Raw genomic sequence first — 53,338 nt, 5'->3', positions numbered from 1 at the left:
CTCGCTTCTTGGAATGAATTATTTTATGCAAAGCATACTGTTATTACAAAGTTCTTTTTGGGTGCATGCAATTAAATAACAGGCAACTAAAACTATCTCTTGTCGTTATATGCTCCAAAATGTGGTGAATTAAACAGTTAATACAACACCAACATAAATTATTATTGTTGCGTATCAAATATATTTTAAAGATAATACTCATTTTATATTTGTTTAATATGTATATTTTTTGTGTTTAATTATATTTTAATAAAAAATATAAAAATATTTTTTTGATATAATTGAATATATTTAAATATTATCTTATATCAACATGTTCAGTGTCATGCTTAATTTATAATTTTAAATGAGTTTAAAAAGTATTATATATTATTATTTATTAAAACAATATTGTTTTAAATACTTTACAAAGTTAAAAAGCACATTAAAAATACTTAAAATACTAATTAATATTTTATGTTATTGTAGTTTATTTTATATATATATATATATATATATATATATATATATGGGTAAAAAACAGAAATAAGTTAAGGGAGGCCAGAAATTACGTAAATCCGCCAAGTTGAAAATTGTTTTATCAATCAACCAAAGTACTTCTCTATGCAATTCGAACCAGCTTAGTTCGAATTGCATTTGTATATAATTCGAACCGAATCAACTCGAATTATTTAGCGAAATTCAGACTAATTCGAACCAGCTTGGTTCGAACTAAGAACATACATAATTCGAACTAGATGAGTTCGAATTATATGAGTGGAAGCTTCCCAAAGTAATTCGAACCAAGTTGGTTCGAATTACACAAACCATATTTTGAACTAGGCTGGTTCGAATTAGTGAGCACCAGACCTGTATATATATGGTTGTAAACGTGAGTTGCTCTCATTAGAGGGGGTAAGATGGCTAGTGAGGAGAGTTTTGTAGTGTTGGTTCACCATAGAGGATCGATTAAGAGGAAAACTCGTTCCGGTGTGAAGTTCACCGATAAGGATCCTCTCTGTATTATCGTGAGGCCTACGACGAGCTATGATGACCTTGTTAGGTCTGTACTGCTGAAACTTGGTCTAGAATGTGCGAAGCGGGTTAAGAAGTTTTTCTATCGTATTCCAATCACGGTGCTCTAGGAAACCGTGAAGTATGATTGTTTCACGATCGGGAGTGATGAGGACTTGCAGGTCATGTTTCATTGTCGCCGGCAGTTTCCAGAAGTGAGGACACCCGAACTGTTGGCAAAGTTGGTTGATGTGGTATCCAGCTCAGGGGGTTCGAACCGGAATACCACCACTTTAGCCACGGCAGCCGGTTCTAGCTCCAGACCTGCCGTTGCTTCTTCTTTCGTCCCTGCGTACGAGCCACCCGTCCAACTTGTCGTCTCCCCTTCGTTCGCTGTTGATCTCAACGGCAGTGTAGGGGACAAGGTCAGAACAGGAAAATTTCTGCCGACCTCTTTACAGCGTGCTGCACCGCCTGGGGTTGGAGAGGGATTGTTGGGTGATCCAGAGGACGATGATGTCGAGCCGGATATGATTGATGATGACAGTGGCGATGATATTGGAGCGAGTGAGCCTGCCGGGGCGGGAAGTGGTTCTAGCTTTGGTACACAGCAGTATCCACCACATTTTTCCTCTTTGGACTTGGATGCCATGAGGCAAGAGGGGGTTTCTAGGCAGCCTGCTGGATTTGGAGCTAGACATGCGGAAGGGACTGCTGGTCTGACAGAGTTCCAGGTTGGTCAGCAATTTCAGGATAAAGATGAAGTCCTGTTAAGTGTGAAGACTTACAGCATCCGCTGAGGGTTACAGTACAAGATAGTGGAGTCTGACTATCGCCGGTATGTGGGCAAGTGTTCTGAGTTCGGGAATGGGTGCACATGGTTGATTCGGCTGAGTCTCCGGCAGCGCAAGGGCATTTGGGAGGTCAAATGGTACAATGGACCTCATACCTGTCTTGCCACCTCCATCTCCAGCGACCACAAGAGTTTGGATTATCATGTCATATCGGCATTCATTATGCCAATGGTTAGGGCTGATGCATCCATCAGCATCAAGGTTCTCCTAAATGCCACGGCCGCACACTTTGGGTTTAGGCCGACGTACAGGAGAGTCTGGTTGGCGAAGTAGAAGGCTATTGCCCTCATCTATGGTGACTGGGATGAGTCGTACAACGAGCTCCCTAGGTGGGTGTTGGGAGTCCAGTTGATGATGCCTGGTACTGTTGCAGTCCTTAGGACGAGCTCTGTTCGAGTTGGTGGACAGCTGGACGAGTCTCAAGCTTATTTTCACAGACTGTTCTGGACGTTTCCACTGTGTATCGAGGCATTCCGTCATTGCAAGCCGTTGGTTAGTATTGACGGCACCCATCTGTATGGCAAGTATGGACTTAGAAGCGTACATGGACTTAGCTATGTTAAATTGAAATATAGAAGCCTGACTAAAGTACCCCGAGGCCAACGGCCAGCTGCACATATCATACCCGGCAGGCCTAAACCTAGGAAAGCGTCAGAAGATCCAAGACTGAAGTAGCTGAAGTGGGCCCGCTAACTTGACCACATGTCTGTTCGCCACTCGGCACATGCACCGGTACAACTATGCCAGTGCTGCAGACCCCCAGCTGTAGGTCCCCATCTCCTCAAGCCTAGCTACGTAGGGAAGCCATCTGATGTGAATGCGGTTGCCGGACTTGTCGGCAAACAGTTGAGTGCCCAACAACATCATGATGTACGCACGAGCAAAGCGTCTCACAGTCTCCTCATCGGCTCCCTCAGGGCACTCTCCAAAAGTCTCCTGGAACCAGGTGCAGTTTACTGCGAACTTCTGAACCTGGCTCGGAGGAGGAATCACTCTAAGCAACTCCTCGAACCACACCCAAGCTGGACGGCCACCTTGGATGTATATCTGGAAATCTGTAAGGCAACCGCTGACATAACGCCCGTCCACTGGCAACCCCAACTGGTACGCCACTTCCTGAAGTGTGATCGTGCACTCTCTGAACGGCATATGGAAGGTGTGCGTCTCCAGACGCCACCGCTCGACGAAGGCACTGACAAGGGGCTCATCTAATCGGAACCATCTATCGTTCAGCCTCGCAAGATGGTATAATCCGGCCATCTGCAAGTACGGAACATACCGCTCATCAAGTCGCATGCCCTGCTGCCGCCGCATGCTCCTGATGTATCGCTGTGGCTGCGCATTACATGCACCGCATTATTAGAACCACGTAGAAAACTAGTGACAAAAATAACCAACACCAGAAACCACTAATAGAAACCACTAACAGAATCTACATGCAAAACCAATATAACAAACCAGCTGCAAAACCACATGCTCAAACCGCTAATATAAACCGCATACAAATCCACTTACGAAAACCACATGCAAAACTACTATCATAAACCGCCACAAAATCACATAATAAACCACTTCCAATACCACCAAAATAAACCGCCAACATAAACCATCAACAAAATCGCATACAAAACCACTAACATAAAACCACTAACATAAACCACCAACTAAACCACCAACTAAAACCGCATGCTAAACAACTAACAAAAACCACTAACAAAAACCACCAACTAAACCGCATGCAAAATCTCTCAAATAAACCACTTGCAATACCACTAGGATAAACCGCTAGCACAAAGTTTTCTATCAACTAACCTTGTCGTTGATGACCCCGGCTATATGAGCAACTCCGTCCAACCGATATAGCCTTTCCGGATCGTCCCCCATTGGCTGAGTATTCTGTTCGAGTCTTTGTCGGATTAAATCTGGGTCGTTTTCTCTGGGATTTGGTGAGGTATGAGAATGGAAACGTAGTTAGAATGAGGCTGATTCGAACTCCTTATATAGAGAAAACCTGTGTAATTCGAACCAGCCCAGTTCGAATTACATTCATCACATGTTCCATCATTATTCGAGCTATCCTGGTTCGAATTATGTGTTATTGTAATTCGAATCAAGCTGGTTCAAATTATATAATAATGTGCTTTAGCTCATTCATGAAGCAATTTTCAGTTTGGCTGATTCATGTCATTTCTTTCCACCCTTGGCTTATTTCCGTTTTTTACCATATATATATATGGGAAGTTCTCTGGTGGCCAAGGTTACCATAACTAAGAATGGCCAAGATTTGACTATTCTATAAACAGATGACATATGAAAAGAAGCATGTAGGTTTTGGTGGGATTGATTGTTATAAATGCTAGTAATTATTGCAGGACAAAAAAGATGGGTCTTTTGTAGAAAAAAAAAAAGTCTTATTAATCATTTTTGAATGAATAATACCCAAAACTAAAAATCCATTATAATGATGGTCAACAAAACCTCCTGAATTATTAATAAATAACGGTAATATAAGGGAAAAAGAAAAAGAACAAAATAATGGGACATTTATATAAATTCTTGCTATTAATATATTTGTAGCATGGATTATATGAGAGAATAAATTTATAAAGTGTTTAAATTTTATAATGAAATATTATTTTAATAAAAATAACTATTAAACATTATTATTATTATTATTATTATTATTATTATTATTATTATTATTATTATTATTAAAAGAAAAATTATTGGGATTAACAATTTTTAGTATTTTTGGTCATTTTTTGAGCAACATAAATATTAAATTATATTTAACAGATAAATTTTATTAATTCATGTGTATAAATTTTGAAAAATTTGAGTGAAAATAATAAATATAGATATAAATTAGATGTTTATTGTGTGTAAAATCTATGTAATATATGAGTACAAATTATTACTGATTAAGTACGGGCCAAAAATGATAATACTTATTGACCATGTAGCATTACTTTTATTAAAAATCTTTATAATAGATTCTATTAATAATATTTATCTTTCCACTTTTTGAATTCACTAAAACTAGTATCTGTAAATCTTAAATTCATAATGTCATATCTAGGATAATTTATTTAAATGAACTAGTTGAAAATCAATAGTACTAGATTGTATTAAAAATGGAAGCATCATAATTTTGTCCTCTCAATATTTATATTTTTTTATCCTTAAATAATGTTAATTGTTTTACAATAGATTATTATTGAATTTTTTTCTAATTTTATTCTTATTCGAATTTAAATTTACTTAAAAAGAAAGTAATGTGATTAAGAATAAAATTTTAAAAAATATATATTTAGAATTAGAGTAACAAGATTAAGTGTAATTTATTTAGATGTAATTAAAAAATTAATCGAATAATTATGTATTATAAAAATAGATATTATTGCAAGATCAAATTAAAATTTATTTTAGAGTTAAAAATAAAATATAATTAAATTAAATATTAGAAAATTTTGGTATATTCAAAGCAAAAAGTTATAATATATACTTTATTTTATATGTATAATTCACTTTATTTTTTATATTTGGGATCTGCTAATACAGTCGCTTTTAAAAACATGGAAGTCTCAAAATTTAAATTTGAATAAGAATAAAATTAGAAAAAAATTCAATAATTATCTATAGTAAAACAATTAACATTATTTAAGGATAAAAAAATATAAATATTGAGAGGAAAAAATTACGATGCTTCCATTTTTAATACAATATGATATTATTAATTTTTAACTAGTTTATTTAAATAAATTATTCTAGGTATGACATTATGAATTTAAGATTTATAGATACTAGCTTTAGTGAATTTAAAAAGTGAGAAGATAAATATTATTAATAGAATCTATTATAAAATTTTTTAATAAAAGTAATGCTACATGACCAATAAGTATTATCATTTTTGGCCCGTACTTAACCAGCAATAATTTGTACTTATATATTACATAGATTTTACACACAATAAACATCTCATTTACACCTATATTTATTATTTTTACTCAAATTTTTTAAAATTTATACACATAAATTAATAAAATTTATCTATTAAATATAATTTAATATTTATGGTGCTAAAAAATAACCAAAAATACTAAAAGTTGTTAATCCCAATAATTTCTCTTTTAATAATAATAATAATAATAATAATAATAATAATAATAATATTTAATAGTTATTTTTATTAAAATAATATTTTGTTATAAAATTTAAACACTTTATAAATTTATTCTCTTATATAATCCATGCTACAAATACATTAATAGCAAGAATTTATATAAATGTCCCATGATTTATTTTTTTTTCTTTTTCCCTCATATTACCGTTATTTATTAATAATTCAGGAGGTTTTGTTGACCCATTATTATAATGAATTTTTAGTTTTGGATATTATTCACTCAAAAATGATTAATAGCCTTTTTTTACACAAAAATCTATATAATGTACACATAATTTTGGTCATGACATTTTTTTTTGTCCTGCAATAATTACTAGCATTTATAATAATCAATCCCACCAAAACCTGCATGCTCCTTTCCATATGTCATCTGTTTATAGAATAATCAAATCTTGGCCATTCTTAATCATTATAATCTTGGCCACCAGAGAACTTCCCTATATATATTCATTCATTCATATTGTGTCGTAATTTGTGTATGTACCACCTGTATGTATTCGTACTTCATAGAAATTTGAGAACATGAGTTAAATGGGTAAAGTCGTGTATTATTATCAAGTAAGAAAAAACTACGTTATCGGAAAAGAAAGTGTAATGTAAATTGATTTAGATTGCTTTTCATAGGATTAGTCTTAGAGGCCAAATAAATCAAATGACAGTATATTATAAAATCAATTGAGATATATTTTTAAAAGATTATATTTGATGTACATTAAAATTAGTCACTAAAATTAATTAATAGTATAAAATACATATATTAAAATATAAAAAATACACTAAAAATAGATTAAATTATATATATTTAGATAAAGTATTATTTTAGTTCTTAATGTTTGGACCAAATTCTAATTTAGTCCTTAACGTTTTCAACGTCATATTTCTGTCTCAAAAAATTTTAAATAGATTCAATGTGGTCATATCATTCAATTTGACATTAATATTGAACAAAATAGATGTGTAGACGCAGGAACGAATCCAGAAATATTATTATGGGGACCAATAACATATATAATATTAAAAAATTATGCAAAAAATTATATAATGTAAAATGTATTACAAAAATATACTGATAGAGAATATATTTTAAAGTATAAAAAATATGAATGTATTTTTTTATTAACGAAGTGATCAATTCTTCATATCATAAAATTCACCCGTAATAGAATCTGTGTCAAATTTTTCAGCAATTTTCTTTTTAATATAATTAAATGACAAATAGCAAGAAATTCATCTTTCATTTTGTTTCTGAGTTATTCTTCACAATATTCATAGCTAAAAAATATCTCTCAATTGCAGTAGTTGAAACAAAGAGAATTAATATCAAACGAATCAAGAAGGACGCTCACAAGAAGAAAAAAAAATCCACTTTATGGGATTTGAAGAATTTTATTTAATTAAAAAATATTAGTAATAATATATTTTCAAATTTTTTAAATATTATTACTTACTTTTTAGATATTAGAAATCATTAATATTTAAGTTAGACTAAAATTTTATTTATATTAGACTAAATACTAAATACATTTTTTAAAAAATTAAATCATACTTAATAACTTATTACTATTAATCTTTTTTCTAAAAAATTAGGGGCCGAGACCTCCACTCGCCCCCGTATGTCCGTCCCTGTGTAGACGTTAATAACGTTATTAGTTAAGTTATATATTTTTTTGTGTTAAAAAAATAACCAAAACTACAAATCCAAACAATCAATTATCAACACTTTAAAATTAAAAAAACATTTATATTAATGATCGTTAGAGATCAAATTAGAATTTGAACCAAATGTTAGTGACCAAAATAATACTTTATTATATATATTTATATAAAATGACTGATTTTAGTGGTTAATTTTAATTTACAAATAACATTTTTATTATAAAAAGAGATATTTTTGTAACAACGATGGAAAAAATAAGTAAGGAGAATGTAATTAATTAATGAATTGAAGTTTAACTAGATAACAAGTAGGCTTCCACTAATTACTTCATAAAATCAATCAAGAGGTCGATGTTGAAAAAATAAAATGAAATAAAAGAAAGCAGTAATTAATTATTGATAAAGAGTTATAATGTTGAAGTGATAATAATTTGTTTAAGCATAAGCAGTGCTGCGAAAGATCTTAAGGGTGCATGCATGAAGAATGTTGAGCAAGAGAGGGTTATTGGTGCACCTAGGAGTCTTGAACTGTCCCAAAGTGGCACCATTTGCAACAAAACAGTCCAGAATCTTCTTGAACGTACCCTTCTCCAGAATGCAAAGCTCCAATGGCCCTATGGAGCTTGTTTTCCTGGAAACGACGTAGCCATAGTCAACAAAAGCAGCGTCCATTTCAGTGGAACAAGATTGAAGCACATGATCGTGTGCCTCTCCTTTGATCTCCCAGAAAATGACGTAGCAGCCGGGTTGGGTTGTTAGGTCGGCGTAGCTTGTGAAGTCAACAAGCTCGGCGTTGTTGTTTGTTTGTGATTGGAGGATGTGAGAGGCTTTCTCCACCACTGCTTGGAGGTCCTTCTCTGTGTTCTTGTCTATGTTCACTGTTAGGATCAGTTTCCTTCTGCATATGAAGTTAAGTTTTGGGGTCCCATTGTGGAATCCACCTACTTCTACTACATCTCCCAATCTGCACCTGTACAGTCCTATAATAGCTACTAAACATTATTATTATTTCAATATTTCTTTGTATCAAAATTAATCACTAATATAAAATATATATTAAAATATAATAAATAAAATTTAAATTTTTTAATTTATTTTTTATTTAAAAAAATAAAATATAATCTTTTATTTTTAAATATTTTTTATATTTTTTTTGTCCTATTTATAAAATAAATGATAAAATTAGAGATCATACTTTATTATTTTTAAGTAAAAAATAAAATTTAAAAAATTTAAATTTCGATAAATATATACTAAAAATAAATTAAATTATATATATTTATATATAAATATAAAATAATTAATTTTAATAGTTAATTTTATTGTTCTTAATTTACTTATTCATTAATTTTTCCATCGTTCATTTTTTCTTCTTCTTCTTATTCTTTTCTTTAGTTGTTGCTGTTTAATTCCATTAAAGCTAAGTCACTCTAGAGTTAATTCTTTTAGTCAAGGTCGGTTAATTATTTTAAATTATTTTTCAACTTAATTTTTTTAAATTTTAAATTATTCAATATAATATTAAAAAATAATTTTACAATAAAAAAGTTAATTTTCTATATTTACTTATATATAAAATAAAATCCATATATTTTTTTAGAGAAAAGCTTAAAAATTAGTAAAATTTATTATTTTTGGTCAGTATTTTTTATCATCCAGTTAATACTTTTTATTTAACAATCCAAAAAAATATTTTTAGTTCACACTTTTAAATTTCATTGACTAACTACAAATTAAAAATAATAAATTCTACTAATCATCTAACATTTCTCTATTTTTTGATATATAAAAAAATATGTAGATATATTGAGTTTCAATGTATGGAGTTATTTTACATGTATAGATATTTAGTTTATAATCAAGTGATCAAATTTATTTCCATGGTAATAGAAAAATACTATTGTTCCAATTATTTTCGTTTTAGAAAATCTTAGTTCTACTTTTGAAAGAAACTGTGCTTAAAAAAAAGTTCTGTTATCTTGATAATAAAGAAGGCATACTATTATCAATAGCTATAACAACATTTGAGATAGCAATGAGTATTTCATCCAAATTAAAGTCTATTCCTTCTGTTTCATAATATCTATTTCTACAATAAAAAAAAATATTAATAATAATAGAAAATTATGTGAATAAATATGTAATTAACTTCACAAAAAAAAATTAACATAATTAATATAATATCTATTGTTTAAATTATATTATTAGGATAAATGATTAATTAAAAAATAACACACTAATAAGAATTTCAAAAGAAACAAATTATGAAATTAAAGAGTAAGAAACTAGAGAATGAATGTAGCCCAAAGTCTTTGGAAGGACTGTTGCAATTTGGATTTTGGAATTTGAAAATGTCAATTATTACTGACAAAGTCATGGTAAAATCCTTGTCAGAAAAGACTGAAATGATAGGTACATAACATCAAATGGAAATAATGATAAAATAAACCACATGTCAAAATGCATTAAAATGTTCAAAAAGAAAAAATAAAAATGGTTCGTGGGACCTTTTTGGCCATTAGATGGCTAAACAACTCGGCCAAGTAGCCGAATTATGCCCAAACATTGGCAGGTTCTTCTTAAAGTAAGTGCCCTTAAATTGAGCACGTTTCAATTATTTTACCAAAAGGAGAGAATGTGTTTTCTTGCAACTAACCACTTTTTATCTTTATGTTGGGGAGAAGACAGTGTGTTGTAATATTGTTAGAATATGGGGTATTTAATTATTAGTATGTAGTGAATATAAATTAGATTATCAAATTTATTATTTAAAACATAAATCTAATTTTCAGATTTATATTTCTAAAATTTTAAAAGGTGTGTAATGTATAAATTTGATTCTTATATTTTTTATTTTAATTTTTAAAAATTTTTATCTCATTCAAATCAGAACTTTAGATTTTTTTTTTCTTTTCATAATAAATTTGACCCTCAGATATATTCAATGCAATAACAATTTTTTTAAAAAAAGCTCTATTAAAAAAATATCAATTCTTTCAATAACTATGCATTACACACCAATTCTCTCTATATAAAAAAAATTAATCACATTTATCATCTATGTAAGATGCATTTTAAACCAACTTTTTTAGAATCGAAATTAATTTAATTTTAAGATTAAATTTTTTATTTAGTATGAATAAAAATAAGAATTAACTTAATTTATAAATTTTAATAATTAAGTTCAAAAACAGTTTATGTTTTATAAAATTTAGTTACAATTAAGATAATTTAGTACGATAAAAATATAAAAAGATATTTTTATACTTGAAAAACAAAAGAGGTGACTGGCGGAAGTCTGACAATCTTAAAATTGTTAAGAACGATTGGACAGTAGTCTAGTGATAATTTTGTATAGTAAATAAAAAATAAAAAATAAAGTCAAATTATTATATTAATTTTAAAATTAAATCAATTTTATTTTTATATAAATAATTTTAAATACAATAATTTATTTTCAATTTAATTTATTCTAAATCAGTTTAAACAAATTTTTGTTCCAAACAAGTTATGTATATACTATAAGAGAAAGTAACTAGGTTTGGCCAAGACTCTTTTAGCCTTTTTGTAACTAGCTACTTGCCTACTAGACAGTTTCCTGTGCATGTTCAATTGAGGGCCATAGCCATATGACTCGTCAGGGTACCCTCCTTTGTGACCTAAAGTTTCTTGGTGTCATTATTTAGGTAAACTATTCCATTTGATACTGTAACTATTCATCATCTATCACTATTAAAATGAAGTACAAAAGTTTTACTATTCTAATGATAGATGATATAGAATTAGAAAGTAATTTTGTATCCTATATTTTTATATAGAGCATGCATATTGTTATTCTGTTTTAATAATATATATATCACTTTGATTTTTGTTAACTTTTATATAAAGTAGGTAAATGTTATGGTGTCTATCAAATTATATCTAAGTTATTAAAAAACTAAATAAATAATATTTAATAAATTTTAAATAATTTATTTTATTTTAAATATTTTATTTTTTATTTTAAAAAATAAGTTGGACAATTTAAATACCACAACAAAGGTACTATGAAATTCACCTATAAAGTATTAAGTAATAGTATAAGTACTGTTATCGAAATGGGAGTAAAAGAACTATGATGGCTTCACTTGTCTATTTTTCACCCTTAAATGACAATAAATGTTATTTTGATATTTTTATATATTAAAAAGTTTATAGAGAATAATTATTATAAATATAAGATAATATTTAGTGTACATAAATATCTAAATATTTTTATACAGAAATATCACCAATTCACCATTCAACAAATAATAATTATAGTATTTCAAATTAAAAGAGTTTACCTAAGATTTCTCTACCTTATGTTAGAACATTATTGGTGATTGGTTTTGAAGGAAAACCAATATAAACTCTAAGGGTGTGTTTGGGAATATGATGAAAACTTAAATTTATTTTAATATTTTTATTTGTATAATTTCTTTTTATAATAATTGATTATCTGATCATTAATTTATATCTATATACTTTAAATAAAAAGCCAAGTGATTTTAAGATAATCTATAGTATTTGAAATAATATATAAACAATAATTACAAAATAGGTATAGAACAATAATTTTTTTATTATTTAATATTTGATAGTTGAGGTCATCAACTTGGTAAATTTATTACAACTAAAAAATAGTAACCTTTGCATAAAATTATAAGTTTCAAAATGTTATTTTTGCTTATATGTTAATTTTTATTTTAAAATTATAGTTCCCATTATAATCTATTTTTCAACTTTCTACGAAAAATAATTATTTATTGGAAAAAGATATGATTCTCAAACATGATCTTATTAGTGGGTTGTTTATAATTTTTATATAGCATAATTTAATGGACTTTATTCAACAAAAAAAAGAAAGATAAGCCAAAAGATTCATTTAGGATCTAATTCATATAAGTGATATGTCTATTAAGAAAGATAATGGCAGATCAAACACCAATAATACATAATCTATGAAAAAAGAGGAGTATATATATGTTGAAAAAAAACAGCTTTTATTTTACAGTAATGTTAGGAAAATTACAAAAAAAAACAGCGAGAAGTTATCTTATTTAGTATTTATTAATTATCGTAATAATTAATAAATATTAAATTAGACAAATTATAATTATTTTTGGCAAATTTTTTTTGTTACCAAATATTTTTGTTATTTTAATATGACTCCCTGAAGTTCACCATTAAAAAAACATTTCAATTAAAAAGATATATAATTTTTTACTCAATTTCAATTACTTTTTGGAAATTATTTTTTATTCTAGATTCTAAATTTTAAATTTTAATTCTTATACTTTTGAAAAAATAGAGTTAAAAAATAATTTAACAATAAAAATTTAACTAATATTAGTTCATTAAAAGTTAATTTTTTATATTTATTCTTAAAAAAATTATGTTTTGTACTATATGTTTATATTTTTACCACATGTTAGTGGTTGTTTTAAGAGTTTCATTAAAAACACTAATTAATTAATTTTTTATCGTATATAAATAATAACTAATCATAATATATACGTTTAAAAGACTTGTTAACAAAATTACCTGCAATAGTTGAAAAAATTGATATGCTATATATGTACGAGGCTATGATATAATTAAGGTAGAAACTCAGTTGCAGTTGACTTCACATGAAGTTGATAGTTGAAAGTTGTTAGATGGTTTGATTGATTTGATTAAATTTTCATCTAACGACTCTCAGCTATCAACTTCACGTAAAATTAGCTGTAACTGAGTTTCCACCTATAATTAAGAGTTGTTAATAATGTTTTACTTATTGAAATGATGAAAAATGAGATGAATATGAATAAGAAGAAGTGCAAACCAGTGAAAGTGGTGAGTGCAATTTCGTACTCTTGTCCAACTTTAACCTTAGATAGTGGGATTGGCTTGTCTTCAACGAAATCATCAGCACCACCATCATGAGAGGAACCGCAACTATGTTTGTGTCTGTAAAGTGGTATGAACTCAAAGTAAGAGAAAGTTGGAACCACTGCAAATGTGACACTCTCTGGTGGTGAACTTGGATCCACATTAACCCCAATCCAGCTCTCACTTGAACCATAGTCACCACTCACCAATGGTAACCCATTTGCATAGTGCCTTAGCCTCTTCAAATATGGTTGCATTGAACCTGTCATTATCGAATACACGTACTTTGCATTTGGCCATAGCTTTGGAATCAAACCAAACCAATCCATCACTTCTACCTCCTCGCATATCCCTTCTATTCTTGATGCCAAACATTCGTTTGGTGTTATGATTTCCAACACCGCCTCTCTCATTTTTGGTACCTTCTTGTTCAAACATCACCACATACAATTAGAAATATATTTTACCTAACAATTTAAGATTTTGGAAGAAATGATTTCATGCGAGTACCTTTATTCTAGAACTTAAGGTGCCATGTCGAATGTCATGGCACAAGTCTCTCCAGAGCTCTTCGAAGCTGCGAAAGGCTTGGACGATGCCATAGACGAAGGCAGAGGTGATGAATTCGACATCATGAGAGAAGAAGAGGCCGAGGAGGAGGTGGCAGTAGGTGGATTGCTTGTAGTCACCGGCGGAGATAACCTCATAGGGGCTGCAAGTGAATGACTTAGTTCTCTCCTGTTTGATCCTGAACTCCTCACTTGCATAGTAGTGTGTTGTGGCGGTTCCTGCAATTAACCCTCCTTTTGTTTTGAATTGGTTGCCGCTGTATATGAATTCAAGAATCTTACCTCCTTCCCTTATTGGATAAACCCTATCATTATAATAGTCACATGTTCAAATCTCAAATAATAAACAATAATCAAATCTCAGAGGTTGCATTGAGAAGCACACCTTGATCTATATGCTGCAGATAAAGTGAAAGTTTCAAGGGTTGTTTGTGCCTCGTGAATGGAACAAATTTCTGCCTTCCTTCTGTGGTTCCGGAACTGCAAAAACCACCCCCACCACACAAGAATATCAAAATTTTCTCTTTTTTTTTTCCAAAGAAAAATGGATGGTGATCTGTGATCAACTTGCATATGATGAAAAGGCTGTCATGTTAATTATTTTCACATGGGCTATTTAATTTATGAATGAATCCTTAACTATACTCCATGAGACAACATAAAACAACCTTATGAATGAAGCATCATATGAAAATTGGAGCTAGAGCTAGAGCTAGAGCCTAGAGGGAATAAATAAGTAGAGAGTATGTATGACCTATACCAGTAAAATATTCCATATATATTCTGATTCCTATAAAAATGTGCATAAACTTAAAAGTATGTTTTGTATGCATAAAAAGGGTGTAACACCCTAATTAATCTAGAAGAAGTATAGAATAGTACCTTAGGGAAAGAGTGGTTATGGGTTGCTGAGTGAGTATAGAGGCAGTGTCCCCATCTGCAATCCTTTGAATAAATGGTTCAAAATCCTCATGAGAGGAAAGAGGAACCACAGAAGTGAAAAGAGATTCCAAAGCACATGCATCCATCTCTGCCACATTAATCTCTTCCTTCCCTACTAATAACCATTTCTTCAGATATTCCACCTTGAAATTCTCTTTCAGGATCCGGCATAGCACCTCCGTTTGGACCGCACCGGCCTTGGCAGACACTTCCTCGAACCACCTAATGATGTCGCCTTCATGATCATTGATGTTGCCATTGTTGACATAACTGCTAGTGCTTCTAACTGCTTCAGGTTCATGTTTATCCATGGCTCGATGATGATGAACAAGTAGCTTAGTAGAATGGAATAATATAGTATATATGATAGTGTTATTGTAGCAAATAGTGTTGCACTAAAAGTGAATAATTATCTCATATTTGGTTGAGTGGAGGGTCCGGTTTTTGTAGAAGGCAAGTAGGTAGAAAAGGCCAAGAGAGAGAGAGAGAGAGGAGCCCCACCATTGAATAATTATCCCCCCCTTTTTATAAAAATATATAATTGTTTTTTCCTCTTTTGTTGATATATTTGGATGTTGTATTGTGTCAAAGAAAAGGGAGTAAGGGGGATTGAAGCAATGAAGCTTATATTGCAGAGCAGAGAGAGGTAGTCTAGTAAAAAAGTACAATGAGTTGTAGACCACATACATGTAATGGTGTTATCGTTTTTGAGAGAGAGAGATTGATTCTTGTGATGGCATGGGGGGTACAAAGGGACCAAAGCCAACCAGTGATGACAGCTGATGAACACTTTCCCTCCAATTTCATTGTCAGCCACCATTTCAAAATGCCATCATAATAATATGTATACCTAGGTTTTTTTTTTACTTTGTAATTTATATACACAAAAATGTTATAAAATTACTAGAATTTATTATTTTTTATCATTAGTTAATTATCAATATTTAAAAATATAGAATAAAATATGTTACTAGATTACTAAACTAAAAGAACTAAATTAAAAAAAATTAAATTAATAGTTAAATAATAAAAAAAATAATAAATTCTGATAATTCTTAATATTTCTATATTATATATATATGTATGGTAAAAATAGGTGTAAAATTTTGGATATACATAAAATTATTTTAATTATGAAATATAACTTTTGTGCTTCATATATATTCTATGAAATAACCATGTCTAATAATAAAATATTTAGACACTAATATACTAACTATTAAAAAAAACTTAAAACTAATGTTAGTCGTAAAAATTGAATTTTGTTTAACAAAAATAATTAATTATTAAAGAGAGGGATATCATAGGAATGTGAATGGGAATATGAGGAAAATATTTATTTCTTTTGTTACTTGCTAGTAGGAGAATGCGACGTGAAGAATATTATTTTTGATAGATATATAAGATGAGATAGATTTTATATATATTTTATTTATTTAAATATAATATTTTGATATTTTTTGTATTTTTTTTTGTTATGAGATTTTATCACGTATTACAGTGGATATAATATAATATATTATTATTTATCTAGTTTGGATTAAAAATATATTTAGTTTATAATATAAATTTTATTATTTAGATTATTTGAATTTGTTTTTTTTTTAATTTTTAATTTATTTTGTGATTATCATCATTTTTTAATATAATTATGCTTTAAACGAAACAAATCTCATAAAATAGAATAAGCAATGGTTACAATTTAAAATCGTAATTATAAAATAAATTATGACTACGATTTTTAAATAGCGTGACATATAATAAGTTATAATCTTGTTTAAATAGTGACTGTAGATTAAATTATGGAGATGATTTAAAATTAGTGTAACCATTGATCACAATTTTAAAATAAAATGATCATAAAATAAGTTATAGTCATACTTAAACTATGACCATAGAACAAACTATAATCACAATTCTTACACGTAATCATAAAATAAATTATGGTCATGATTAAAAATTATAGTGTAAAATGTTAAATAAAAAATACTACAAAAATCTATAGTTATATCAGAACAGGTCACGTATGTCACCAAAAAAAGAATAGGTGGTATTTCAGCGTAACCATTTACCCAAAAGGAAAAATATAGGTAACCAACAAGATTTTTGAATAATGTGTAAACAATGTGAATTAATAAAGTTAAAAGAGTAAATTTAATTAGTAGCATTAAATTAGAGTATAGTATATTTTTATTTTGATTGACGGTTGTTTATGTTGTTCAAAATTTTCATTATTCCCCTAATACTCTTCTTACCAAAAATATTATAGTGAAAAAAACAAAAAAGAACAAAGAAGGAGAGGAAAAAAAGGAAAAGGAAATGGGACGGTGTTGGCTAAGATGGGAGTCATAATCGCTGCCATAATAAAGAAGAGAAAGGAATAGAAGAGGAGATGAGTGACAGTAAAAAAAAAAGAAAAAAGAAAAAATGGAGAAGAGGTCAGAAGGGGGCGACGACCGTGGAGACCACGGTCCACAGTGGTCGCTACCATCGAAGGAGCATAACGAAATCATCAACCATTTGTCTCTTTGTCTCCCTCCATCTTCTTCCTCTTCCCTCTCTTCACTAATGTCCTGATCTTCTGCCTCTCGTGCTTTGTCGCTGCTTTTATTTTGCTACTGTTGTGTCACACTGGTCTGTCATTCTATTATTGTGGTTCTCGCCTCATCGTTCTGTTCTTCAATCTTTGCCTCGGCATCGAGGTGCGACCTAGGCAACAATGGCTTTTAGCTAGTCCTCATTTTTTTATTTTAATTTAGTGCTAGTGTTAGTGAAAGTAGAATTTTTTTTAAGCCGTGTTGTTGGTGATGTTATTAGTAGTGGTAATGTGATTGTTATTGTGGTATTAAATGTGGTGATGAAAAATAGTTATAAAGGTTTAGGATTTAGAAAAAGAGCAAGTAGTTTTGATTATTGTTAATGCTGATGATGATAGTTTTAACGATGAATGATGATGGAAGGATATTATTTCCAGATTTTAACATTTTCTTTAACTGAATCAATAAAAATTTAAAGGTTAGATATTTTTATTAAGGAAAAGTACATGGAATCAAGAGACCAGCAAAAAATTAACCAAAATTACATTAATTTATATTAATAATTAATTTTAAATTTTTTAAATTCAAAATTTAAAAAATTTAGAATTGATTAAGTAAACCTAATTAAAACATTTTTCTCTTCTCTTTCACATTAACCTACCCACCTCCAATAATCACACACACAGACCTCTCTCTCTCTCACCGTCAAGTCCTCTCCGCCTCTCCACCGTGACTCACTTCTCTTCTATCACTGACATCTGGCTCGTCGGATTTGCCACTGTTGACAAGAATCGCTTTCATTTCGTGAACCAGATGTGTTATCGGAGCCGCCGTTGTAGTTAGAATTGAACTTGAGCTCGATCCCTAAGGCGGTGGCGATTCCGAAGGCGGGGGGACAGCCGGAGAAGCCATGGAGGCAGTGGCGGGCGTGGAGGGAGGAGGCGACGGAGGAAGAATTCCTTACAACCAGCGCATCTCTTGGCGTCACCATTCCGGCCTCACTGATAGTCTAGAACAATGGGTTAGTTAGTTACGCCAATTTCTAGTTCTAGATTTCTAGGTGTTTGTGATAATTCCCAAGTTGAAAATTGAAGTATATATGTTCTTGCTTTTGAAGGTGGACTTGGTTGGAGGATACTATGATGCAAGTAATCATGTGAAGTTTGGATTGCCAATGGCTTTCACAGTAGTCGCACGGTAGCAGCATCATCACGATGTTGCTCTCGCGTTTGGGATATTAGATGTCATTTTGATGATTAAAAAAATTGCAAACTACAGAAATATAAAAAAAAAATATTCATTTAATTAATATGAAAAAAAATATCATAATACTTAACAAAAGAAATATCCAGTTATATTTTAGCAAAAATAATTAAATATCTATAAAATTTTAAAAAAATATAAAATTCTTAAAAAAATAGAGACATTCACATTTGCAATACAAAAAAATTCGAAAAATATATAAAAGAACATTCATTTAATATGAAAAAGAAACATTCTGATACTTAGCAGAAGAAATATCCATATATATTAACTCGTAGAAATTTTGGATTCACTCAAAGGTATTTGGCTGATTTTTTGTTAATACCCAGCCCTTTTAGTTTTCTAACATTGTTCATATATATATATATATATTAGCGGTTTTTTTTTTAATTTTATATTTAAGAGAATCTAATAAAAGATTAAAAACATTTATCAATTTTGCATTGGCTTGTCAATCCATCAATACCTCTATGATGTACATAGTGGGTCCTCCTAAAGATAACTGCATAACAAGACAATCATTCATAAATCACACTATTAATCAAATAGAAACTCATCATCATCAGACAGTGAATTATTTGATGTTTCTCTCAATATGTACATCCATTCTTTTATTTCAAACTTTAGCTTCAACAAATTTGAAATACTTTTAAAACGTTACAGCGTTTCATCATGTGTTTGCATTGCAAGATGAGGCTAATTTTTTTGCTTATATACGTTTGTTATAAATTATCGAGTTAATTTTGAAATAAATTTAAAATATATTTTATTCTAATATTAAAGCCTTGATAAAAATAAAATGGATTTACTAAATCAAAAGTATTAAAAACCATTCTCAACAAACAGGCTAGAATTGAAATAGCAGTTAAAGCAACTAAGCAATTATATAAAGCATTTTTCAGTTACAGTAAAGCACACACACATAATTCATATTATATATAAGACACACGTATTGTATTACTTTAATTTTAAGAGAAAAAAAATATCTTAATTAATAACTTTTATTATTATTTTTAAATATATTTTTATCGTAAATAAAATTATTATATTGAGGAGTTAATAAAAGTATTGATTAAAATAGATTAAAGGTAAGTGATATATAGGTGATGTACGTTGTGTCAAAGTTTTAAGAGATGTTGTCTATGCGTTAAAAATTAAATAGGGTAAATGATATTGATGGGAGAAAAAGAAAGAGAAAGTTTAGGGAATTAATTCTGTATGTAGTAGTTAAATTTAACTAAGTTAAATAATAAGATTTGGAGTATTATTATTTATAATTGATTTTTATTAATATTAGACCAACTTAATTAGATTTGATTAATAAAATACTTAGATGTGTAGTATTATTCACAGTTAAGTAATTAATATTTAAAAAATTTGATTTTAAAAATAAAAAAAAATTAGTTTTACGCTCCAAAAATATGTGGCCTCCCATTTCTCTTACCTCTCTTCTTCTCTCCTTCTGTGTCTTTTGCTCAGAAGTCGTCCACGCGTCCTCAATTGCGAACGATTTCTGCAGTTATGCCACAAACAACATTTCAAAACTGTGTCGTTGCGCGGCGCCATCATCACCGTCCGTTGCTCAGAAGTCGCCCGTCTCAATAGTCACGCGTTCTTGTACTTACTTCTTCTCTTGATCACTGCGGCTTCCATCTCTCTAGAATCGAAAAGCGAGAGGATTCTTTTTAATAACGTGAGATGTTTTTTTTAGGTTTTTAATAATGTGTTTTTTTTATGTGTTTTGTTTATAAGTTTTGGATGTTTTTTTTTTATGTGTTAGATTTTTTATCATAATTAAAAGAGTTTTTTTTTATATTTACAATGATTTTAAAGATTTTTTTTATGTTTTGGATATTTTTTTCAATTGATTTTAGACATTTTTTTTAGTTTATTTAATTTAGAGTCCAACTAATAGTTAGTTAATTGTTGATTATATTTTAGTTGATTACCTAGCATAATTACAAAAGTAATGGGAACTGTAATTGATAACATACTCATAGAATTTTGTCAAACATGCTACTACAATGCATGCAATGAATTAAAATTCATTTTATTCTCTTCATTCGAACTATATATATAAGGTTTGAGACATTACTTACAAACTGAAATTTATAATAATATGCTACATATATATATAGTTATAATTCCTTGCTGAAGAGTAGATAGTAGATAGCTTTAATTTTGGTACATTTTATCGTCAAAGCAGTTGTCTCTTTTATTGTCTTTTTCATACCATCTTTATATACCTTCATTCAGAATTCAGATAAATGCATGTGATCTTGTCAACATGCACAGCTTCATGCATACAACCCATGTGCTGCAATTACTACCGACCACAACAAATTACTTTTTTCTTTTTAAATAATTATTTGAGTAATTATAGTTTGAAAAATGTATTTAAATAACATTTTTGGTAGTGCATTTGACTTTAATCTTTAAAACAGTTAAATTTATAAACAATAAAAAGGCAGCTTGACTTGCACTAATAATAACCAATGACGATCGATGATGATAAATCTATCCTATCATTTTCTCACCAAAACCTCCCCATTTCATTTCCACATAATAAGAGAGTATACGTGGTCGACCTCAATCAACACAAATTGCACGTATGATTGGGATTATGATATGATATGAAATCTATGTTGTATAATTATATATGTGGGGCAAAGAAGATACAGCAAGTGGGAAAATCAGTGTATATATATATATATATTCGAGTCATAATTTATTTAGGGCACATACATGTTTAGAAACTTGATTTTCTTTACTCTTTCCGTACAATATGTTGCAACTTCTTTCATTCTAAATTATTGTCATTTTTATTTTTTTAACATATTAAAAAATAGTATTTTTATTTTTTAGTCATTTATGCACGCATATTTATAGTGGTCAGAGAGAATAAAAATGATATCATGAAAATTCTCAATGACTTAGAGAAGGAACTAAATTTATGACTTCTTTTAATTTTATATATTTTAATTTTAAATCAGATTTAAATTAAAATTGTTATTGAGTCTGCAATATTAATTATGCAGAAAATAATTTTATTTTACTTTATATAGAATAAAAATAGAAATAGAATAGAAAAGAGTAAATAACATAATTATGTATTCTATTTCAACCACCATATATAATGTGACTTACATTCAATCTCCACCATAATTATGATAGAATTTCTACTATTTTTCTCAAAAATTACAAACATCAATTCTCAAGGATTCTACCCAATTTTATCAGGACAAATCAAACTTTTATCTAAACTTAATTTGATTAGATTTACTTTCTAAACTTTTAACCACTAAGTGCTCACCCAATTTACTAAGAAAATTCTCTCTGAATCATGAATATAAAACAAAAATACATACAAAAGAGTTTGACATGATTTCTGACTTTTTTCCAATATTACTTTCTTTGTCTTTTTTTCAATGACTTTTTTTAATACTTCACATGTTTGCTTTTTTTCTATTGAATGTAAATAAAAAAAGATAAAACTAAAGAATATAAATTTGAATGTAAAACGATGAAGGAGAAAAAGATGTAGCAAAAATGTTACGAAGACCTAAATAATGTGCTCTCTCTCCTTACTTCAATTTCTGGTAGTTTATCCTTTTAAATAAGAGTAAAGTTTTTAAAATTTGAGTTTGGTTGAACACATTTAACTTTGTTTTTCTTCTCCAAAAATCAGAATAGAGACTTAAAGAAGAGATAGGACAGCATCAATGATTCATGGCTTGTAGAGTTAGTATAAATTTTTACCTAATTACTTTTCTTTTTTTTTTATTTTAAGGATCTGAACCATTAATCTATTCTTTGGTTCAAAATTTTAACTGTGATCTTTAATTTGCAACAAAAAAAAGTAATTTCTATTTTCTTCTTCTTATCCAAAAATGTGTAACAGAAAAATGGCAACTTCAACAAGTTAGACTAGTTGCACAAAGATAACAACTTCCTTTTTTTGCTTTACCTCTGGATCAAATCAAATTTGATTTTACTTTTTAGCTGTAATTTTTGACTTTTTCCTCTCTTGCCTTTTCAGTTGATGATTCACTTTTTCTCGTTGCTTGAATCTAATATAAACATTCCTTTTTACTTGTAAAACTTCTTTTCTTCCCTAATTTAAGGTTAGTCACTTAGGCTATGGACAGAAGAAAGAAGTGAATACTTAGTTAGAGAGATGAGCATATTATAGGTTTAAGAAGAGAATAAATGTTAGCTCTTGCAATTAGATTTGTGTTAATTATTTTTCTGGATAATGAAAACACACATCACACTCACTTTTAAACTTTCAACCCAAACCACTAATATTTATTATCATCAAATTATTATTATTTTTTTAAATTCAACATAATATATCGTCATGAAACATTTTGTCTTATAAGTTTAAATTAAAAAAAAATTATATTTTTAACATATTTTCTTACACGAAAATTTTGTTTACATTTTTGTAAGTTTTTTTTAAATAACAAATTAAATTTTAAATTGTTACGTTATAAAAATTCTAAAATTATATTATGAATCTCGAAGGATCAATATTTGAAAAAAAATTTCATATCGAGGGTTAATACTTAAAAAAGAGCCTTATAAAATCTTAAAATTTTTTGCCACATGAACTAGTTTTTGTGGTGATAATTTTTCCAAAATCTTGTAGCTCATTATATTTGTACTTTTATCGAGAGTTGACCAATAAGAAAGAATTACCTGCAAAGATTTTTAATAAGTGAAAGATTCTAATAGTCAAAAGACCGAGTGAAGTGCTACTGAATGAAGCTAAGTGAACGCAAAATGGAGCTAGAGACTATGTCATCATGAAACTATTTGCTTAAAAACTTAAATTAATATTTTTAATATATATTAATTTAGAACAAAAAAATACCCTCCATATTAAATAATGAATAGTGAACTCTTTGTTAATTAAATAAATTTTAATTTTATATTTATTATATTTATATTAATAATTTATATTTAAAATATTTTATTTTTTCTCATTTTATTTTACCTTATATAACAAGATAATTTTTTAAAAACATTACACTCGTTATTTTAATTTATTGAAAATGCAGTAGTATTCGCCTTAGAAATTCACATAATAATTTTAAAAGAGCATCACATAATTAACTTGTTACTTTGATATTAGTTGTCATTCATATATACAAGATTCAGCTATTTATATATTGAGTTGTTCTCACTTCTACATAAAATAAACCAGTATCTTTATTATATATATGTTTGAATTATTTTCGCAGTACATATATATTAATGTATCAGGGTCGCTGTGTTCTGATCTGGCACTGCTTCATTGGAATGGCACAGTGTTGCATCAATGGTGCCAAGCCCAATATTATTAAGCTCTGCATGCACAGCATTAATTATTCATTCATGTATAGTTTAAATAGCTAGCTAACTAGCTACCGTACCTCTAAAAATCTGAATAGATAAAGGGTAGGTCATATTAACATGACTCATATGTCCTTATCTATTGCTTCATGAATGGATCAAGACAAAGCCTATGTAAACATCATTTCGTTAATTCATTTTTTCTTCCTTTCATCACTGCAGAAAACTGGTAGATAGCAGCAATATAATTTATTTGCAGCGATTTCAAAAACTGTCTCTATCTGCTGCATTTGTTGTAGGCCATCAAACGGAATTAATTAATAATATATAATTGATCTTTAATTATAGAATTATATTAAGTAATTAACTTTTTTCATTCAACAATTTTTTTAAAATTATTTTATTTATTTTAAATTTTAAATTCTACACTAAATTATAAATATTCAACTTTAAATCATATGTTATAATCCTAAATATTAGAATTGATTAATATTGATGATTAACTGAAAATTAATTTTTATAGTTTGTCTTGATTAAATATCATCAAAATTATTGACTGCTGCCTATATGAGTACATGCTTTTCTCTAGCTCTTTCTTTTCTTTGTTTTTTTTTTTTGGTGAAATATGTGTTTGAAAATTGTGTGTAAAATCCAACGCATAAATGGTCCCCTGAAAATGGCATGTTGAAACCATAGTCCATTTTACATTAACAGCATTGTCGTGGTGGGCGAGATTATATTGACCGGGACATTTTTGGTCCTTATAAATTAAATATGGAAAAGTATATGGATCTCTTTTAATTAGTAAGATAATTAGAGTTTGTTTGGGTGAGTTTTGATGTGAAAAGATTTTTTTTAATTGATTTTTTTAAAATATTTTTTAAAAAAATAAAAATAATTTTATATTTAGATATTTTATTATGTAAAAATATCTTTTATTTAATAATTATATTTAGATATAATAATATAAAAGTATTATTTATTTATTTATTACATTAAAAATATTTTTTAAATAAAAAACTTTAAAAAAATGGATAAATTATAAATTTAAAAAAATATTTTTTTAATTTTTTTAATACTTTTATTTTTACTATTAAAATTTTACTAATACATTAAAAAAAAATCTTTTTTTAATAAGTTAATAGCGCACAAATAAACTCTTAATAATATTCTTCAACATTAATATATATATGTTTTATAGCCTTGGAAATTGCCAGTTGGCAGTTGACACTGATAAGGACGAGCTATACTGTTTGTTTAGTCTTTTCTGGTTGATAATGTAATGTTGCACAGTTTATGAATTGTGATAGTTTCATTTTCATTCTCTAATTTGGAAAGATAAGGGCGGCATAACACAAACAAATCAAATCACACACATACACGGACATTATTATCCATAGACGTGGTTAGTCAAACTTATTATCAGAATGCTATTCTTTAAAATTATTTATTCAATTGCCATTGTTTTAATAGGATATATATATATTTGTTAGGAAGACTAGTTGATTGTTACGATATTAGTAGTTGCTTTTAAGATGTACCTGTAACTAATTATGAATTATTTATTTGAAGTTAAATATTAGATTAGGATAAATTAGTATATCACCATTGACTATATTATTGTTTGAAAAAAAGTGTGATTTTGAGTTGATGATTGTTTTGTTAGTAATGCTTTGTCGAGATTTTGTTACGGTTAATCACTATGTTATGTTAGGATTACTTTCTAATTTGAAATCAATAATTCTTTAGTTGATAATGTAGTTACCATGATAGATGTTGATTATAAATTATGTTTAAGATATTATTATATTAACGATTTTTTTTGCTGTATTGGTTCATTATAATGGACGGTCAATCAATGACGATAGTATATATAGAATAATGATTCTTCCGAATTTTTTTTTTCCCTAAAAACTCAAAAGAAAAATCTTCATAAAAAATCTGGTCTTAAAAATGGTGGTGTTATTTTGAAAATGACTTGCATTTTTTTGTTGTAGGAGTTGGAAAGTGACTACTTGTAAAGTGGACAAGAATACAGGTTATCTTTTTTCATTTTATCGTACTTTATAATCCGGCATGTCAAAAACTAATTTATTAGAGATCGAAACTCTATTTAAAGTTTTGCTGCTAAATAGACTAATGTCTGAGTTAAGTACTAGACCAACCAGGTTAGTTTATAGGTTATGTCTTTTTTTTTTTTTTGGTCAGGTAGGTTATGTCTTTTATATGCTTGCAAGCTTCACACGATTCAGAATCATGTATTGTATATGGATTTTTATTTTTTTTGTTGGTTTACACCTGTATATGGAAGTTGAATAATTAAGAGAAAATGTATGTTATGGAAGCTAAGCCCAAATGTTACGGAAGCTAAGCCCATATGATGGGGAATCCATCATTCACTTATTAGTCTTCTCAAACTTTAGTTTAAAGACGGCACACACTTAGTCCAATCATAAAAATAAGTGAGAAAATCTAAACCAATAATAACATTCCACGCTAATGAAGAGAAAATGATGAACTGAGTTTTCTTGAAGAATAAGAAACTAGAAGTATGAATAATTGCAGAATTGAAAAGTATAGAATATGGAACTTTAAAAGAGTAGGAACAGAAAAAGAATTGATTTAGAACATTGAATATAGCTTAACCTTCACCAAGGACTAGGCCTATGTATATATACAGCAGATACCTTGTGCAAAAGGCTGAAAACAGAAAACAAAACTAACTACCTACCAATCTTGTTATCTTGTTGATTTTCTTTACAATCTTGATAATAACCTTTAATTCATTTTGACTCATACTCTTAATACCTCCCCCTGTCAAACTCAGGTTAGACCTTTGGACAATTTTGAGTTTGTATTTTAATCTCTCAAATGAAGTAGTAGCAAGAGGTTTTATCAAAATGTCTGTTATTTTTGCTCATAGTTAGAAATGTGAACAACCCGAAGAACATGAATTATGAGACTTTGCTAACAGCAAAGCTCAAGTCAGACCTAGTGATTGTATAATTTAGGATCTTCAAACAGCTCAGAACCTGTAGATAACAACTGCAAAAAAGAAACCATAGGTGTAGGCATAACACTTGCCTCAGACATATTCAATTTCGACAAAAGATCTCTTATATACTAGCGTGATAATCCGTGCAATGTACGGGATTCACGAAATTTAAACCCTTTTAAAAGAAAAATACTAAGAATATAACTAAAATGTATTCTACAAAAATAGACATGTTGTATTAATTTTGAATAATTACAAAATTATCATTATACTAAAATAAAAAAATAGAATAAAACAATTATTCAATATGTCAATAAATGGCATAACATATTTTCTAAGATAATAAAAGATAATAAGATATCCAAACAATTGTTAGACACTAAAAAAACAGAAAAAAAAGTCCAACAGAGATGTAATTTATTATTATGTATTATCTTAGAAACACATAATGTCAAGATACCTACTGATAACAAAACAAAATATATACAACATATATAAATTTGTTCATCAAACAAAAGATAAAATATGCCCAAGACAAATTAACATATAATTCAAAATATCCATTAAATAGAGTTATACATAGGAGGTCTAATGTCGCTAGATCGATAACTCTATCTGCCGTCTAGCTATCGAGCCGAGTTTCAAAGTAATGATATCACCCTCCTTTAAGTTGTATATTCTACAACATTCCCTCCACCCAACTCCAAATTTCCATTCTCCACCTCTTCCTCCACTTTTCAGTAAGTGGAAGAAGACATTCTTCTCTACATTAGAATCTAGACCAGTGATTATCCAAATTGAGCCATCTCCACACAGTTTAAGATACGCAGCGAATTTTGAAGCCAAATACTGCAAGGAATAATTCATAGTTAACACAAACATAAAAGATTTAGGAAGAACATCCAATCAGCTTGCAAGAAAAAAAAAAGATAAAAAAAAAACTCTTTTGAAATCAAGTTACCAATCTAGGTTGTGCAACATCCGAAGCTGTGATTTTCTTTTCATAAGAAACCTCTGGAGAGTATCTAATTCAGGATAATACGAATATGTTAGTCGCCACACTGAAAAATAGCAAGCTATCCCATGATATTAAAATCAGAAACACAAAGAAAAAGTTACATCTAGCATTACCTAGGATCAACCAACTCGTTTGCCGCATGACTTTGTTCATTAACCTCCAATGATAAACTACTTCCACTAGACAAATCTATCGGATCATTGGGATTATCCCCTACCAGTGCCCCACTTTGATCATTGTCTTCATCAGCATCTGATGAAAACTGATCATCCGATGGTCCAGACCCGGAGAGAACAATCACATCAGCTGATGAGTCCTCATCCATCCTGGTGTACTTTATGTGGAACACTCTTGATACATTATCAAGTGTCTCTGGGTCCATTAGCTTAGGAACATAGAAGTCAGGATCAAGGTGAACTCGGATGGGTTGGTTATCCTTATCCCACAATGAAATAAAAAAAATGCCAAAACCGACATACCTAAATTGAACAGATGCCCCTCTATCGATAAAATAGAAAGTTCTAATATGTTCAAATGAGGAGTCAGTTATGAGCAACTGATCATTTTTTCTTACCACCTCCAGCACTAAACAATTATCTAACTCGTCAATGACATAGAACATTAGCCCCAATCGTTCCCCATGAGTTGAAACAAAATTTGGGGGAAGAGCTCTATCACCCTATATTCAAATTTGTTCCCAAAGTTAATTCATGTGTAACAAAACATGCTAAAAAAGCTTCACATAATTTTAACTAATTATTTAGCAAAGAGAGATATTTTAAATCTACCATTATTACCAACTGAGCAACACAAGAGAACAATAATCACGTAACTGAACTAACATTATAATGAGAAGAAAGCTTTAGCATAAATAAATGAGAAGATTGTAGTTCAGTAAATAGCTCAATGAATTTAAACAAAATATCCATAGAAAAGGGACAAAAGGACAGAGCAACCACTCCCAGACATGCAGAAAATAGTAGAAAATAACAAATTCAAGAACATATAGTCAAATCAGGAATCTAATTATATGAGATTGATACCACTGCCTAAAATTGCACATTGGCCATTATGTTTCGTTACCTGCTTATTGAAAACGCGAAATCTAAAAACCAGTTCTTTTTCGCTGGGCCAGTATACCTGGGTTGCTAAAAACCTCCTATTAGAACATAATGGTACAATTAGAATTTAAGACTGAGACTTTTAATCAAGAAAATAACTAACTAAGTATACAAAAAATAAAAAATAAAAAAAGTAACACACTAAAAACACATTAATGAAAAATAACCAAGAGACAAAGTTGGAAAATTATTACACAACATATTTTACACATTACAACAACTTCTGAAATCTGGCCTACATATAGATGAGGAGCCAATAAAATTAAATTACAACATGAAAAATATCTTAGTAAGAATTAAAAAAAAAAACTATACATGCCATAACATCAATATCAATATTTAATTGACATTAACATTTTCAAAAGTTAATCTGAAATATATTGAATGAAAAAATAAATGAGATTTCAATCAAATTGAAAATGAAACAAAGAAAACATCTTGTCTAATGCTCAACACCATACCTATTTGGATCTTCTCTATTGGCATTCATGGCCATTGAGACTTATCAAATAGAGAGACGTGCTATAAAGATTCAAGAAGAAAGAATAGATATTGTCTCCTACTGCAAAAAAGAGCATCATAATAAAGTCAACCCTAATAGGAGATTTCAACAAATTCAACAAAAAACAGCTGATAAAAATGAATCGAGAAAAATAAAGAACAAATATAAAAAACGAACAGCAACCATTCATAAACAAAAGATGAAATAGACGAACAAAAATATTGTTATTAATTATAGTAAATTAAATTTCTACTAATACTAATTATAATATTGACAAGTTACAGAAAGGTTACCACTACTACTAATAATAATTAAATGAAACAATCATGAATTATGAATTTCTTAATTAGAATATGCATTACAAACGATATGAAAGAAAGAAAATATACAAAAATTATATCAATCAATATTAAAATATAAAAGACCAGAATCAATATTAAAAAATTATAAATACGATTTTATTCTTTTTACTCTTAAAAATGTTTTCAATTATCTGCTTAATATTTTTTCTTATTGTATACAATATAGTAATACCAAAATTACCGAATTTCACACGGCCAATACAACCTCACTGAAACTGAATTAATTAACTTGCTAAAAAGAAATTAACAAAAAAAAGAATAGCTTCCTCTTATTATCCTTCGAACTTCTCTCATGTTAATAACTTACATTATAGTATGTAACCTTAAATGTAGCTTCTAATTTTAATTTTAATACCCTCCCGATCAAAGAGAAGGAAAATACCCTCCCCAGTATGATCTTCAACTGTTATTTTAATTTTAAATTTGCATAGAGAAAAAAATAAAAAAGAACACAATCATTCAGATAAATAGTACCAGAAAACCTTATTTTTATAAACAATCCACTCTACAATATGAGAAAACATTTTCAACAAATTTTCTGACCTTGGAGTGACATTAGTTATGTGCTTCAAACAAAAATCACAGTAATATGCACCATTTTGAGGATAGATACCCTTTCCACACACAAGCAGAATACCACCAACCTCCATCCTCAACAATACCTTGAATTGCACCAAAAATGATAAAAGAACCCTCCTATCCAATGGGCATTTCAGAGTTAATTAACAGCATGAATGAAAAAACAGATCTGGAAATTCTTGTTTGATTTTCTTTTTCGGTTCATTTGTGTATAAAAGAAACAGAAACACAACTAACTCAAAAGAAAACAACCTGATTGTTATCTTGAAGCTCTTCAATAGTGCATTTTCTAGTTAAACGCATGAAATCATCTTCCAATGAGAGAACTTTACCCTCATTTGCAATAAACAGCGGATGGGTACCATTGACACCTTGCTCAATCATACTAAAAAAAAATCAATGCAAATACTTGTACTTGTTACTCCAGATAGCTTGTAAATAAAGAATACAATAAACATCAACTAAATAAAGCATGCTAACCTCTGCCTGAACTCAACAACTTCAGGAATATCAGGATTAAATAACATTTGAGTGGCATACATCACATTTTGAAGACCTACTTGACCTACACAACAACAAAGAAAGAGTCTAGAAAACTTTATTGGAGACAATACCTATAGCAGCCATGAGATGTACAGAAAAAAAAATATACCCCTAAAGAACTTGACTTTTGCAAGCTGAATCACCACAACAGGCTGCTCCACATAGCCAGAGGCAAGGAAATGATTCACTTGATTAACATAATCCCCAAACAATGCACATCGCACTGTAAGACTGAAACTCAAAAGATCACAAAGAATAAAATAGAAAATAAGCAAAAAAGATCATTAAAAGATAAAGAGAAAGCAGCAGAAATCACTCAATGAACATACTCTTTTGAAGTTAATTCTAATGCAATCATTTTTACAATTTTCCCCTCTTTTGCATATTCTTTCTCTTCTCCGACTGAAGTTAAAAGACCAATGACATCTATTCCAAATAAACACGATCTATTAACTATTCAAAGGATTTGTTAAAAAAACTTCAATAACAGAAAAGCAAGAAGTTATACACACCAACTAAGAAATCATAATCTTGGGTCATGTTCAACAACTCAGAAAAAGAAAACATGTTGAAACAAGTCTTAGGGATGACATCTTCATCAACAGCTACAACAGTGGTTCGGTGAAGAAAAACCAATTTGAATTCATGAGAAGTTGCTCTATAACTACCATGATTTGACACAATAGTAAAATATGCCATTCTATAAACTTGTCCTTCAACTATATGATCTCTAAACCTATTAAGCAGTGGTTTCTTGACTGTAGCTTGCATTTTTCTACACTAGAAATGGAACAAAAGAACAAAATCAGAATAATCAAACACATAATGTAAAGTTGAAAACTTTAAAAAACAACAAGTAAGACCATATTTAAAAGAGAAGCTAATAGGGGCTAACATGCTCATCAAGGAGAATCATCTCCATTGAGTTAGGAACCTTATGGTTACCAAAAGAGGGTACAACCCAAAGTCTTAGAACCCTAACTTTCAGCCTCCAAGCCTCTCTAGGAGGATGCATCTTAGAAATCATATCAAATGGAGGAGGCATTGCAATAAAAAGAAAGGAGATAAAATGAGTTGATGAAATTGATCAAAATGTAAACAGTAAATTTCTGAAATAAATATAGCTTAGGAGGAAATACAACACAGCAGAATGTTTGTGCATTCAATGTGCTTCACCCACATTCCTTTTATAGAAAAAATTCAGGACACAATCTCACATTTTTGAATTCAAATCCAGGAGGGAAATGGAGGGTAATTGAGTTGAATCACCAAATTTTTCATTTAATGAGTAAGAAACTATGAATCATTTCATATCAATCACATCACAACTCACCAAACAGATGGGATAGAAAGCACATACCTTGATAAAAATTCCCACATTCTCATCTCCATTCAATGGCACATACACAACTAATCATAGGAGTAAAAGCTGAAACAACACAAAAGCAAGAAAAAGAATTGATACTTTCGAGAAATAAAAAAATAGGGACCAAAAATTGAGATATCACACCACAACTACTGTAGTGCAGCTACATGTCATTAGGCCATAGGAAATGCAGTCAGCAACTATCCCAAACAATGATTCTAGTGATGGCAATCAGAGTTGATAAATATGTTAGGTAGGGATACATTGGAAACAGCAGATAATGGGAACAAAAGTATAGACAAACATGAATAGAAACATGTCAATCACATCAACATTCATGAAATGGATGATAATGAAACCTGATACGTCCATCATGATTCCCAAATTTCCAATTTCCAATAAAGAATATATAGCACAAACTTATTATGTGTGGAGAACACATTTTCATGAAAAGACCAGCTGCTGGATAGTTTTTTCTTTGGCTAGGGACATGTGCTAGTTAGACAAATAATAGCATGAACCCATTTTACTCGCACAAGGACATTTTTTTCTCAAGGAACGTGTTAACTTGAGGCCAAGCAGGTGTATCTCCATCTAACAGCTGAAGAATAAAACAGAATTAAAACAACCAAGAGATAAATCTAATCCAATTCAGTTGAACTTGAAAAAAAAAATAAACAAATAAACAACAGGTTACACATCATTTTTTGTAAATCACATCACCACTCATAAATAGATTAGGTACAATGAGGAAAAAGCTATGAATTAATTCATATCAATGACATCAGTAATCACCAAATAGGTTTGATAGAAAGTCCACACCTTCATAGGCATTCCCACATTCTCATCTCCATTCAATAGCATAGAGACAACTAATCATAGGAGCAAAACCCGAACCAACACAAAAACAGGAAAAATAAGTGAAACTTTCAAGAAATCAAGAAATAGGGACCAGAAATTGTGAGTTGATATAAATTGGTTAGGTAAGGATATATTCAAACCAACAGATGAGTGGGGAAAAATAGCAAGATGATACCATCTTAATCTAACCATCTTAATCTAAGAAAGCCAATTCCACTGGGAATGACATATAAAATTCAGGAGAAACACCCCATGTCTTTTCAAGAGGTGAAATAGCAAATAATTTTGACATAAATAATTTAAAAGAAATGAGAATCAAATTGAGTTGAATAACCAAATCTTTCATTCAATGAGGAAAAAGCTATAAATCAATTCATATCAATCATATCACAACTCACAAAATAGGTTTGATAGAAAGCCCATACTTTCATAGGCATTCTCACATGGTCATCTCCATTCAATAGCATATAGACAACTAATGATAGCAGCAAAAGCTGAACCAACACAAAAACAGGAAAAAGAAGTGAACTTTTGGAGAAATAAAAAAATAGGGACCAAAAATTAAGATTTCACACCACAACTACTACAATGCAGCTAGATGTCATTCGAGAAAAGGGAAGGCAGTCACCAACTACCCCAAATAATGATTCTAGTGTTGGCAATGAGAGTTAGTAAATGTGTTAGGTAGCAATAAATTGGAGACAAGAGATAAATGGAAACAAAAGTATACACAAACATTAATAAAAAGCTGTCAATTACATCAACATCCACGAAAAGGATGAGACTGAAACCTCATACCTTGATAATGATTCCAAAATTTTAAATTTTCAATAAAGAATATATAGCACAACCTTATTACATATGGAAAACACATTTTGATGGAAAAATCAATTTATATCAATCACATCACTACTCACCAAATAGGTTTGATAGAAAGCCCATACCTTCATAGGCATTCTCACATGGTCATCTCCATTGAATAGCATATAGACAACTAATCATAGGATCAAAACCCTAAGCAACACAAAAGCAAGAAAAACAAGTGAAACTTTAAAGAAATCAAGAAATAGGGACCAGAAATTGAGATATGACACAATACCTACTACAGTGCACCTAGAGCTCATAAGAACATAAGGAAGGCAGTAATCAACTATCCCAAACAATGATTCTACTGATAACAATCAGAGTTGCTATAAATTGGTCAGGTAAGGAAACATTCAAACCAGCAGATGACTGGGGAAAAAAAGTATACACAAATATGAGTAAAAATCTCTCAATGACATCAACATTCATGGTAGAGATGAGATTGAAACCTCATATGTTGATAATGACTCCAAAATTTCGAATTTCCAATGAATAATACAGAGCACAACCTAATTATGTATCCAGACCACATTTTCATGTGAATATAACATCAAACATAGATAAGGGGACATGTTTCAGAACACAGAAAATAGTATAAAAAGTCTAGGAATTTGTTGAATATAAACAAAGTAAAAAATTAAAAATATATTCATGAAAAAAAATAAAAATACATGCAACAAACAATTCAGCAGATAACAAATGGAGATCTGATAATGAGTTAAAACTGAAAGTTAACAGCAACTCCAAAAAATTCTAAGCAAGAACATGAACCCACAAAAAAATTGAATAACCAAATCTTTCATTTAATGAGGAAAAAGCTATGAATCAATTCATATCAATGATATCACCACTCACGAAATAGGTTAGATAGAAAGTCCATACCTTGATAGGTATTCCTACATTCTCATCTCCATCCAATGGCACATAGACAACTAATGATAGCAGCAAAAGCTGAACCAACACAAAAACAGGAAAAAGAAGTAAACTTTTGGAGAAATAAAAAAATAGGGGCCAAAAATTAAGATTTCACACCACAACTACTGCAATGCAGCTACATGTCATTCGAGAAAAGGGAAGGCAGTCACCAACTACCCCAAATAATGATTCTAGTGCTGGCAATGAGAGTTAGTAAATGTATTAGGTAGCAATAAATTGGAGACAAGAGATAAATGGGAGCAAAAGTATACATAAACATTAATAAAAACCTGTCAATCACATCAACATTCAGGAAAAGGATGAGACAGAAACCTCATAGCTTGATAATGATTCCAAAATTTTAAATTTCCAATAAAGAATATATAGCACAACCTTATTACATGTGAAAAAAACATTTTGATGGGAAGACCAGCTGCTGGATACTTATTTCTTTGGGGAAAGACATGTGCTAGTTAGAGAAAGAACACATTGAAGCCATTTTAATGGCACAAGGCCATTCTTTTCTCAATGAACCTCTTAACTTGGGGTCAAGGAGGTGCATGTCCTTCCAACAGCTGAAATATAAAACAACTAATCATATGAGGTAAACCTGAACCAACAGAAAAAAAGGAAAAACAAGTGAAACTCTCAAGAAATCAAGCAATACAGACCAGAAATTGAGATATGAGACCATACCTACTACAGTGCAGCTACACCTCATAAGACCATAGGGAAGACAGTAATCAACTACCCCAAACAATGATTCTACTTATCACAATGAGAGTTGGTAAATGTGTTAGGTAAGGATACATTCAAAACAGCAGATGAGTGGGAAAAAAAAAGTTTAGATAAAAATTAAAAAAAATCTCAAAATGACATCAACATTCATGAAAGGGATGTGATTCAAACCTCATACCTTGTTAAAGATGCCCAAATTTCGGATTCCCAATAAAGAATATACAGAACAACCTTATTATGTATCCAAACCACATTTTCATGTGAACATTACATCAAACATAGATAACAGAACATGTTTCTCAAAACAGAAAACAGTTTAAAAACTCAAGGGATTTGTCGAATGTAAACAAAGTAATAAATCATAAATATATTCATGAAAAACACAAAACACATGCAACAAATAATTCAACAGGTACCAAAAGGAGATCTGATAATAAGTTCAAACTGAAGGTTAACAGCAACACCCAAAAAAATATAACCAAGAACATGAACCCACAAAAAAACCAAGTGACATACAGAATTTGCAAATTAGAAATTTCAGAAACCCTAGACAATAACATGTGGGTTAAACATCGAATAGATACCAAAACGATCACAATTTGCAAGATTAGGAATTTCACAAACCCTAGAAAATAAAATCTCAATTAACCATAGAACAGATACAAAAAATGATCAGAATTTACACAATCAAGGATTTCAGGAACCATACACAATAAAACCTACATCAATCGTCGAACCGATGACAAAATTCATCACAAAGATCGACAAAATCAAGGAAAAGAAAAAAACCAAGAGGATAATAGGTTTCGATGAACCTGATTGATTAATCTGAGATCTTGAATCTTACCGGGAAATTGGGAAATCAGTAACCCAGATGAACGGCGACGAACAAACTTCCAGGAGAACACAGCTCGTAGACAGAGTTTCGTACCGCAGACGAAACAAAATTTGAAGAAGAAAGCAAAGCTGCTAGGGTTCAAAGAAATCATTACCTATTCAAGCAGATCCATGAAGAGGGAAGGTTGGCTCAGTGATTCGGTGAAAAGGATGCGACGTTGCGTGAGAGAGAAGGTGAAAGGGATGGCTGACGACTACTGACAGAGGAGCACATGCATCCCTGAACGTGAGGAGCCATACGGATGGTCCGATTTGCTTCGTCCAAAATTCAATTTTTTCCTCCTTGCAAATTGGACCGTCCGATTTGCCCCTAATATTTTATTTCACACACAACTCGCATGGTCCAACTTGTCCCCATCAAAAATCACAAAAAACTGCCCCACATATATGTGTAGCACCTCCTATTCCCATAACGCAGCACATCACACTTATGGAGTCCATAACCAAAAAACTGAGCCTAAAATAAAACACATTAGAATTTCTCTAGTGAGCTAATATTTAAAAAGACACACATTAGGATGAAATTAAAAAAAAACACAGAATTATCTTCAGCGATGCATCTGTGTCTGAATACCATGATGGATCTGTATTGAATTGTGGAGAGACAGTGGATGATATGAAATTATTGAAGTGACAACTTTGAGTTTGAAAAGGAAGAGTAATTTGTTAAGGCCAATTATAATGTACAGATGCTCTGATACAGATATTCCCATTCGATGAAGGTCATGCGGACATCTGGTAATTTACTATTTGGTAGACAGCAACTTGTCAGAGCCTTTCGCAACATGTGTTATCCAGCCGAGTCACATTCGAACTGATATGAGCAGCTGCAACCCTGTAAGGGTTCACTGTTGGGCTTCGTTTCATATATAGCCCAATGGCTATATTTTGAAGACACCAAAAAAGAACTTCTTTTTTTATTTTATAAGACAGCAAAAATAAAAAAGACTAATGTAATCCTGAACTAATTACTTTAAAAAATTTATATTTGTGAAAATATTCACATTACTTTTTACATATTAAAAAAATTATTTAAACACCAACTCTTATTCTCTCTTATTTTGATTAAATTAAATTATGAATCTCATTAATTTTTTTCACATTACATTTGTCACCTCTAAAATATATTCAAAAGATATAAAAAAAAAACTAATTTTATGCAGATTTTTTTTTAGTTTTAATTTAGATGACATTATATGATATTTGTCTCCCAAAATATTTTTTCAAGATTTTTGCTAGAAATTAGTAGTTACATAGAACATAAGTTTAAGATTAGCAAATAAGAACAAGTCTTGATATAATTATTTACGTACCTTTATTTATTAAACTTATTTATTTGATATAATTATTTATCTACCTTTATTTATTAAACTTATTTAAATCTTCATTTTCCAATATAATTAAATAACTTTATCCTAAAAAAATTTTTATAGTCATTTGAAATAAACTATAATATTATTAGTTTTTTGTAATTAAATTCAAATTTTTTAATTTCTAGTACAAGTAAACAAAATTAATTAAAAAAAAATATTTTAGACTTTTTAAAATTACTTCCAATCATTTAACATTTTAAATAAGAATTTTTATTTTCTTTTATTATTATTACTACTATTACTAGCAGTTTATATATTATTATTATTATTATTATTATTATTATTATTATTATTATTATTATTATTATTATTATTATTATTATTATTATTATTATTATTATTATTATTATTATTATTCCATATATTTTGATATATTTTCAATTGATAGTTAATACTAATCATATACTTTCAATTGGTCACATACATTCATATATAATGGTAGATGTTTGCCTAATGATTGAGTATTTTCTATATCGTGATTTTAAACGTACATATTTTCTTCCATTTGTTTTTTGTTTTGAGTCAAATTTCTTGGGTACATGATGTAAATTTTTTTCTTTGAACCTTATACTTACTTGGCTTATAATACACACTAATTGAATTAAAAAGATTAAGATTCAAATACCCTCCAATGAAGCCGAAAATACTAAGATCCTATTAACAAAACCCAACTGTGCCAATTTCTATTATTCTTTGTAAGAGCAGGTTAAGCCACAACTAAACTATAATTCCACTCCCCTCATTCTTCAAACTCTGCACTCAGCTATAACACGTGTCAAACAGAAAATAATTTCTGTAAATCTGTATCAATTAACATCTGTATCATAGAGTGACCCATTTGTTAACTGAATCTGTTGAAACAATGATAGACAATGTGACCAAAACGACCACAAACTTAGCATTCAGGTCAAGATGAATTTCTAAAGAAATGTCCTCTTATAGAAAATCTATCCCCTCTACCTCTTTTTCCAACACTTCCTCTCCTAGAATTTGAAAAAGAAGAAAAAGGACTCTGAGCTAAATTTTTTTGGATCATAGATTGCTTAGGCTTTTGATACTTGTCAATCATAATTATGTTTAATAAATATTTTATGTTTAAAATAAGATTTATTTATTTATTTATTTTAATTAATTTATAATTTTATTTTTATTATTATTATGTTATTGTTGATTTTTTGAGATATTGTTGAGACTTATTATGTTATTATTGGTTATTTAAAATTTGATGTTGATTAATTTACAAAATCGCAAATCTAATACAATCCAAACTGCTTAAAATTGGATTGGATTTTGTTTAAAAATCATCCCATCCAAAATCGCACCGCAAATAAAAATAGTATTCGAATCGAATCAGTTTTTAATTCAAAGTGATCCAAACCGCACTATAAACATCCCTAAAAATAAAAAACAAAACTAACTAACTACTAATCTTGTTATGTTGCTGACCTTCTTTAAAATCTTGATAATCAACCTTCGACTCATTTTGACTCACACTCTCAATAACTAGATCGATATATTATATAGTTTCATTTCAAAGTATAATCAAGTTTTAAAATTTCTTTTTCTGGAGCTATTTGATCACATCAAGAACAACACCTAATCCACTACCTACGTGTAGTTAATTAGAGTTCTAAATGATGATATATGGCTCCTGCCTCCTGCTTTGCTTAGAAGTGATGAATGAATAATTGATATGATTAGTGCTTGTTTGGGCACCATTATTTTGATAAAAAAAGATCTTTTTTTATTGAAAAAAGATCTTTTTTTATTTTTTAGCATGTTTGGCAAATTTCTAGTAATAAAAGTAAAAACACTAGAAAAATCAAAAAAAGATCTTTTTTGAGAAGCTGTAATTTACATATTTTTTTAAAAGATCTTTTTCTCTTAAAAAAAAGATGTTTTTCATCTAATAAATAAACAAAAAAAGTACTTTTATATCGTTATACCCAAACATAATTGATAGATAAAAAGATTTTTTTGCATGAGATACCCAAACATAAAATTACTTTTACTTTTCCATAAGATCTTTTAAAAAAAGATAATTCAAAAAAAGATCTTTTTTTAGAAGTTCACCCAAACAAGCTCTTAGTTGTATATATAATCAGAATTTACTCTAATTGGCTTGTTAATAATGACTAGTTTCATTTATTTTGCATCTATGCATGCCATGTTATGATACTTGATGAAATGGTGCCCCCACTTTGGCAACTCAAATGGATGATTGTCCACTACATATGCATACATTAAAACAACCAAGCTATTTAATTTATGTGACCTCCTCAATAGGGGTGCACAGACCCGGCCCGGCCCGATCCCGAACACTTTAGGGGCTAATTTGGTGTGATTTCATCGGGTTTAGAGTCGGATAAGGGTCTCAAAAATAGACCCGGTCATTATTTCGGGTCGGGTCCGGGCCATAGTTCGGGTCACCCGAAGTCGGCCCGGTGGCCCGGTGGCCCGGTCATCATACACAATTAATATTTTGTGTTATTAGTGATGGATCATGACTATTATGTGGAATTTAAGTATTGTAAACCTTAATATTTTGTGTTATTAGTCATTATAAGACTATAAGTTAATGTTTTATGTTTAGAATGCATAAGACTTTAGACTAATGCATAATATTGTGGTATTTGTATTGATTTAAATATTTGGTATTATTAGACAATATTAGTATTGATTGTGGTTATACTTTAATTTTAAAGAAGAGTTGGTTCTTGTTATATTTTTCTAAGTGAATTTTACCATGTTAAATAATGGTTGAAGTCTTGAAAATTTGGATATTTTTACATGCTAGTTTACAAGAAGGTATCAACGTAATATAATGTTAACGGCCCGATTTTCACCCGGTATAATTGTGGCCCGAAAGTGTATTGGTTTCATCGGGTCTAGGGTCGGATTCGGGTCTAAAAAATAGACTCGGTGTATATTTCGGGTCGGGTCTGAATCATATCAAACCCGGCTTCACCCGTCTCATGTGCACCCCTACTCCTCAAGAAGGAAATAGAAATTTCATGCTCTTAATTGCCTTATTACCCAATTTCGAGGACTATTTCCATTGCTTAGGACAAGAAATAAATAAATGACCTACCTAGCAAAAGTAACAAATTAAATCTTCAGAATTATGCAAGTAAATCAATAAATTAAGATAATCTATGACTTTAATTATGCTGCAGTTATATCACACACACTTTATTTTAACTTTGGTAATTTACAGAAGCAATCTTTTTGTGAGCAAGGAGCCCTACATATACAACATAATCAATCAATCAAACCCAAACTCTAATGTTTCAAATATCGTTACTAAACATCAAAAGCTTTAATGAAATCCGAAAATGAATTTTCTCAAAATAATTTTTTCAAATGTAATTTTTTATCCTTTTTTTTTTCCTCATTCAGAAAATATATGATAAAAATCATACTTCAAAAAAATTGCTTAAGAGAATCAATTTTCAATGGAACCAAAAGCCATAATAATAATAATAATAAAATTGCTTGTAAAAACCAAAAACCTTGAACACAAGCATGCTTTGCTTCCAAAATAAAATCTAGAGAAAAATAAAGCATTCCAATGAAACACGTGGGTTGTCAAGTGATTCTTCATGTGTGACGACGTCGTTTTCCTTTCTACAGTTCTCCTTCACCACACCCTTCCCCGGCGCCAACCTCCGACCGCCGTTTCCCCGTGGTTTCACCTGATTCCTTCTGTTTCCGTCGCAGAACCTCCCCACAGACGACGGAGACCTCGCTCTCCGGCCGGTACTCTCGCCTGGACGACGGCGAACTTGACCGGAATCCCTCTGGCAAGCGGACTGCGGACTTGCCGGAACCCTCTTTTCCGGCAGCGTTCTCGATGGAGATTTCGGCCTTCGTTCTCTGCCACCGATACTTTTTGCATCGCAGGAATGCTTCGATTGGGAACGGTTCAGGTTCTGTGTTCCCTCTATGGTTCTTAGCTTGCTTGTGGCTTCGTCTTCTCTAGTTTCGGCTCCGGTGGCGGCGGTAGTAGCGTTGGTGGTGGTGGAGAAGAAGCTCTCGCTAATGCTGCATGTCTCTGTAATCTGAGACACTTCCAGAGAGACTTGTTCCTGAGCTTCGTTGAAGATGGGGCACTTTGAATATTGGATTTTGGGAAGTTGGGTCTCTGTTTCTATCGTCAAAACTGAAACTTGGGGTTTGGAAATTGGTGTTTCAGATAGAACCTCTTTCACTACCGATTTTTCTTCAACAGGTGGTGGTGATGGTGGAGCTCTGTGGTTTAGGTTTTCATGGGTCAAATCTGATTTAAGGGCATTTCGGTCTTTATTGGTGTTTGGAGTATTGATGGTGCTGAAGCAGCAACCCATCTTGGATCAAAGTTGTTATCAAGAGAGGTTTTAGAAGGTGGCAATGGTGAGAGGCATTGTTGTTGGAAAGATCAATGCAATTGAATTGGCTTCATTATTTGTTCAATTCATAAAGTGAGGAAGGGGTTTGATTTGATGCTTAAGGTGAACTTGTTACACTTGTTTATATATATATATATATATAGCTTTGATCATGGTAGTGATGAAGGATACACTTGTGTCCAATACCTTTCACCATTGACTTGTTGAAAGTTGAAACATTATGTATTGATCAATAATAATACATCATGCTACTCTATTATAATGACAATCTAATCAATATTAAATCAAAATAATATATATAATGTAGTTGATAGACAATTTTGTATCACCAATTATCATTACCCTGAATTTAAAACCTAGCTTTTCCACCTAACTGAAAGTTATGCAGGCAAGATTAGTAATATTTTAAGCTTAAATTCTTCCAAGTCTTATACGGGTACTATACAACTAGCATGACATTCTGAAATAACAGAGAAAATGGAGTACGTAAGTATTATATCCACTAATATTAGCATCATAGCATGTCATGATCCATTATATATATACAGTATTAACCTTTGAATCACTTTTTGTTTATATTTTTATGTAATACAAGATATTTTTTTTTATGTTTCATATATTTTATCAATTATTTTTAATATTAAAAATAAAAAATATACAAAAATAATACATATAATATTCTACGTTTAAGAAATGAAATTAGTTACACATATGGGTGGAGCAGTGACGGAGTTACGGGGCGAGTGGAGGCCTCGGCTCCCCTCAACTTTTTTAAAAAAAGATTAATATTAATAAGTCATTAAGTATAATTTAATTTTTTTTAATTTATTTAGTATTTAGTCTAATATAAATAAAAATTCAGTCTAACATAAATATTAATGATTTCTAATATCTAAAAAATAAGTAACAATATTAAAAAAATATGAAAAGATATTATTACTAATATTTTTTAATTAAATAAAATTTTTCAATTCCCATAAAGTAGATTTTTTTCTTCTTGTGAGCGTCCTTCTTGATTCATTTGGTATTAATTTTTTCTGTTTCAACTACTACAACTGAGAGTTCTTTTTCAACTATGAATATTGTGAAGAATAATTCAGAAACAAAATGAAAGATAAATTTCTTGCAAATTGTCTTTTAATTATATTGAAAAGAAAATTGCAGAAAAATTTGACACAAATTCTATTATCGATGAATTTATGAAATGAGGAATCGATCACTTCATTAATAAAAGGTACATATATATTTTTTATACTTTAAAATATATTCTCTATCAGTATATTTTTATAATACATTTTATATTATATAATTTTTTGCATATAATTTTTAATATTATATATTATTAGCCCCATGATACTATTTTTGGATCCGTCCGCGAGAGTCCATGAGGTAAAATCCTTCTTAAAAGTATTGTACTGTTAATATTGCATGTAAAGATTAGATAGTATCTCCAATGCTCCATAACCATGATAGTCTCATACTATAATTAACCACTACATATGAGATCCTGTTTCAATATATTTCTAAAAGCTACAAACACAAAATGTTCGGCCCTAAAAACATTTCTTTTCTTTTTCTTTGGCTATTTGCTATTTGAGTAGAGATTCATTGCATGGTATAACAGTTGTATTTATTTCATATTAAATCAGTTTGTATTAAAGCATTTGGTTTGAGTTTATAATTCATTATTATTTTCATGGTTGCAATAATTTTCCGTAATATTCACATCGCATCTTAACAAAACATAAGTTATTTATTCTATACTTTTGTAAGCAAAATAATAAAAATGAAAAAGAGAGAATATCCAAATATTACGCTGCCAACTTGCTACATTCCATGGTGATACTAATAACCGTTAGACATTTAAATTGCTTTCTTTAGCAATTAGTTTGTGATATGTGATTTGTGAAGCAATCAATGTTATTAAACTTGTGTGGTTGGGTATATTAGAAAAAGGAAAACACAGTTTGACTTGAAACTGTCCTTTATCTGGGAAGAATTCAAATTCCAAAATCTGACTAGTTTTTTCAGCAATACTACTATTCACTCAAATGAAAAATTATTATATTTAACAAATTTTAAATGGTTAAAATTTCAACATATTTTCTTAAATAATTAACTTTATCAATTTTAGAAGGAGTAATCTCTTGTACTTAATTATTGAAGAGACCATGTAGGTATGATTATTCATTTATTTTGCACAAATTACCACGATCTAGTTATATATCAAGCAAGAAAACGAAGAGAAGAATTCAAAAATTAATTCTGAAATTTCATGTGGGAGTGTTTTTGTTTATATGAAAAAAAAAAAGGAGAATGCTAGGAAGACAATGATTTTGTTGAACAATATGAACAACCACCAATCAAATAAAAACACACTACACCTCCAATATATCTATTGTTTACATTGTTTAATATTTTCATTATTTACCTATACTTTTTCTAAAAAAAAAGGTGAAATTCAAAAGTTAATTCTGAAATTTTATGCAATAAAATGAGAAACGGCAAAAGATGATTAAAAAGTGCAACATGATGATGGACAAGGCTGTCAATGTCGTGTTAAAGGACCTAACAACGGAAAGCAAAACCAAGAAAGACACTTGCCTTTCAAATTGTTGATATTGAATGTAGTAATCTCGGAAATAATTTGGAAGATTTGAAACTGGTTTTGTGATAATATTAGTACACGGTTTGTACCAAATAAAAGCATCCAATCATATGGCTACACATTACTTTTTTTTTTTCTTTTGGTATTTAACTTTTAGAAAAGTTTTTAAGTATACTGGTGTTTCAGTGATTTTTAATCGTTGATCTTAATTATATATATTTTTTATAATTAAGATTAACGGTTGAAAATTACTAAAATACCACTATATCAGTTGAAAATTTTCATAACTTTTATTACTTATTACCGATACAAAATTCCTCATTTCCAAATTCCAATATGAAATTACAAAGGATTGATTGGTTGGTTAGGCCCATCATAGAAATGGACCACCCAACTTTAATGGATCAATTTAAAAAAAAAAATTTGTAGCAAAAATAAATAAATAAATAAACTACCACTCCCCCTTCCCACAGTATACTGAAATTTATACACTAAAGTCATAACCCAAAAAAGAAGCCCTCAGAGCTCCACCTGATGATTGCAACGGTAACACACTAACACTAACATGGCTTCACCTTGATCTGCTAACAGCAAAGCAGAATTATATGCTTTTGGTTCTACACTGCTATCAAAGTGGTCCCAAACATTGGTTTAAATTTCTGCCACTGAAGATGAGTTAACACACTGAAATTTTGAATAACACTTCTCAAAATCAACACTGCACTACAGCCACATTAAAATCAGCCGCTTTACATGATTTCTCAAATTTGAGTTAACATATATTAGAAATATTGAATTAACCTTTGCAACAGGGAGGGGATGTTGCATTTTCCAATAAATCTGAACCAATCCACTCATTGATGGTTGGGTAAAAAAGTTGCAGAAAGCTTTGCCACTTACAGCATGTTACTGATATATTACATGTGGCATGACCGAGCATCAATAGTATGGGGTAAGCGTGTACCCATTATATATAATGCACATAAAAATGGTGGGAAAGAAAAGAATGGATCAAGAAGCAATCAGCTTTGAGGGAGATGCAGCCCTGTCGGATTCAATCATGGACTTAATATAGAATTCGCCTGCCTTGTATGATGACCTAACCATGGGACCAGATGCCACATACCGAAATCCCTGTGACAAACAAAGTAGGATTAATCCATCATTCATAACACATGATCAAGTTATAATAAGTACCATATGCAGCTATTTTTAATAGAATCCCCCTCTGCAAATCAACATGTCACATGCAACAATCAAAAAGAGAAATGCACCATGATTACACTCTGTTGCCATTATCAAGTACAGAATGCCATATGTAGTGTTAGGATTCTTACATGCAGGGCCACCGGCGTGTCCAAATGGTGTCCAAATTGCTTGCAAGGAATTTACCATGAGTTGGCAGCATACAGATTACTTTAAAGTTTAAACATACTGTGTGTGCAACAATGATGAAGCAAATGTGTTTGTCTGCCTCGACTTTTAAGAATATATTTAAATATTGGCAAGGAGCCCAAATGTTTTAAGATGTATGGTTTGACTAAAATATCTACTCATTTTATGAGATCCTAGCAAAAGTTACTGAACTGAGATTATGATAATAGAATACTAGAGAAATGATGATAACATCAAATATTAGTAATCATCTTTTATGCAATAAGTAACATACTAACATTCCTCTCGTTTATGGAAAAGTAAAATACAATTGATCGTAACCAATGGAACAAATATTAGAGACTTACCATTTCCATACCAAGTGTCTGATACTTCTCAAAGGCCTCAGGTGTAATGTACTCAGATACTGGCATATGGCGCTTTGAAGGTCTCATATACTGACCAAAAGTCATCACGTCAACACCAGCTGCTCTCACCTTCTCCATTGTCTTCACAACCTGGTCAGGTGTTTCCCCACAGCCTAACATTATTGAGGTCTTTGTGAGGGTTCCGGCAGGTGCATAATCTTTGGCCATCATTAGAACATCCATGGACTGTTTAAAATTAGCTCGGTGATCCCGCACAACACTTTGAAGCTCTTCAACTGTCTCGATATTATGTGCAAAGACATCTAATCCTGATTTAGCAACCTTCTCTACACAACTAGCTTCTCCTCGAAAATCAGGAACTGTTGCAACAAACATAGTTCAACGACTACAACAGAAAGAAATTCTGAATTTTATCTACAAAGGATAGTCCCTTGATAATAATCCATCTAAGAAAAAATCAACTAGGATTGAACCCTATGAAGAAATTATGTGACTGCAAATCAATTCTTCAAAATTTTACCCTAGTTCTGTATCAATAATGTCTTTATTCTTATCATTCTAATCAAAAGCAGTGCTGTCAAGACAACAGCTATTAATAAACCAACAGCTAACATAATAATTCGCATTCTAGGTACCACCACTTAGTTCTACTTGCTACCTAATAAACTTCAGTAAAAACAGAAAAACAAAAGACCATCCTTCCTTTCATATCCATTATTGATTATGTACTATACTTCCAAACAACCTAGGTGCTTGGAATTTTTCATTTATAAGAATGAGACATCCTCCTAGCAGGATAAGGTTAGGCTGCCATGCGTCAACAGTTTTAAGAACCGCAAAACATTCAAAATGCATACCTAAGGCTTCTATCAACATATTAGGCTTCAGTATCTTCAATTTCTGTACTGTTTCAGTAAAATGACCACTCCCTTGATCAGGTAAATCATCACGGTCAACACTTGTTATAACCACATAATCCAAACCCCATGACGCAATTGCTTCAGCCACATTGGTGGGCTCATCAGGGTCAGGTGGTGGAGGAGTCCTCGATGTCTTCACATTGCAAAATCTGAAAATTAACATAAAAATATCTAAATGGAAGGGTTCCACTGCCATCTATTCTATTAACTTATAAAACACTCTCTTATCAACGATTGTTCTACTTGAAATTTTCTAAAGCTAGAGTTCCCATTCCTAATCCTATAATCAACATCAAAAAATTCTATGCACTAATCACAAATTGAATTACATTAAATTGATATAAAATTCTATAAATAACAAATGATAGATACATAACCTGCAACCTCGAGTACAAGTGTCGCCGAGGATCATGATGGTAGCAGTGGCGGTGCCGGTCTCGCCGCCGGACCAGCACTCCCCTAAATTAGGACACTTGGCTTCCTCGCATACCGTGTGGAGCTTCAATTCTCGAAGCTTCTTCTTGATCTGCACGTATTTCTCACCTCCTGGGATCGACTCCTTCATCCACTTAGGCTTCGGCAGCGGCTTCTTCTTCGTTCCGACCTCCACCGAGTACGCATTCCCAGATTTTAGCGCAATGAAGTCCGACAGTGACGGAGACTCCTCCGCCAGACGAGCACGGAGCGCCGCCAGATTCTGCGGCGGCGGCGGGGGTGCTGCCGGCGGAGGCATCGTAGAAGAGGAAAAGAAGGATTTTGCGGCGGATTTGATATTCCGACCTGCGGTTCGAAAACGAGAATACATCATCATGGTGGTGTTTGCAGACAGTTAGGAACGATGAGGATGAAGATGAGGATGGCTCTCTCTCTCTGTGCCCCTGGTTTGGAGCTGAGATCGATCGTTGTCGCATACCAACCACTAACCACCACCATCGGCATCGTATTGGGCTGTATTTTGGGCCTGCTTATTGTGGGCTACACTGATGGGCCTTAATAAGCACTGTTTGGGCTTCAAATTTGTTGGTATCTAAGCTTACTTGTTCCTTTACCAAACAAAAGAAAAACGCTTACTTGTTCTGTTGTTCAGAACCAACGGTGATACTATATGACTAATTATTTTGATAATCTAATAATTTGTTAATTATTTGACCAATTTAAATTGGTTTAAATATTTTTTTTTTAATATGTGCTCTAAATTATAATTTGTTATTCAATAGTCCATGTGAGGTTTTCTTCGAACCCTTGCGAACATTTTTTTACCACATTTGGAGGATTTCGTTTGCAAAAAGAACAAAACAAAGATTGATGACAAGGTCATGCAAGATACTAGTTCAAGGAATGACTATTATTTAATATCTCTATAAAATTAATTAATAGATATTTAGCTACACCCACATTATTGTTTAATATGGCCTAAACCTAAAGCATGCAGGAACATGACAACCCTTAGATTCTATAATAAAACTGATAATCAAAATATTAGTTTTTTATACACGCACATAAAGTATTAATTAAGAGACGCTAGGTTGTTGCAAACTTGCAGTTTTGTCGTATTGGTCCCCGCTGAGATGGAAAATTATTGAGGTAAAAGAAGTCAAATTGTTCATCATTTTTCCAGTTTGGTGGGCCTTTTTGCTCCCTCGGAGAGAATATATTGAAATTTGAGACATCAAATTAAAGTTTCAAATGGATGGGGGTGGGGTGACAATATTTTCCATCTTTTACTTCAAGTTTATCGAACCAAAATGATGGTATGTGTTAGTTGCCAACATTTAAACATTCCCTTGGACCTTATTAGTAGCAAGATGTAGGTGTTATTAATTATGCCATCATGAACAATTCATGTGCATTTAGGTTTTATTTCATATCATCTCACAGAATAGAGACATTAGAAAGAGAACCAAAGAAAAGTATATAGGAGATGAGACAAATTTATTAGCGAGGAAAATATCTTTATTGTAAGATAAAAGAACACTTTTTGCATTGTGTTTATCACTATATCTTGTGTCCTAAATAATTAATATGGAGATTAGAGATTTAGAGGTAGCAAAGCAGCGGCAAATTTTGATTGGTGATCACTTATTTGTCCTCTTATGTTTGAGACAGCCAACAACGATAGCATTGTCAAATGTCAAATGTCAAAGATCAAAGGTGCCCAATTGCACATTGGTATTAGCATTCATCGGATACTAAAAAAAGTATGAAATTGCAAGCTCCTATTTGTTACCTTTGATCCACTTTTTTCCTTAGTCTTTTAATTTCTTTTTCCCCATAGGGAGATCTATCTAAGATCGACACTGTGAGAAGAAAGCTTTCGCAAGTTTGATTAAACTCAAATGATGACTACGTACTGATATCTATTTAATAATAATAATAAAAAAATTGAAATTCCAATTTTAAATAATAATTAATGTTTGATTTTACAGCAAACTTGTTTCAAATAAATGTAAGTGTTGATAGTTGATAGCGATAAGGCATCGTAGTATCGCAGAGATTCGGATAGCAGAGTGATGAATGAGGAATAGCTATTAGCTACCGTTGTTTTCTGGCGCACGCACACGGCACACGGCACACACACGTATATATATTATTAACATAAAATTTCATACATTAATAATAACTCTTTTCTAAAAAAAGGAAATTATTCTCACTTTATTTGTTTTGGCGAGCACCTTTTTTTTTTTTATATAGCTTATCATGTGTAAGTTACAAAATTGTATACGACTATACGTCATGCAAAATTGCAAATATAAAAATTAGGAATAGACGTTGTTGCACAAAAATAAAATCATAGATTTTCTCTAAAAGAATATAGTGGGCTGACACAAAGCCCACAACAATCATTCGGTAGCACACAAAGCCCATACGCCAACTGGCGACTTTTATTTGAGCCGACAAAATGAGTCAAACTCATCGAGTCAGTTTTATTTATCTATTTAAACGAATGAATTTTATTTCTAAAATTAAATCCATTTAAATTTTGGATTGATTAATTTAAAAAAATAGCGAGGTAAATATGTCAATCCATAGACTAAGTGGGTGACTGGTTTAGAAATTTGCATTTTTTTTTTAAATTTAGCCATTTTTAACCAATATCCATCTTGATTCGACCAAAAAATTGGACACATAATAAAAAAAATTATTTGTTTAAATTTTTTATTTAAAAGTAATATTGTTTGTCAAATTAATTTTTAAAAAATAAATAAAATAAACAAACCAATCCAATATAATCCATGAGATTAACCATAAATTATTTAAATTAAAAAATTGTAAAAGATGAACAAAACAAACTTAAACATGCCTAAATAATTCGGACTAATCTGTTTAACAGTTGTACATGCTATAACGTCTCTAAGATATAGTCTCACTTCTTTATTATATTTTAAATACTATATGTATATATTTTACCTATTTTTTGTATATTTTTATTTTTTATATTAAAATTGATTAATAGCTAATGCAAAAAAGATAATATTTATTTTCTACCATAAGAGAAAATATACAAGAGGACTGGAAATATATACAATCATCAATTCACCATTTCTTTTATTTTTATTTTTGAAAAAAATTCCACTTGTGTTATTATTCCATCTGAGTAAGAAACTAAGAATAACCCATTCTCACGCGCAGCCATGCCACGCGAAGCACACTCTCACCAATCATCTCATCAATCATTAAAAAGATAAACAAATAAATAACGTTCATATTAAAATAAAAGATTAAGTATAATTTTATTCGTTAAGATGCTAAAAAATTTTTTTATTTTTAATTTTTTTATATATAAAATTGTCTCTAAAATTTAAAATCAAAATTTAAATTCGTTTTTTATTTAAATATTAAAATTTTGGACTAAATTATCTACAATAAAAAATATTATAAAATAAAAAAAAGAGAAAAAAGAGTGTTTCTTCTCCTGCAAATGGAGAATGGAAAAAGAAAAAGGAGAAGAGAAGAAGAAGAAGTTGTTCACAATCTACCTTTGTCTCTGTTTCCGCCGCCACTTCCGTACGATCTTAGTTTCTAAGGTAAGAACGATTTTAAAATCAAGTTAAACCTTAGGGACAATTTTGTATGCAAAAAAAAGTTCGAGACAAAAAAAAATTTCGGCCTATACCTTAAAAACAAAAATTGTACTTAACCATAAAATAAAAGAGTTAATACTCAAAATGACTCTTGAAATTTGACCTGAAATTTAATTTAGCCCTTTAATTTCTAATTGACTCAAATTGTACCCTAAAACTTTAAAGTGTGACTAAAGCTGGTCTCTCTGTCTATTTCTATCATAAAAAAAATGACGTAGCACCTTTAGTTGAGTAGAGAGTAGAGGCATGTTTATCAATGGCGATCAAATGGTCATAAGGTCAAACTGTCAATGCCAACCTTCAAATGAATAGCCAAAGTCTCGTCTCGACAACTTTAATTTCTTTTCCGAAACACCCTTTTCCCTCACTCAACCACCATTCTTTCTTCATCTTCATATTCATCTTCTTCTTCATCTTCATCTTCATCGTTCTCCATTTCCTCATTTTTTTTCTACCAACACAATCACAACCACTCTCTTCCATTTCAATGCCTTCAACACGATCCAGAACGCGTGTTACATCACCTACTATCTATTTCAAATTCAGACACTCCTTACTATTACCGTCCTCTTTCGCAACCCCCACATTGCACGTACCCTTTTGAGCCGCCTCACACTTATGTGACGTCGCTTATACCCTTTTAATCTTCCGTCACTTCAACAACGCCTTAGACATCTTATGTGCTAGCACAGTGATTCAGGTTTATTCTAACAGTCACGTTCCTCATTAAGCTCTTACTTTTTCATTAAGTACCACGGTGAAGCCTTGAAGAATAGGGTTGATAGGGTGCTACCAGTTCAAAATTCTTTGATTCACATGTATGGGTGCTGCGGTGATGTTGGAGTTAGTTCCGCGGGTATGCTTCGTGACGGCATTGTCGCAACGAGAGAAGGAGAACCATGGCGGTGTTGTGAGTGTGACCGTGTGAGAGTGTGAGAGGGAAGCAAGAAGCGCGGTGATAGTGAATCGAGGTGAGAGAGCGCCAAATTGAGGAGGAGGAAGAAAAAAGGCCAATTGAGAGTTTGCTTAATGAACATTGTCGTTTTGTTACATTTTAGGTGCAAAGTGTCAACTAAATGTGCTATATCACTTATTCAGAGATGAAAATGGACGAAAGAACCGACTAGAGTCACATCTTAAAATTTTAAAATACAATTTGGATCAATTAAAACTTAAAAAATTAAAGTAAATCAATATCAAATTTCAGAAGTCATTTT

General features: G+C 30.4%; 3 protein-coding genes and 1 pseudogene across 3 annotated transcripts; all 4 read right to left on the bottom strand.

Annotated features, from left to right (window-relative positions):
• Positions 1-7,995: 7,995 nt before the first annotated feature.
• LOC112769048 (indole-3-acetic acid-amido synthetase GH3.10-like) lies at positions 7,996-15,513 on the bottom strand (annotated as a pseudogene).
• A 12,084-nt stretch (positions 15,514-27,597) lies between these two features.
• On the bottom strand, positions 27,598-30,910 carry LOC112768964 (uncharacterized). Its single transcript, XM_072225472.1, has 5 exons — positions 29,822-30,910; positions 29,323-29,398; positions 28,353-28,918; positions 28,183-28,246; positions 27,598-28,070 (listed from the first exon to the last, which is right to left on the bottom strand). The coding sequence occupies exons 1-5, from the start codon at positions 29,854-29,856 to the stop codon at positions 27,819-27,821; spliced, it is 993 nt and encodes a 330-aa protein (XP_072081573.1). The 5' UTR covers positions 29,857-30,910; the 3' UTR covers positions 27,598-27,818.
• LOC112769544 (uncharacterized) lies at positions 30,804-33,672 on the bottom strand. Its single transcript, XM_072224755.1, has 5 exons — positions 32,707-33,672; positions 31,456-31,577; positions 31,284-31,368; positions 31,056-31,188; positions 30,804-30,920 (listed from the first exon to the last, which is right to left on the bottom strand). The coding sequence occupies exons 1-5, from the start codon at positions 32,736-32,738 to the stop codon at positions 30,804-30,806; spliced, it is 489 nt and encodes a 162-aa protein (XP_072080856.1). The 5' UTR covers positions 32,739-33,672.
• Positions 33,673-46,113: 12,441 nt separating this feature from the next.
• On the bottom strand, positions 46,114-48,974 carry LOC112771140 (lipoyl synthase 2, mitochondrial). Its single transcript, XM_025815772.3, has 4 exons — positions 48,417-48,974; positions 47,977-48,188; positions 47,099-47,478; positions 46,114-46,490 (listed from the first exon to the last, which is right to left on the bottom strand). The coding sequence occupies exons 1-4, from the start codon at positions 48,848-48,850 to the stop codon at positions 46,368-46,370; spliced, it is 1,149 nt and encodes a 382-aa protein (XP_025671557.1). The 5' UTR covers positions 48,851-48,974; the 3' UTR covers positions 46,114-46,367.
• Between the last annotated feature and the right edge of the window lie 4,364 nt (positions 48,975-53,338).

Source organism: Arachis hypogaea, chromosome 18, assembly GCF_003086295.3.
Source record: "Arachis hypogaea cultivar Tifrunner chromosome 18, arahy.Tifrunner.gnm2.J5K5, whole genome shotgun sequence".
Lineage (NCBI taxonomy): Eukaryota > Viridiplantae > Streptophyta > Magnoliopsida > Fabales > Fabaceae > Arachis > Arachis hypogaea.
This window is presented reverse-complemented; position numbering and strand designations above follow the sequence as displayed.

Coding starts and splice junctions, on each gene's coding strand:
- LOC112768964 (XM_072225472.1), bottom strand. CDS start 29,856: ATGGCCATGAATGCCAATAGAGAAGATCCAAATAG. Junction 28,919..29,322: donor TTCGCGTTTTCAATAAGCAG/GTAACGAAACAT, acceptor ATTTGAATATAG/GGTGATAGAGCTCTTCCCCC. Junction 28,071..28,182: donor ATGTTGCACAACCTAGATTG/GTAACTTGATTT, acceptor TATTCCTTGCAG/TATTTGGCTTCAAAATTCGC.
- LOC112769544 (XM_072224755.1), bottom strand. CDS start 32,738: ATGGAGATGAGAATGTGGGAATTTTTATCAAG. Junction 31,578..32,706: donor ATGTGGGAATTTTTATCAAG/GTATGTGCTTTC, acceptor TTTGAGTTTCAG/TCTTACAGTGCGATGTGCAT. Junction 31,189..31,283: donor GTTGTTGAGTTCAGGCAGAG/GTTAGCATGCTT, acceptor ATTTTTTTTTAG/TATGATTGAGCAAGGTGTCA.
- LOC112771140 (XM_025815772.3), bottom strand. CDS start 48,850: ATGATGATGTATTCTCGTTTTCGAACCGCAGGTCGGAATATCAAATCC. Junction 48,189..48,416: donor ACTTGTACTCGAGGTTGCAG/GTTATGTATCTA, acceptor GTTAATTTTCAG/ATTTTGCAATGTGAAGACAT. Junction 47,479..47,976: donor TATGTTGATAGAAGCCTTAG/GTATGCATTTTG, acceptor TTGTTGCAACAG/TTCCTGATTTTCGAGGAGAA.